At 44.8% G+C, this 70,342-nt stretch overlaps 6 protein-coding genes across 7 annotated transcripts in view; 2 read left to right on the top strand and 4 right to left on the bottom strand.

Moving 5' to 3' along the window:
* Positions 1-8,811: 8,811 nt before the first annotated feature.
* H4c16 (H4 histone 16) lies at positions 8,812-12,714 on the bottom strand. Its single transcript, XM_075982475.1, has one exon. It carries the CDS (start codon positions 12,675-12,677, stop codon positions 12,366-12,368), a length of 312 nt encoding a protein of 103 aa, XP_075838590.1. The 5' UTR covers positions 12,678-12,714; the 3' UTR covers positions 8,812-12,365.
* Positions 12,715-15,480: 2,766 nt separating this feature from the next.
* H2aj (H2A.J histone) lies at positions 15,481-16,038 on the top strand. The gene has a single exon (XM_075982474.1). It carries the CDS (start codon positions 15,588-15,590, stop codon positions 15,975-15,977), a length of 390 nt encoding a protein of 129 aa, XP_075838589.1. The 5' UTR covers positions 15,481-15,587; the 3' UTR covers positions 15,978-16,038.
* A 5,551-nt stretch (positions 16,039-21,589) lies between these two features.
* Positions 21,590-36,083, bottom strand: Wbp11 (WW domain binding protein 11). Of its 2 annotated transcripts, none has more exons than XM_075982472.1 (12): positions 35,942-36,083; positions 34,021-34,134; positions 33,432-33,463; positions 32,379-32,472; positions 31,266-31,462; positions 30,042-30,175; positions 29,635-29,834; positions 28,973-29,164; positions 26,024-26,125; positions 24,766-25,059; positions 24,064-24,246; positions 21,590-22,568 (listed from the first exon to the last, which is right to left on the bottom strand). In XM_075982472.1, exons 2-12 carry the CDS (start codon positions 34,082-34,084, stop codon positions 22,135-22,137), a joined length of 1,926 nt encoding a protein of 641 aa, XP_075838587.1. In that variant the 5' UTR covers positions 34,085-34,134; positions 35,942-36,083; the 3' UTR covers positions 21,590-22,134. The 2 variants fall into 2 exon arrangements, with proteins under 2 accessions (XP_075838587.1, XP_075838588.1); XM_075982473.1 differs by having other exon boundaries at positions 35,936-36,050.
* Positions 36,084-37,438: 1,355 nt separating this feature from the next.
* Smco3 (single-pass membrane protein with coiled-coil domains 3) lies at positions 37,439-45,093 on the bottom strand. Its single transcript, XM_075981929.1, has 2 exons — positions 45,012-45,093; positions 37,439-38,959 (listed from the first exon to the last, which is right to left on the bottom strand). Exon 2 carries the CDS (start codon positions 38,941-38,943, stop codon positions 38,266-38,268), a length of 678 nt encoding a protein of 225 aa, XP_075838044.1. The 5' UTR covers positions 38,944-38,959; positions 45,012-45,093; the 3' UTR covers positions 37,439-38,265.
* Positions 45,094-49,484: 4,391 nt separating this feature from the next.
* On the top strand, positions 49,485-50,210 carry C8H12orf60 (chromosome 8 C12orf60 homolog). The gene has a single exon (XM_075981928.1). The coding sequence runs from the start codon at positions 49,485-49,487 to the stop codon at positions 50,208-50,210; it is 726 nt and encodes a 241-aa protein (XP_075838043.1).
* A 13,651-nt stretch (positions 50,211-63,861) lies between these two features.
* Art4 (ADP-ribosyltransferase 4 (inactive) (Dombrock blood group)) overlaps positions 63,862-70,342 on the bottom strand; it is a 17,418-nt gene continuing 10,937 nt past the window's right edge. The window contains exon 3 of the mRNA XM_075982471.1: positions 63,862-65,159. Coding sequence (XP_075838586.1) covers positions 65,047-65,159 — 113 coding nt within the window. The 3' untranslated portion in view covers positions 63,862-65,046. The remainder of the gene's footprint in view (positions 65,160-70,342) is intronic.

Genomic DNA, 70,342 nt, shown 5'->3' with positions numbered 1-70,342 from the left:
TCGACAGCTGAAATACTCAGCCACAACTGGTGCTGGAGTTTGGACATGGGTAGGTGTGCTAAGTGGTTAACGGGATTCACTCAGAGAAAAGCCACTTATGTGGGGCTGAGATGTCACTTGGGAGGTGATTCATTGTTTCCCAGAAAAACAGCCAAACACTGAACTACAGCACTCAATTGCCAAATTTTTTAAATCTCTCTCTGGTCCAGCCCTGTAGAATGCCACAGTCCGGGGGAACAGAGCCTGGAATTTAAACGACAGCAACAACAATAAAAACAACCTGAAGGAATGACCTGACAGAGTGCTTGGTGGGTAATAATTAATAGCTGTCTTTGCATCTCATCCCCACCACACACACAGAAGGTGATGACCCCTGCTCCTACCCTGATTTGTCACCTTGAGGATCCACAGCATCAGGAAAAGGAAAGGCTGTGGCAGCAAGCAAGAGGGACTGCAGGACCGCACCAGTCGGCCCCTGCTGTGGCACAGGCATCCTCTGGAGATCCTCCTGCTCAGTGAGTCATACCAGAACACAGCGTAAGTAGGATTATTGGAGACGTGCCTAGGAGCTTCTAGAAATAAATACTGGAGCAGCCAGAAAAGGGCCGATCTCAGGTGGGGAAGTTTGTGTTAATTCAGTTAAAAACTTATGAAGTACTTAGCGCCCAGTAGGGGGTCCAGTGAAATCATCCCCTCCTCCTCCTCCTGGGAGACAGTCTCATGTATTTCACACCAGCCCAGGGTGATCTTGAACTTCTGTCCCTATAGCTTCCATTGCAGACAGCTGGAATTACCAGTTTTCACACCACATCTGGCTTACGTGGCGCTGGAAATAGAACTCAGGGTTTAGTGCATGGAGGGGAAGCGGCCCTACCCAGTGAACTTAGCTACCCAGTGAACTTAGCTACCCAGCTCCACTGTGGTTGGTGTTCTTCAACCCCCTTTAAACAGCAGAATTAATTTCTCCTTCCTGTGTGCGCAGTCGTTCCATCTTCTGTGATTATAATTTAGAGTGTGTTCAGCTGAACCCGATTTAACTGAGGGTGGTGAGAAAAATGCCAGCTCCAGCAGAGCAGAGCAATAGTGGGAAGAAGTTTCAGTCTTGTTCAGGAGATGATGGTGCGGGTTGGAGAGAAATGGCTCAGCAGTTAGGAACACAGACTGTTCTCGCCAACGACCTGAGTTTGAATGCCAGCGCCCATGTCAAGAGCTCACGCTCACCTAAACATCCAGCGCCAGGGGGATTTGACGTCTCTGGCCTCCACAGGCACCTGTGCACTTGGGCAGGTTACCCATATATATTTAAAAATTAAAGATATCTTAAAAAGAGGAAGAAACAAGGGTAGGGCAAGATGTGAGTCAAAAGACTATCCCAGAGTTGGCAAGACGGCTTAGTCAGAAGGCACTGAAGGCCAAGACCAGTATGGTGGAAGGAGAAAATAGACCCTTTCGGGCTGTGCTCTGATCTACACACACACACACACACACACACACACACACACACACACACACGTATACACGCTGTGCTTCTGCATATTCATGTTCTCTTTCTCTCCCTGAGGAGATAAAATGTAATTTAAAATTTCTGCTTTCGTCATCAAGAAAGCAGCAGAGATGGGTCAAGACATTGGTGTAGAAATGGTAAGGTCGATGGCCATTGTGATGATTTGATTGTTTTCCAAGTTGTTGGATTTTTATCACCATTTGTGTGTTTTATAGGAAAGAGGATGTAGGAAACAGGTCAGCGCCTCATGAGAAACAAAACCAGGTTGATTGGCATCGCTCTGTCCACACACACAGTAGCATCGGTGTCCCCAAGTCAAGAGCAGGAACTGCAGAGGCTTGAGAGCAGCTGGGGTCCATCTGGGTCTGGTGAGGCTGGGAATGCAGAGAGAGTGGCAAGGAGGTTGATGGACTATGGGATACACAGTCTGGTGTTTACTCCGAGAAAATGGAGGAACACGGGTCATAATGAGACAATTCAGCTCCCAAACTAAGGGGAACAGCAAATGATGAAAGGCAAAGAAAACATCAGTGAGGTCAAATCCAACTTCAAATACCACATGGTCAGCAAGCCTGCAGGAGATAGGAGACCCTGGGAGCGGGAGGGAAGTGAGGAAAATGAATTGTTATGTGCAATACATTTAAATAGATTTCTAAAGATATTTGATTGGCAGCTGGTTTAAGACAATAATGGAGCCCTAGAAAAATTATGTAGGCATAAGATTTATCTCATTAAAACACTAGAACTCACACCCCAAGGTGTAGACTTAAACTTCCAAGGCTATAGGACAAGCAGAAATACGGTGCGTGGGAGGGCACTGGCTGAGGGTAGGCTGGCACTCACCTGGACACCCGAAGACACCAAGAGACTGGGTGCCTGTCACCCACAGGCAGCTCACTAGGCTCCTCTTCTTGCTTCCTTGAGTACGCTTTCCCTCGCTTTGGTTCCTTGGTGCCTGTGACCCGCATCCCTGTCTTAGTCTCCCAATAGCATGAGAGGCTGCAGGGTCAGTATCCATCAAGTAAACGTTTGTTGACAGTTTTCTCTTGTGTTCCTGCTGTGCGCCTGACACTCCACAGGAAAATCGTGTTGTTTTTGTTTGTTTGTTTGTTTTTAAGGAACACTCAAAATCTCACCTTAATGAATTTTGACGTTTAAAAGGAGAAACAGGGGCAGCAAGGCAGGCTCAGGTTTGAAATACCCCTTGTCCCAGAGGCAAAGTTCCTGGGCATGACCTGTCCATATCAAGAGAAAACAAACAGACAAACAAACAAAAACAATTCCAGACAGAGCACTGGAAGAGAAGGTGGTGATCTGCTCAGCGGCCTACCTAGTGTGCCGGCCAGAGCTTTAACCCACTGTCCAGGGTGGGGAAGTGTGTGTCTGGAGGAGAAAGGGAGACCCTGCTGGAGATAACGCTGAGGGGATGGGGTGTGCGGGTGGCTATGGGGGGGGGGGGCTGATGGGGCGGGATTGGGAGGGTGGAGGTGGGGGCGGGGAACTGGGGGTTGGGAGTAGGAGGTGGAGGGGTTGGGTCTGGGAACATGTGCTCAGGAAAGTCTGACGGAGGGAAATCGTGAAACGAAGGAGGCCTGATGAGAGGACAGGGTTTGGCTTCTTGAACCTCGTCTCCTTGCCTCTATCTTTGAGGCAAACGGGGAATCTGAGTTGAAAACAGAAAGTGCTAGCTCTAAAGATAAGAGCTCAGACCTTCCAAGGGACAAAGGGCCGAGGGTCGAGGTGGAAGTGAATGCGGAAGTTCGAGAGGGCAAAAAAGGAACGTCTTTCATTCAGTGACGTCTGCGAAGAGCTCAGTAAGAGGCCGGAGATCACGCACAAACGCTCCCTGCCGTGGATGTGGGGGAAGCACGTTGCTGTGTCCTAAGGGTTTTCTCAGAATTTACTGATCACTTATGGAGAACTTACTACTCGAGTTGAGCTTCTCCTACATGGCGCTTTGTTTAATTTTCCCAGATGCATTTCAGAGGGTTTTATTAGCCTCTCTTTATTTTATAGAGGAAGGAAACTCACACAGGGGTAAGCGATTGAGCCAGTGTTTTGATTAGTTCTGGCAGGCTTCAGTTTCATTTCCTTGGATCTTTATATAGAGAGGCTCCTGAGAGCGCGGGTATGGAATTGGTTAGGAAGACATGGCATAACTCAGTTTAAATGACAAAGAATATATAGGAGGAAATAAAAAAGATAGGGAAGAAGTGAAAATCTGACACATGAACTATAAAGGATAACAAATGTAAGATGCAGAACACGGAAGTGAAAATGGTGTAAACGTGCACTAAAGATATGATCATATACTTCCTACTTTATATAGCTTTAGCTTATTCAGAAAATAACAAAGTTAGTTTTAGAAATCAAAAATAAGAGCTATAGGTTTGCACAGGTAGTTATTTCCACTTTTTGCTTGGAACATTACCTCTTTATATGTTGATCTTAAAGTTTACATCTTGAACCTCATGGTCTCTTCCTAAACTCTGTGTTTAAGTATCCAAGCCCGCATAACAGCTCACAACAGTCTATAACTCCAGCCAGTTCCAGGGGGTCAGATGCCCTCTTCTGGCCTGTATGGGTACTGCATGCGCGTGCAAGCACACACACACACACACACACACACACACACACACACACACACACACCTGTGTGCCATGTGACCATACACTCCTCTTCCGACCTCACTACCTGTTGTAGCTTAACTGTCAGGTCAACACAGCCTAGCATCTTCTCAGAGGAAGGAGGTCACCAAGGAATTGTCTAGATCAGACTGGCCCGTGTCTGTGTCTGTGTGGTGCAGAAGGGGCCAGCCACTGTGGGCAGCACCATCCCTAGGCTGGTGGTCCCGGGCTATCAGTAAGTGGCATTCCTCCGCAGTCTCTGCTTCAAGTTTCTGCTTGGAGTCCTGCCCTGACTCCTCTCAAAGATGGACTGTGACCTAGAAGTGTCCCTTCCTACCCTGAATTGCTTCTGGTCAGAGTACTTGATGGCTCTGCAGATAGAATACTTCTAAAAGGGCCTCATCTCTGTCCCTGTCCCAGTTGTTATTCCTGTCCACACCCCTCTTTCTCACCCAGGATGCTGTCGGACCCTCCTAACTGCTCTCGCTGCTTGGGCTTCTGTCTCTTATGGCTCATTTCCCACACTGTGGCCAATAGACATTTTCAACATACTGAACCAACCAGATTGCTGTTCTTCCTAAGACTCCAAGTAGCTTGTCATTTTACCAGTATGGCAATAAGAACATACAGTGTTTACCAAGGGCCCAAAATAGTCTAAGTGCTTTATAAAATTATCCAGCCATGACAAAAATTCATGATGTGAAATAAATTATTTTTCAATATTTATTTTAATTATTTTTTTAAAATTGTTTTCAAGACAGAGTTTCCCTGTAGCTTTGGAGCCTGTCCTGGAACTAGCTCTTGTAGACCAGGCTGGCCTTGAACTCACAGAGATCTGCCTGCCCCTGCCTCCTGAGTGCTGGGATTAAAGGCATGTGCCACCACCACTCGGCTATTTTCAAAAGTTTTACTATCTTATGTGTATAGGTATTTTACCTGCGTGTATGTCTATGCACCACATGTATGCCTGGTCCCTGCAGAGGCCAGAAGATTCCCAGAACTGGAGTTACAGACAGTTGTGTGCTATCATGTGTGGGCTGAGAATTGAGTCCAGGTCCTCCGGAAGAGCAGCCAGTGCTCTTAACTGCTGAGCCATCTCTCCACCCCATTCTTTATTTTTTATATCATCTTTCTGTTACTATCAAAAATCTAGATGAAAAGAATGATGTATTTGTTTTTATGGCTTTAGTTCTAGAATAACTTCTTAAATAAAAGCATTCAATAATATCAAGGAAAACATTTATTGCAGAGAAAGAAAACATACAAGCTGATTTTAAATACAGCTCAAATAAATGTCTTTCAGTATGATAAAATGCATGTTGTTTTAGTCAAGACCCATGAATGTCAGTTGTTTTCATTAAAGATTGTTTCCAAGAACAAAATCTGCCTGTCTTCGTGATTTTCCTTCCCTTTGGTACCAGGCACCCGCCAGCCAGGCTCACAGCTCTGTTCTGTCACTTCCTGGGGCAGCATGAACAGACTCATCTCAGAGAGGAAACCATGCCAGATCAAAAATGAAGTGAAAAGCCTTCGGCGAACACGCATGAGAGTTATGGAGCGTGGAAAATGAAATTACTCCAAACATTAGAAAACAAGCTATCCCGGCTCTCGGACGGTGTGGGAAAACTGAACAAAAATTTGCTGAACTTCTAGCTCCAATTTGATATTCTTTAAAAGGTGGGCTAAGGCCAGGTGGTGGTGCACATACCTTTAATCCCAATACTCTGGGAGCAGGGGAGGCGGATCTCTGAGTTATACAAAGAAACTGTGTCATGTCTTAGAAGAAAAAAAAAGAGAAAAAAGAAAGAAGGAAGGAAGGAAGAAAGAAAGAAAGAAAGAAAGAAAGAAAGAAAGAAAGAAAGAAAGAAAGTGGATGCTTGGCAAATATGCACAATTCAAAGATAAAAACTGCCATTCTGATGTACATTCCTTCCTCTCACACATTAATAGGTGAGATGAATTGGAAGTCTCCAGATAGGAAAGGGTAATTCGTCACCCAGCCACTAGCCACACAGACACGAGAACTTGTGTAGAAATTGTTTACATAATGCAATTTGTTTTCACATATTATTCAACATGAACGAATAAAAAGAATCTTTCATTGTGATTTACAACATTCAGATTGACTATGAACACTACAAGAAATATTTGAAGAGCGTTTTGTGTGTGTGTGCATGTGTCTTTGCCTGTGTAGGTGTGTGTGTCTGTGTGTGTGTGTGTGTGAGATCGTGTGTTTTGCCTGTGTAGGTGTGACTGTGTGTGTGTCTCTGCCTGTGGAGGTATGTGTGTGTGTATTTGTGTGTAGGTGCCTGAGGAGACTACAGAAGGACATTTGATCTCTAGGAACTGCAGAATGCAGCAGTGGGAAGCTGGGAAGCCAACACAGGTCCTCTACAAGAACATCAAGTGTTCTTAACTGCTGAATCATCTCTTCTGCCCTGAAACTGGTAAATTTGGAGTCAACTTTCAAGTAATGTAACACTTGTTAGACCTAAGGGGGAAAAACAATTCCACGATAGTCTGATTAAGCAAGCTCTATTTAGTCGCCTTCTTCTCCCAAAGGGGGGATTTTGGAAAGCAGCTTTTGAGGTCCCTTTTATGGGGAAGGGTCAGAGTTGGTAGAAAACAACTCTCTAGATAATCAGCTGTTAGCGCTGGGGCAGGGGAGTGGGCTCTCAGGGATCCAGGCTGCCTGTGTTGCAAGTGTGACAGAAAGTAACTGTTGGGATAAACTGGCTGTTACAAAGGAGGCAATAAAGGTAAGCACAAGAATACCTTAAGTGGAAGGGGAGACATTACAGTGTCTGGGAAGACACATTTCCATAAGGCAAAGGGCGATCAGATATCACAGGCTCAGGGATTTAGCAAGGCAGGGGGTGGGCATACACCATGGGGTCACAAGTACATTGTAGGCTTCATTAGACTCCAGAAGCAGAAAGTTGCCTTGTAGGGTGTGAAGACTTAATAACAATGTGAACAGTGTATAACAATGTGACTCCTGTTTGGGCTTTGCACACTCTCTTTAATTCAAGGTTGGTCATCCTGAATTATTTAAATTGGATGCACACAGCTTTAGTATTATGTTGATATTTCAAGCTAACTAAATTATTTTCCAAAAAGTAATGTTTTGCCAGTATATATTTTCATAGCCAAAGAAAATAATTTTTGGTCCTTTATTCATCTCCTGCAAGTTTTTACAGTATGCCTGTGGCCTACTAGACATGAAGAACTGTTTCCAGTTGTAGACTACAAACTTGATGTAGATCAAACACACTCACAAGCTATGTCCTGCTGGAGGTTGCTGTTAGCGTTGGTGAGCATAAAACACACAGCAGACTTCAAAAACCTAGTTCAAAAGATTATAGCATATTATACCTCAATAATTTTTCTATTGGTTATTCCAAAATTTTTGACAGAGTGGGACACAAAATATTTCATTAACTACACATTTATGTTTTTAAACTCTTTTTTAAAAAATCTTTTCTAACATTGTACTAAAAATTTGAAATTACATGTGTGACTTGCATCATGGTGTTTTATTTTTCTATGCAGCATTGTTCTGGGTTAATTTAGGGCTGTGGTCACACAAAATTTTATCTATTCTAAAAGATAGTTGGTTAATTTAACACAATAACCAATGACTTTGAAGACACCCTTTCTTCTGTGACAATAGGATCCAATTGAATTGGGAATTAAGACTAATCTGAGCTTAAAGAGAGGCTTTCCACTAACTTCATGTCCTGTGTTGAGTCTATTGACACCTTTAGTCTTCTGTGAAGCTGTTGTGCTGGTCAGACCAAGCAGACAATGTCTTCAGCACAATGCTGGGTACTTAATTGTCACTGAAGTGGTTGCTACAAATCGGTGGGAGGAACTGGATTAAGAAGTGGCCAAGGAGCTGGAGAGATGGCTCATTGCCTGCTCTTCCAAAGGTCCTGAGTTCAATTCCCAGCAACCACTTGGTGGTTCACAGCCATCTGTAATGAGGTCTGGTGCCCTCTTCTGGCCTGCAGACATACACACGACAGAATATTGTATACATAATAAATAAATAAATATATTTTTTAAAAAAGAAGTGGCCAAAGGAACAGAAAGGTGGCTGGATTGCTCAGAAAAGATGGGATATCAGTATTATCAACATTTAATTCAAAGGGTAGCACCTTACTTGACAGTCAGTTCAAAACTGACCACAGAGAGAAGGCTAAAGATGCAAGAACCCCCAATTCCTATTTTTCAGGGAGCAAAGAAAAAAACTAAATCGGGGGGGGGGGGAATAATGAATTCGTTTTTAAATATATGTGACATATTGTGGCTCAGTTGCTCACTGATTTCTACAAAGTAGACATTGGGGAGGGGGAGGTACAGCAGCGGCTTGCTCGTTTTCATTATGAATTCATAAAATCGAGTCTTATAAAACTGGATTTGTAAGACTAAACTTTTAGTGTTTTGCTGTACCGGGCCTCGTGCATGCGAAACAAGTGCCTTACCAAACATTTAGATCTCAGGAAGGCCACGTGTGTAGAAATGAGCTCAAGCTAGACTACAGATGGACTTACGGTCAGTAGATAAAAGCCAGCATTCCTTAGGGACGCGTGAAATGGGCCTTCCACCCCTCCCCCGGACCCCCACCTCCCACAGGAATCGTTTCCTTCGCCTCTGGAAGAAGGGGCATGTGGCTCTTTATTTGGTTACATGTCAAAGTCCACGCTGGTCTCAGTGTCCCACCCCACGCCCTCAGGCCCATAAGCGTTATCTCTTGCTATCTTCACTATTTCTCCACTCTGCTTCTTTAGCCCTGGCCTGTCCAGTCTCCCGCTTTCTCTCTCTGCTCTGGACCCAATCAGATGCCTCTGGATATTCCCTCTTCCTTTCCACAATGAAACCCTTCCACCTAATAATGGAGCGGCCATTGTGGCAGATTCTTTACTGAGCCCCCTCACATACAGGAACTACACCCCCAGCATTAAATATATGTTTTTGTAGAAATATATCTTATTTGACTTATTTATTTGGTGTCACTATGTTTAATGTGTAAAGTCAGAGGACTCTTTGCAGAGTCTGGTCTCTCCTTCCAATATATGGGTCTCTGGAAGCAAACTCAGGTTGTCAGGCTCGGCAGCAAGCGCCTTTACCTGCTAAGTCATTGTAAATGTTACAGCGTCCAGGGGAAAGGTGTCCTGGCAGTTGGGAGCTGAGGAATAAGATAAACAAATCTCACAGGAGGGATTAGGAGGGGAAATCCCAGAAGGGTGGCTGCCTCTGCCCAGGAGAGAAGCAGCAGATAGTAACACAAATAATAAAAACCCAGAGACGGAAATTGGGGTTCCAACTGGAAAGCCAGAAAAGCAAAGCAATCAAGCCAAGCCACTAGAAAAGTCCTGACTCTACCAAAGCTAAGTGACTGCAGACTAAGCCTCTCTCTCCTCCCATTTTATATTCCCTCTAGTGCTGGGATTAAAGGCGTGACTCCCTAGTGCTGGGATTAAAGTTGTGAGGCACCACCACCTGGATTTGTTTCTGTATTGATCTTGTGTGGTCCAGGGTGGCCTTGAACTCACAGAAGTCCTTCTGCCTCTGTCTCCCAAATTTTGGGATTAAAAGGTGTGTGCCACCACCGCCTGACCTCTAGTGGCTTTAGCTTTGCTTCTGGTCTTCAGGCAAGATTTATTGATCAAAATACAAATCAAATAATATACCACTACAGCAAGAGAACTAAGCAGAAGATAGGATTATGTAGCGTTTCTTGGTTTCTAGGGGGATGAGGGACGGAGGGCGTGGGGAGGGAGGTTAGTTTTTCAGGGTGATTTGGGATTGGAGGAATTATGTGGCTTGATCTTGGGGCAGGCTCGGGGATTGGTGGGAATTTTTTCGGTAGGGCGGGGCCTGGCCACTCTCCCACTTCAGAGGGCTGGGAATGGCCTTTATAGCCTTTAGGGAATGGTCATTATGACAGTCTAGGGGCAGGGCCTAGCCACTGGGGTGCCACAAAGCTGTCCCTGCCATCCAAGTCGTGTAAATAGCCGACATTCATCTCGTTGTGGAATTTTCATGCCCAATTCACTATACTTTGTTCTGTAGTAAACTGCCTTCCCTTTCTGCCTGCCGCGAGCCTGGCTCATTTCTCCTTTCCCACACGTAGGCAACTGGCTTCTGCTTTCAGAGCATGTGTTTTTCACACCCCCTTCCCCCGCATCCTCTTTCTAGTTTCATGACCTACACACACACACACACACACACACACACACACACGTCAACTCTACATGGAAGAAGTCATAGGTTTTTCTTCTCGAGTCTAACTGTGTTTAACATACTGAGTTCCTGTTCCACTTACCTTCCTGTTCACATTTATCACCAAGTAAAACCCTTCAGGTACGCATACCATACCATAATTTCTTCATCCGTTCATCTGGTGACAGACACACTGGCTGACTCCACTTCCTGGCTGTAATGAATAAAGCAGCAATAAATATGGAGGCCTGTGTATGCCAGGGATGGTGACTAGGGGTCTTTTAGGCACAAACCCAAGAGTGGGACAGGATTATATGGTAGTACAAGTTTAAGCTTTCTGAGAAATTCCCAAACTCATTTCTACAATGATTGCACCAATGCGATTCTTTTTGTTATTCGTGTAACATTAAATTCAAATTTCACTTTCCTTTGCTAGTAATATGGATATTTGATATATTTTCTCAAATTATTAAAAACACTCGTTAAAATGGGGGGGGTGATAAACATTTGTTACATTTTTTGTATTTAATATTTTGATAAAACATACAGCTTTATAAGAAAACGAAAATCACCAAACTTAACTCAGGAAAAAAAGTCCACTAGACAAAAAGTAAAAATAAAAGAATTTGAAAATATAAAACCAAATAATTGTAATTGAAAATATTTCTAAAGATAGAGAATAAGCAATTCAGTTTTTCACTTGCTTGAAGAAATGAGTTCGTTAGACTAACATGCTTCTGAAATTTACACCAGCGTTACATATGCTCGGAATGTGAAGTGAAAAGGTCAATAATGGGAAAGGGGAGCCTGACTGGCAAAAACAGGGGTACATAAGATGAAGCTGTGTAAAATCGCACAGGGCCAAGTTCAAATCCAGCTTCGAAGTTTCTATTCTTCGTCGTCCCATCCACAGCTATGAAGTGTTCATTAACAATACTTAAAAGTAAATCTGCTGCTGAAGAATGGCACCAAGTTCCTGCATGCCACATAGGAAGCATTTCACAGAACATCGTTCCTAATGAAATCCCAGGTTTCTGCTGAGGGAACCCCAGAAATGCCTCCCAACCCCTATGCCAGTGAGAAGACTAGTGAACTTCAAATGTCAAAAAACTTAGGCATTGAAAAAAATTACTGTTAAGTTTTGTGTACGGAAGAGAGTGGGAATGCAGATCTAAGCCCAGGTGCCCAAGGAAGCCAAACGCATTTTGGCGCCCTGGAGCAGGAGTTACAGGGGTCTGTGAGCTAACCCACCTGGGTGCTGAGAAACCAACAGGTCTCTAAGAGCAGCTCGGGTTCTTTAAGTCCTACCCGCTGGAGACTTGAGAAAGGAGACTTCAGTGAGACTTAAATCCCGGTTTCTGTACACGAATTCAGGGAGCTGACCAGACTGAGCTAAAGTTAGACCCCGATTTCTTTCCTGGCCCCAAAAGACACCATCTAGGGGCAGGTAAATAGTTACAGCTGAGAAAACCGAGTTTACGCTACAGGGTCACTTTATTTTGAGGGTTCCAAGCCTCCCCCCCACTCCTCAGTTTCCCGCTATCCTAAGGGACGTGAGTCTTCAATATTTTCCCTCTGGAGAGCGCACGCCACGGGTCAGCCCTTCCCAGGTCTAGAGGTCGCAAGGCGGGACAGAACCACGCATCGTCAGCTTTCGGCCTGGCACCCAGAAACAAGCAAAAAAAAAAAAAAAAAATTACTCACATAGCCTATACCTATAGGCTAACAGCACTCAGCAAGCATACCGCATCACGTTGCCCATCGGCGGGAGGAGCCAATGGCCCACTGCTCCAATGAGAACGTGCTCTCACGCGGCCTGATTTGCATGTGCTACAATCAAAGCAACTATCCTCGTCCGAAAAAACCTAGCCCGGGGTTGAGAACCCTCTTCCAGCCCCTATGCAAGTATCCCCAGCTCCTTTCTTGATGCTTTGGGGGCCCTGAAAAGGGCCTTTGGGTTAAGGTGTTGGTGCAAGAGACCGAAGGTCTGAAGCCGGTGGTAGCACTTAGCCGCCGAAACCATAAAGAGTACGGCCCTGGCGCTTGAGCGCGTAGACCACATCCATAGCCGTGACCGTCTTGCGCTTGGCGTGCTCGGTGTAGGTGACGGCGTCCCGGATCACATTCTCCAGGAACACTTTGAGGACACCGCGAGTCTCCTCGTAGATGAGCCCGGAGATGCGCTTGACGCCGCCGCGTCGAGCCAAGCGCCGGATGGCAGGCTTGGTAATGCCCTGGATGTTATCTCGCAGGACCTTGCGGTGTCGCTTGGCGCCGCCTTTCCCGAGTCCTTTGCCGCCTTTGCCACGTCCAGACATGGTAGAATACCGGAAAGAAATGAAACGAGAGAAAACTGTCCTACAGGAGACAAACAAGAGCCTTATATTGTCTTGGAGCGGACCTGTTTGAAAACAGCAAGCAATGGGCGGAGCTCTAGGCGCCGCCCCCTGACTCTTTACTCCTGACTGCTTTAACTCCAAGACTTTTTGTTCCCCTCAAATCTGAAAATCCTTAGCATATTTGAGAACTTAAAGGATATAAGTTTTTTTTTTATTTTTCCCTTCTTTAGTGCAAATAAAAAGACCGCATCATGCTTGCTATCTTCAGCACCTTCTGAGTCATTTTCTCTACAGAATGCTTATCCTTAGACTATTGCAAAGTAGTGTGGAAATGGATAGACGCTCGCACTAGAGATCTAGCTTACTAGCCCTTACGTTAAAGCAGTTTACATTTTCATGTGTGGGCCTTTGGAGTGGATGGTCGTTTTCTTTTGTGACCACGCTAATACTCCCCTCTTCACTTCCTGTTCTTATTCTATTGTTTTTCTGCAGTGTGTGGGTTTTTCTGCTTCTGCCGGACAAACACATTAGTATTTTCTTTTCAACCAGCTGTCCGTTTCGATAGTTACTTAGCTCAGCTACTGTAACGTGCCACTTCGATAAGCTTGCATCTCATAGCTTGCATTTAAAACTTAACAACTTCTCGCCAGGTGCAGTGACTCACACTTGTAATCACAGCAGTGTAGAGGGTGAGGCAGGAGGATTGCCACAAGCTGGAGGCCAACCTGAGCTGGACAGACTCAACTACATTTCACCCCTCTCTATTCAGAGGTCTTGTAAAGTTACACTTGTTAGAAACCTGACTTTGAATAGATTTTTTTTTTTATTGCAAATCCCCAAACCAGAAATGGGCTCTTTTGGTGGTGTGGGTTTTTTTTGTTTGCTTGTTTTCCCTTTCTGAAACAGGGTTTCTCTGAACAGCCCCGACAGTCCGGGAACTCACCCTGTAGACCAATGACAGTCTCTGCCTCCCGAGCGCTCGGATGGAAGGTGTGTGCCACCACCGCTCACTTGGTATTACTGTTTTTAAGACAGGACTGTCCTGAAGTTTACTGTGTTGAGAAAACAGCAGGATTTAAGGGGGGGGGGGGGTCACCACACTTTCCCAGGTGTTTAACGAGCTTGTTGAGGACTGAGCATTTTAGTAAATTGTTGCTGGTCTGCAGTCTTGAAGATCAGCTTCCCAGCAGGAAAACTGTTTCCTAAAGTTTTATACTTGTAAACGCTTTTAATCTACAGTGCTTTTCAATCTTCAGCGGTCCTTATAACTCTAACAGTATTTGTTGTTGTTCTATCTGTTAAAGATTGAGCATGCAGGGCAGTGGTGGTGCACGTCTTTAATCCCAGCACTCAGGAGGCAGAAGCAGGTGGATCTCTGTGAGCTTGAGGTCAGCCTGGTCTACAGAGCGAGTTTCAGGACAGCCATGATTTTAAATCCTTAACTCTTTAGAAAATTCTTACATAAATAAGGCAAAGCTGTATCTAGAATACATTTTCAAACGCTGCTAAACCATGTCTCCAAAAAAGAAAAAGAAAGGAAAGGACTTTTCTATGATGTAAGCACAAATTTAAGCTGGTTTACAGAAGTCATTCTAGTACTTTCTTGCCAAAACAGCACCAGAGGCTTCCATAGGCATTGACTCAGTATATACATAAATAGATATATACTGTATATTTATATATGTATATACAACAGGACGTTTGTGTGTGTGTGTGTGTGTGTGTGTATAACCTGTTACATGCTCACGGACATTAAATAGTGTATCAAAGTCAGCTGATAGGTGGTAAAGGCAGAATTCTGAGGAAGCTGTCTGGCTCCGTGATGACCGATCACATTTATGGTGGCAATACATACATTGCTCAGATTTAAATAGGTGTATTTGAGACCTCAGCTACTGTTTATTCATCAGTGTGCTAGGCCATAAAGACATACATAAATACATGTAAGCACCGCTTTTCCTCGTGTGTGTGTGTGTGTGTGTGTGTGTGTGTGTGTGTGTGTATGCTTGTGTTTTGTGTTTGGGACCGGATCCTCTGTAGCTAATGATGACATTGAACTGCTCCTCCTGTTTGTACCTCCTCAATATTAAGATCACAAGCAGCGCCCCCACTTCACTGTTAACTTTATTTCAGTGAAATCAAATCGTAATTAGAATAGGAAGAGGTTAAATTTGTGATCTTTTAGTTAAACGGCATTTTACTTAACGTTTGACATTACATCAGTTGTGTAATTTTTTAAAAATGTGGTAAATTGAACTACCTCAGTGAATCAGTGGAAGGCAATTAAATAATTATTAATTAAATAAAAAACACCTTATTTCAAATGCCACGGGCCTAGAATTTGAATATATAAGAACAAGTCAAAGCAGTCTTCCTCCAGCGCTGGATCTATTTTAGGGTATTCTACAGTCTTGGTGGAACACTGGTCGACGACCTCCATCTCCAATTTCTGGATTATAGCCGTGTACCAAATGCAAGGCTTTCCTAAATTCCTCTTTTTTCCTTCCCGCTCTCCCTCCCTTCCTATCAGGCCGATCTGGATCTCAGAATAGCTAAGGCTGACCTCAAGCTTCTGGCAATCCTCCTGCCTCAGCTACCCTAGTGCTGGGATTTCAGACAGGAATCATCCATTTTCCTCCTTTTCCTGCACTCAATTCCAAAAGAACTGGGAAAACCTGTTAACTATGTAAATTAGGACTAGGAATTTGCGCTTTTGATTGGGCCGCATCTGGGAAGGCGGGCGCTCTGCTCGGGCGAGCTGATTGGGAGCGGCCCCTGTCCGTCACAGGCGGCAGCGGCTGCAGAGTTCGGCGAGGTAGTTCCGGAGTGGCGCACGGCGTCCCGGAACTGAGCCGGCCGGTGTTTGGAGCTCGGGGCGCGGGGTCGAGCATGTCGGGGCGAGGCAAGCAGGGCGGCAAGGTGCGCGCCAAAGCCAAGTCGCGTTCGTCGCGCGCGGGCCTGCAGTTCCCCGTGGGCCGCGTTCACCGGCTGCTGCGCAAGGGCAACTACGCGGAGCGCGTGGGCGCTGGCGCGCCGGTCTACCTGGCGGCGGTGCTGGAGTACCTGACGGCCGAGATCCTGGAGCTGGCGGGCAACGCGGCGCGCGACAACAAGAAGACGCGCATCATCCCGCGCCACCTGCAGCTGGCCATCCGCAACGACGAGGAGCTCAACAAGCTGCTGGGCCGCGTGACCATCGCGCAGGGCGGCGTCCTGCCCAACATCCAGGCGGTGCTGTTGCCCAAGAAGACGGAGAGCCAGAAGGTGAAGAGCAAGTGAACCCGACGGGTGCAGAGCCCACCGCAGCCCGCAGCCAATAAAGTCGGTGAAAAGCGAGTAATCCGGAGAGCTGTGTAGTCGCGGGACCGACGGGGTGGCTGGGTGGGGACGCGTCCCGAGCTTGAGGCCATGTGGGAGCCAGAGGGGACCCAGTGGCTGGGTTGCATCACTGTGGGCAGGAGAAGCGGAGATGTGCGGGGGAGGCTACTCTGGAATTAACTTTGCCCAACCCAGGGAGGAGTGGTAGGAGAGGTGTTTCGAGCTATGCGCAAGAAGTTGCCTCGCTGGCCATATTTAGAAAGGTTGAGCTACTTGGAGAAGACGAGAACGTAGGGACCTTGACAGGTGCTAGTAATTTAAGAGCGATAGTCTTCTGAGCAAATAGATAGTACGTATTTATGATCTGAATACCAGCCGTGTTTGCGTTTCTATAAAATGAAGTAATTTGTGCAATACGGAAGTGAGTCATGAAGTTTGCTCCCTCGACGGTATTGCATAACAGCGGGGCCCTCGGTCTTTACTTAGGTTTAGCAGCCTTTAAAGTTCTCTACTCTTGCTGCTCATAGATGGCACCTGCCATCCCTGCTCTTGGGAGTAGAGCGTCGTTCGTGACTAGTGAGTTCGAGGCCATTCCTGACCCACATTACGAATATGCCCCAAAATATATACGTACATTTTCCCCTTAAGTTTTATCTTTTTATCTTCTCCAGCATTGCCCCTGGAAAGTAGCTTGCTTTTACTTAAATTAAACCCTGCTTTTAGGGATAACGTTCCTGGAGCCCCGTTTCCCCACTAGCTCTAGAGCTGTGTAATGGCCCGGTAAGGAGAGGAAGGTCACGTGAGTTAAGAAAGCAAGAGAAACCCACAGGTCTCTGGAAATGCTGTTCTTCCCGTGGCTGTTCTTCCATTCCATCCTCAGCAACTCATTCTGCCCACAGGATCCACAAAAACCACCCCAGAGTAGGTTTCATTCGGCTTCATTTTTTTCCTGGGAGTCAGAATTGAAGTCTTCGTCTTCATTTGCAGTGCCTGGCCCATTTCCCCTTGTCCTCTGTGTTGATTGGCTGTCTACAGCATCTGCTAGTATCAGGTGGGCAGAGGAGAGCGTGAGTGAGGCCAGCTAGGTTGCCACTGCCCTGAAACCCACATTTTCTCCCTTTTCATGGTTCCCGAAGACAGGAAAAAGGACAAATAAATAATACATTACAAACCAGTGTCTGAGTATTTGGTTCTCTGCTGTTTGTCAAATGGATACTCTCTTCTTCATGGTCATCCTAAAAGATTGGGTCACACACTTCTCAGAAAAGAGGTACATTGCTGCCTCTGACACCCGAGAACAGACTCCAGGGGCATCATGGGCAATGTCAGGAGGTAAGCTTTTCAAACTACCTGTGAGGAGAACTGAGATGACTTTAGTACCATATATTAGCATTAGATGCTTACATTGGGAAGTGCCATCTACAAGGACTAAGGGTTTGCCCTTGTGATTTAAATTATAGGTAAACATGAGTAAGTAAGATGTGACCCAATACCTACTCAGCTGTGGGACTCGACAGGAATAGAGGTGTGGCCACCCAGTGTAGCTTAGTAACAGGGTGTCCTTATAAAAGCATAAGGCAACACAAGGCTGTACCCCTGAAGAAAAATAGCAGTTGCTTGTAAATCCTAGGGAGAAGGGAGGATGGGACCTTGAGACCTTGCCCCCACAATCATGAACTGCATAAATCTTGGGACGAAAGGTGGGGTGTTGAGCCCAACAGTGACAAAGTTGGTGGCTCCTATATTGTGCAGGACTGCAGGTTACCACAAGTGCTCAGAGTTGACCAGGGCAGGTCCTTTGTCATTCCTCGAGGACAGCTTTTCCCAGCGGTAGGGGTTTTAAAGACTGGTAGCCAGGTGTGGTTTACAACTCTGACTCCATCACTTGGGAGACTGACGGAAGATGCTGAGTTCCGGGATAGGTAGGACTGCACAGGGAGACTCTCAAAACAGTAGAACTCACTTGTTAGAATTAGTTGTGGGTGCATGGTGGCTCACAACCATCTGTAATGAGATCTGGCGCCCTCCTCTGGTGTGCGGGTATACATAGAGGCAGAATGCTGTATATATAATAAATCTTAAAGAATTAGTGGGTGATGTCACTTAGAGCCAGTATATATATATATATATATATATGTCACCCTTCTCTGTCCATGAGTTCCACATTTACAGACTCAAACATGTAGCTTTTAAATGCTAGTTTGACATTTGAGTCTATTTACTAAAGATAGGAGGAGGTATCTGGGACTTGATTCCTGAAGAAATAAGAGCAAAGGTAATCTAACCCATTTGTCTTATGAGTCTTCCCATGAGAAACGCTACTGGGAGAGCAAGTTACAAGATGATGACTGTCCCCATTTCCACCCAACCTTTGCTACCACTGCTGCAGAGATACTCAAAATCCTTTCAAATACTTGTGTTCTTCACCATTTCTGATGAGAGTTTTAAATTGGAATGAGCTATTACCAGAAGCAACTCTGCAAAATAATAAAGCCTGTGGTCCTAGATAATGTTCCTGAAGCTAATTTAAAAGGCCAGTGTATTAGGCACGAGACTGTACAAGGGCCAGGCCATCACTTCTGGTGTGGCTGAGGGCACACTTGGGCTAGCATACGGTGTTTGGTTTTACTTGCACACTGACACTTAGGCAGAGAAGTGCCGCTCAGTGGGGCACGGTGCAGTGTGACCAAGGTTCTGTTTCCATACAGGGCCGGTTTTGATCTTTGGATCCCAGAGAACTGGTCTGTTCAGTTTTGGAGTTCTACAATGAAAAGGTTTACCCCGTGACGTAGTTGTCTAGATGTAAACGCCACATGAGTTTACCCCGTGACTGGTGTGCGAAATGTGAGCTCCACAAAGCCGGCACTGGCAAGGGCAAATGCTACGGTGATTAAGAACTTGAACTTGATAAAATGGGACTTAGGTTCTGGCATACTTACTTCTCTACCTCTGAGACACCATGACCAAGGCAACTTAAAGAAAGTATTTAATTGGGGGTTTGCTCACAGCTTCTGAGGGTGGCTCCATAACCATCATAGTAGGGAACAAGGTAGCAGGCAGGGAGGCAGGGTGCTGGCTCAGCAGCTGAGAGCTTACCTCTGATCCACCAGCAGGAGGAGGCAGAGAGAGGCTGGGCCTGGCTGGCATAGGTTTTTGAGATTTCAAATCCCAAGCGACACACCTCCAACAAGACCACACCTAATCCTTCCCAGAAACATTTCTGCCAGACACAACGCATTTAAATATCTGAGGCTGTGGGGGTCATTGCCATTTGAACCACCAATAGTCAGAATGCTCCTCAGTTGACTGGCTTGGCAACACTATTTCCAGCTCATTTAAAACTATGAAGTGGTTTCTATTTTCTGTGGATTGAAGGGAAGCAGGAAGAATTGAAGGAAGCTCAAGAGAGTGAGGTAGCTAAGGGAAGTGACAAGCTTCAGGAGTCCCTCTTCAGGGTTAAATAAGCTGCATATAATTGGGGGAGATAGGGAGGCTTGGTCACTTGGACTGGCTTGTCAACTTGACACAGCTAGTGCCATCTTAGATTGGCCTGAGTGGGGCATTTGCTTGCTTACTGGTTGGTGTGGAAGGAAGGGCCCAACCCACTGTGGGCAGTGATAACCCTTTCAGGTCCGGGGAGGAATATGAAAGATAGCTGAAAGTAAGCCATCACTCTTCCAGGGCCCCTGCCTCAGTTTCCGGCCTTGAGTTCCTGCCCCATCTTCCCTTCAAGATGGACTGTGAGCGGTTAAGACAAACCATTTCTTGCCCAGGTTGCTTTTGGCCATGGTGTTTACCATAGCAACAGAAAGCAAACAGGGAACCGGCGGTTGGTGGCACTCGGGAGGCAGAGGCAGGTGGATCTCTGTGAGTTCGAGGCCAGCCTGGTCTACAAGAGCTAGTTCCCAGACAGTCCCCAAAACTACAGAGAAACCTTGTGGGGGGCAGCAAACAGGGTCACCTCAGTAAACTCACTGGTTTTTCAACCTCAAGTGGATGGAGATGGAGTACTTTCTTTGGTCTGTCTGCTCTTTCTCTCTGGGCTGAATGGAAATTGTGTCTCCATTATTTTCTCCTGCCTATTCCTTTCTCCTTCCCACTCTCTGGTGGCTGGAGTCACCAAACAAGACCAAACAAACCTGGTCTTTTACTTTAAAAGAAAAAGACAGACAGACAGACAGACAGACAGGAAGGAAGGAGGAAGGAAGGAAGACAGACTGTGTCTCCAGGTAACGTTAATAGTTAGCTCAGTGGGTTTTGAGGAGGATCTGGTATGTGAATGAGGGCGGTTTCCAATGTGGTGGGATGAGCTTGTGATCTATCTACTCCACAGTGGTGACGTACACAGAGCAAGCTATTATGACCACAAGCAACCAGATCAGAACTGTTGGCCTTCTCTGCCTTTCTGCAGATGGAGTGGTGAGGCTTTATGACTACACTCGCAGTACAACTAGTAACACATCGGGAGATGTTTTGATAATCAAAAGCTTCCTTATATAGCCATTAACAGAAATCTCTCCCAATTAGAATATTAAAATAACCAGACTCAGACCAAATTCTGGGGTGCAAGTCTATTTATGCAGAAATGTACTTACCATGCTAACTGGATAATGTAATTGTTTCATCCCTGTATTGAAATGACCAAATTCACTGTTGGCTTTTCTTGATTACACTAAAATCCCAAACCAAACGGATTACTTAGTGTTTTGTCAGGATTTGTCTTCATTTGTCTAACAAAGCCAGACACACCAAGCCTCAGAGAACCTAAAACCCAGAGAACTCAACTCTGGGGAAGCATTAAGCCTTAGCACAGGACAGCACAGCACAAATCATCCCTTTAACGCTGTAGGATTTGCATGAGATGCAGTGGGCACAGCAGAGTGCCTAGAAACACAACGCTCATGTTTGGTGCCCATCTGTGGGAGTCACATGAGCCCTGTCTCAATGTTAGAGTCAACTGGTAGAAACCCTTGCCAGTCTTCACCAGAATGGCAACAGTTCCCAAAGTTCTCCTATCTGCTTTCTGTTGCTGTGGTAAAACACATGACCAGGGCAACTTACGATGGAGTGTATTTCGGCTTCCAGTTGCAGAGGGACAGGGACCAGCATGGCGGCAGGAGCAGCAAGCTGTGAGTTTACATCTTGAAACAAAGCACAAATAACATCTGGAAAGGGGAATCCTAGCCTGCCTCCATGACATACTTCCTCCAACAAAGCCAGACCCCCAACCTCCCCCAAACAGCACCACTAACTGGGGAAAAGTGTTCGATGTCAAGAGCCTCTGGGGCCATTCTTACTCAACCACCACAACCATAGCCCTGAGGGTCTCGAGCCGTATCTAAGCAGTCAAAGTGGAGACATTGTTCACACCTCTGAATTTCTGGGGAGCCAGTATAGTCTTGAAGGAACTCTTCCTATTTATCCCTTTCTATTTCAGTTTCTTTTTACAGTTTCTAACAAAATTCATTCTCCTTCTGCATGGGATACAGCGGTTCCTGAGAACCAATGCTGTAAATGCGTTGTTTCTGCCCACAACCCAGGAACTGTTCACATCACCATCAACACAGAATATATCTTGGTATGGAACATTTTATTTCTCCATGAAACATTCAGAGGTTAGGTCGTGGGAAATAACTTTAATCCGAGAATTGTACATTTTCTTTCCACATATTCTGCTTTGAAATAGGAAATGACATTGTAATCCATTTCACTACAAGTAAAATATTACAAAATATTTACAGAAAAATATTAAAAATAACTCAAACACAAAAGTCAAGATGAAATAAACCTTTTTCCCCCCAGAAATCTCTACTCCAGTGCCCACAGCAGAGTCAAACAAGTAACTAAGACCTCTCTGATATAATTCCAAAATGGAGAGGGGGAGAAAGGGGCTGAAATGGTGGTGTCAAAGGGAGCGGGTATCAGCAGCAGAGCTTCCGGTCCTGGTCTACATAAAGAAACGCCCTGTGCAGGGACTACAGCAAGGCAAGTGCCAGGAGGCCCCGGACTGAAGCTGGAAAACCCGACGGTGGACACTGCTCTTCACTACGTCTAACAAGAGCCCCTTGTTCCACAGACTGGTGCTCGCGGCAGCAGCCTGTCCCGGCACAAGAAGCTGTCACAGCAGCCCCTCCATCTCTTTCATAAAGGCTTCATAAACATCGTCCTTAGTTTGTACTGAGACAGGAACAGAAGGACCAGATCTTGGGGCTGCTTTGGCAACAGGCACAGCAGAGTCATCCTCTGACCTTCTTTGGGGAACAGCAGTAGCCCCCTTATTCTCCCGGCGCACTCTCAGTGCAGTGGGCACAAACCGTGTGACCTCTGCCTTGGGATTGGTGATCTGGGGCTTGGCACTGATGGTCGCTGTGGCTTTCTTCTCGATGGTGGCTGCACTTGCATCATCCGCCTTCGGTCGCTGAATGAGGCTGGGTGGGGCACTCAACACCCCTGGGTTGGGCAAGGGAGCTGGCGGGAAAAGCCCAGGGGGGGCAGGTCCGAGAGGAGGCACCAAGGGTGGGCGCATCATGCCGGGACGAGGAGGAGGGATTCCTAAATGAAGAGGCACACAGAACGAGTATAAGAACTAATGGCATTTAATTGCCATTAATGATGTCTGCACATGGGCTGATACTGTTCCTTAAGCAGGTAATTTACAGGAAATACAATAAGCTTACAGAACCTGTTATGTGAAAGGCATATTTCTGATAGGAAAGAACAGGATACTGTAAAAGAATGTTCACCTTTAGTCTGTAGCACCACGCTCACAAGCTTTTCTTCCTGCAAATACTGTCCTACTTATCAGCTGACAAACTGGTTTCAGACATGATTTCCAATCTGGCCGTCCCAGGATGCTCCTGGCTGTCTAGTGTGAGGGTATTAAGGTCAACTGGGTTGATCCTCCTGCACTAGTGACTTCTAATCAATCACAGGGTGAACAAGGAACAGTCTTAGTTCTGGCTCGTTAACTGGAAATGGAACAAGAGACTGGAACTATGATCTATCTCATTAGAGTTCACAAACTTCTGACAGTCGCGACATGTACATACCCCACATTAGATTTTGACTTTTTAAATTATTTTTATATAGCTGGGTGTTGTGACACACATCGTTTTTTTGAAAAAAAAAAAAAAGTTTATTCTTATTTAATGTGCATTGGGGTTTACCTGCATGTGTCTGTGTGAGGGTGACAGATCTGGGAGTTATAAACAGTTGTGAGCTGCCATGTGGGTGCTGGGAATTGAACCTGGGTCCTCTGGAAAAGCAGTCAGTGCTCTTAACTGCTGAGCCATCTCTCTAGCCCCCACTGATTTTTACTTACTTTTTTTAAAATTATTGAGTTTATTCAATTCATTTTTACATGTGAGTATTTAGCCTGCATATATAAGTGTGCACCACACGAATGCTTGGTGCCTGTGGAGGTCAGAAGATGGTATCAGATCCCCTAGAAGTGGAGTTGCAGACAGTTGTGAACCACCATGTGGGGACTGGGACTCAAACCTAGGACTTCTGGAAGAGCAGCCAGTGATCTTAACCACTGAACCACCTCCCCAGTCCCGGATTTTTACTTTCTTCTCAAGCTATTTAAGAGTGAATATTAAGTAGCAAACCATACCAAATCCAAACTGCTGACTACCTAAACTCAGTTACTCTACATAGCACCAAGACAAGAAATCTTCAGATTGAAGTAGAACATTCAGTGCAGTAAAGCAGAATGTGGTCATACTACAAGCCCACAATGAAATCTGTAGGTCTAAGTTGGACAATGGGTAAAGAGGAAGGAACCTCCCTTGTGATTTAAGCTTGAAGATGGTAATTTTGGAGATCCATGATGCACAACTCTAGCTGTACTCAGCAAAACTTCTCAGAGAACCTTTGCAAAGTAGACATTTGCTTGGGGAAGTCCCAAGTGACGAGTGGGAAAAAACTGTACATGCCCACTGGAGTGTGACCCACTGGAAGACGCCCTCAAAGTCCCTCAGGTGCCAGTGCACCCCTGAGCACAAAGGCCAGGGCTGGCTTCCGCTATAGAAACCGGAAACTTTACCTGGAGGTGCAGGAGGAGGTAGCCTTGGTGGGGGTCCTCGAGGAGGGGGTCCTGGGGGAAGACCTGGAGGTGGACCTGGGGGAGGGCCAGGAGGTCGACCTGGTGGTGGTCCTGGAGGTAAAAGTCGTGGTAAAGGCCCTCGGATTCCTGGCATTCCAGGTGGTCTCAGGAATGGAGGAGCCCCTGAAAGGAGAAAACAATGTCAAACAAATAATGATGGGGAATAAAAGCAATGCACATAATCATTGTATTCAGAAGTTAGATCACTTCATAAACACAAAAGAATAATTACATAAAATTCATTCAACAAGTGTTTGAGCACTAGAAAAGGGCATCACATCTGTTACAGATCTATCCACTTAGGTCACCTCTACTGCATGAGATAGCAATCACTGAGACCAATGTAGAACCGGGCTAGTCTATCACTTTAAGGGACTAAAGGAAGAACAATTATGTTCACACATTCAGCTTACATAATCAGAAACAAAAGACGCTAAAAAAAAAAGCTTTGGCCAAAGAAAGGCAACCGTCAGAACTCTAAGCTACCAGCAATGCTCACAGAACAGAACACAACACTTTTCATTCTCTCTTTGAGCGTCCTTGATGGCTTAGAGTGTAACCAGGAGCAAACAGAAGACATCAGTACTGCTGACACACGGCAGTCTGGGCGAATGATTTCATTCCCTATTGTGGGGAGCTTACCTGGAGGTGGCCCAGGAGGGAGGCCTGTTGGTGGCCCAGGAGGCCGTAAGGGTGGGGCAGGCGGTGGTCCAAGAGGCGGTGGTCCCGGCATGGGAGGTGCTTGTATCTGGGAAGGAGGGACAGACTGTGGAGGAGCCTGCTGCTGTGAAGGGGCAGCAGATGTGCCATCCGAGTGGGAGTCCTCTTTATGCTGCTTCTGTGATTGCTTCTCCGCTTCAGAATCCTCAGAGTCGTCATCATCATCATCCTCAGAAAACTCCTCCACTTCCCGTCCTTCCTCAGGGATCTCCTGACCTGAAGGAAAATTGTAAAACAGGTAAACAGAGGTGACTTGTGTTGTGGGATGATCTTTCTGTACACCATGAAGATGTGTCACTTGGATTGGTTTAATAAAAAGCTGAACAGTTAACAGCTAGGCAGAGAGGACGCCAGCCAGAGGAAGCGAGACGTGCAGGAGGAGAGCTAACAGCCAGAACCACATGGCAGGACATGGATGAGTAGAAATACATTATTTTAAGTTGTAACAGCTAGTTAGAAACAAGCCTAAGCTAACGGCTACGTTTTCATAATTAACAATATGTCTCTGTGTCATGATTTGGAAGCTGGCTGGTGGGACAGAGAAAGACTAGCTATAGACGTGTGCTTTATGGCTTGGAGATCAGCGACTAAACACACCATAGCTGGGTGTGGCGGTGCATATCCTTGATTCCAGCACTTGGGAGGCAGGGGCAGGCTGACCTCTGACTTTATGGTCAGCTTGGCATACAGAGTGAGTTCCAGGATGACCAGGGCTACATAATGGACTCTGTCTCCCCAAACCAAATGAGTAAATACATTATTTAAATACATAACAACCAAATAGTATTCTGTTCCTCTGCAACTAGTGTAGCAGCATGAGCCCAGGCTGTTAGAATGAGACAGACTTGGAATTAAATGTAATTCAGGGCTGGCAAGATGGTTTGCCACTGAACCTGACATTCAGAATTCAATCTGTGGGACTCATTGGTAGCTGCAGAGAACCAGACTCCCACAAGCTGTCCCCCAACCTCCATGTACCAGCTCGAGAACATATGTGGCACCCGGAACTAGTCGTTTCCACAGCTTACTGGCAGTGAAACTCTGGGCAGACTACCAAATGGCTGCACACCTTCAGAATACAGAGCATGACTTACTTCAGAGCTGTTGACTATACACGGAAGAATGTATGCTAAGCAAGTGGCACAGAGAACGCTAGAGAACATTTGTCCTTGCTTCTCACCTGCCATCCGAAGCATCATGGCTTGAAGAGGAGTCAGCTCCTTCATGTTCTTCTTCTTCTTCCTTGATTTTCCAGGCATGTCAGCAAATCGGACACTCAGACCTGAACAGTCAAAGAAGGAAATGAAATTAACAAGAATCATCAAAATTCAGTAAAAATGTTCACTACAATGAGGACACTACAAATAGTAAGATTGACTATAACCCATGACAGAAGAGAAATGCAGAGAGACATATTAAAGATAATCAATGCTGTGCTAATTGGTGGCATGCATACTAAGGTGATTTAAAACTTAACAGATTTTGAAATTGTCAGGACACTTAAAAATGTATTTGCATTTGTAATTTTAAGCCCCAAACGGAAACTAAAACAGTAAAGATATGTTTTAAAACAACATTTTTTTTCTTTTGGTTTTTTTGAGACAGGGTTTCTCTGTGGTTTTGGAGCCTATCCTGGAACTAGCTCTTGTAGACCAGGCTGGTCTCGAACTTACAGAGATCCTCCTGCCTCTGCCTCCCAAGTGCTGGGATTAAAGGCGTGCGCCATAAAACAACAATTTTTGCTGGGTAGTGGTGGCACACACCTTTAATACCAGCACTCAGGAGGCAGAAGCAGGTGGATCGCTGTGAGTTTTAGGCCAGCCTGCTTACAAGAGCTAGTTCCAGGACAGAGAAAGCCTGCCTTGAAAAAACAAAACAAAAACAGTTTTCTTCAGCAAGTCAGTCAAACATTAAGACACAAGAAAGAGAAAAGCTGTCCAACTCATGAAAGCACCATCCCACTAACCCAAGTCTACCTTGTTAATCAACATAGACTATAAGGTGCACCAGAAGGGCGAGGTGGTTCAGCACTAAAAAATTAGCAATGATGATGATAATAGACCACCTAAAAGGTGGGGAAAATCTTACTAATAACCTATCAAAAGCTTAAAAATTATTATTACTCCTTAACACCACCAGTCCCAACACAACGTAAATTAGAAATAGAAAGACTTCGCACCCCGACAGAGACTACTGAATGAACACTGTCAAACATTACACTTTCTACGTGAGATGAGTTTTAGTTTATCTTGCAGTTTTGCTCCCCAGAAAAAAAATGGCTTGAATATGGTAAAAGCAATAAATGTTAGACAAAAAACTAGAGAGCTGAGACAGGCATTTGAGGAACATACTAAATATTCAAGAAAAACGGGCTGGTGGCACCCGTCTTAATTGCAGTTCTCAGCAGTTCAGTGAGTCTGAGGCCAGTTTGGTCTACATAGTGAGTTCTTATGCAAGTCACCTAACAGTGAGACCCTGTTCTGACAATCCACCCCGCCCACCACCACCCCCGCCAATAAAAACCCATCAATAATAGCTGGCAGCAGCAGAAGAGACACAGCCCGCGAGGCTCTAGTGCCCCTTTCCTTTCTAAGGCCGATTTCTACTCCAGAGTCATCTATAATTTTATATATAATGTCAGGTTCATTCTATCACCATTTGTGATAGAATTTTTGATAGCAATCCTGATTAAGAAACATTAGGAAAAAAAAAATCAAAAAACACTATGGTTCAATGGTTAAGAGCACTTACGCAATACTGAGGGGCCTGGAAAATTCAGTTCTAAGATCTAATGTCATCTTCTGACCTCCAAGAGCACTTTGACAGGCTCGTCTGCACACCCATGTGCAGGTAGGTACGTGTACACAAGTTCTCTCTCTCTCTCTCTCTCTCTCTCTCTCTCTCTCTCTCTCTCTCTCTCTCTCTCTCTCTCTGTCACTCACTCTTTAAAATGAAAAAAGCTAGGATGAACATTTGTTGTATTTATAAATACAAATACAATACATGGACACTACACTGCAGATCACATCAACATTCCCCAAAGAAGCTCCCAGCTCCTGGGGTTTCACAGAGCTGGTGTGCTCTGTGAAGTGCTTGGTACCTAAAACACAATGCTTAAAATTTTGACAAAATATAACACACTGTATAAAACTGGGGACACAGGGCAACAGAATGTAATTAGCATCTACCCATCAAAGTCCTAGGTTTACTACCAAGCACCACACACACACACAAAAACCAAACCAAACCAAATCAACAAAAAACTCAAACCTTTCTGAAAGATGCTCATAGTTGATCCAGAGAATAGTTATTCTATTATACATGCAGTATTTGCTAAATTAGGTGCTTTTCTCAACGAAAACAAGACACCAAGGGTAATGAATAAACATTTTAAAAGAAAATAGGCCTGAGATGCTAAATTACAGACACACCTGAATTGCAATTATGACCCTGGTGAATAGATCACACCATTAACCATAGAAAATCTACAAAGTTTCCAGTGTAGATATTTAAATAAGCTAACTTAAAACATGGCTACTGTCCTACAGCATGTTCGCGATAGTACGTGCTAGCAACTTCATGGTGCTGAATATGTGTATTTTGTGGACTTTCTTGTATGTACCTTTCCTCTTAAACTATATGTACATTTCCTCACAAATCTCTTCAGAATAATGCATCAAAACTTTTCAAACTATCAGGACAAATGGCCAGGTATGGAGGCTTATATTTGTAATTCTAAAACATCGGAGGGTGAAGCAGGAGGATCACCATGACTTTGAGGCCAGCTTAAATAACAGTGACACTTGTTGCAAAACCAAACCAAACCAAACCAAACCAAACCAAACCAAACCAAACTGGGATTAAAAGCTGGTCCTGATTGGCTCTAGGGAGATAAAGGCACTTGTCACCAAGTCTAACTACCTGAGTTGAATTATCAGGACAGAGCGGATTGAGAGAACCAACTGTGACCTCCACATATGTGCCCTGGCATGCATGCGGACTCATGGGCACACACACAGAAATATACAAATAAATGTAAAGTAGTAATAAACCACATAGATATCACCTGAAATTAAAAAACAGTCAAGCGTGCTGTAACTTTGATTCTGCATTTGGGCTGAGCACGCACCTGACTTCTTCTCCTCAGGGTTGTCTCGCTCACTGTCATCACGGTGCCCGAACTCATCCCCCTCACTCTCGGCATCAGATCTGTCGGTGTCACTGTCGTCAGTGCTGTCATCGTGCTTATCCTGATCCATGTCCTCAGGATAGCCATCGTCTTCACTGGTGCTGGACACGTCATCGTCATGACCTCGCTGAGCTGATGACGGAAATAGAACAAGGAACAAGTTGTCTAGATGGCTTTTCCAGTACCCGGAAAGACAAAATGATGTTATTTTAACTCAATATAACATGAAATGTCAGCTACCACATACTATGATGATACTGTCATTGGGTACTTGTTTCAAATCCTTGTTTTCCTGTAAGAAGTTCAAACATGCTGCATTCTACAATTATGTGTACAGTCACATGCACAATCAGTAATTCTGGTCAGCTGACAACACAACTAGCAAGAGCTAGCTATTCAGGTCTTAAGATGTATAGTGACATCTCCGTGTAAGGAAGGTGCTCTCATCAGGCAGATCTGACGAATTATCCACGGGATACACAGCAGTAAATACATGGTATCCTTGCTTATTTCCTATGTTCTACTTGTGGCGAATATGTTAAGTATGGCCAACATGGAAACAATACTGAGGACACAAAAGTAAAAACCCCGTCCCTTCATACCAAGTTCTGGACTATACAACATGTCTTCATCTCGTCTACGTGGGGGAAGATCTAGAGCAAAACCCACTTTACGGCCATACATCTGCATAACTTGAGGAGGAGGCGGGCCAGGTGGAGGGCCCGGTGGCTTTCTGCCAGGGGGCAAACGTGGGACGCCATGTCCGAGGAGCGGAAGAATAGAAACTGCCCGAGTTGGAGGCCTGTAAAGAGAACTTGACTGTGTTATCTCCATCTACAGCGGTAGTGAGACTGGTTAATTCTTCTCAGAAGTCTAAGGCGTGTGCATGCGTGTGCTCCCCCCATCTACCAGCATCTCATACTAATTATACCCACACCGCCTTAAATGTCTCACTGAACTCGCTGTGGCACCTCACAGTCAAACACTGCAGCTGACAGGGCTTCCTTACCCATAAGCCGAGGTTTTCTTAAGGATGGAGGGTGGCTGGGCACCAGGAAGTGGGATGTCCTGGATCAAGATGTTGGACGGAGCATGCGGCATGTCTGGCAAAGGGATGCTCTCTACTTCCACATGCTGAGCATTCTGCAACACAGAAACCCAGTGGTATGGACCAAGTCAAAAGCCCCAAGAACCGCGAGTCCTCTGAATTTGTTTTCCAACTAACACAAATATCATGGAAAATAGCTGAACGCCTCAAGTCAAAACTACTGAAGGATTGAAAGACATCTTGCTGTAGAAATTCCTGCAGCCAGTAGCCTTTACGTTACCTGCCCACTTGGGCGGGCCTCATATACTATACATGCTGATGTAAGCGTGTGTGTGTCCGCTCTCTCTTTCAGCTGTGGCAGCTGGTTGCTGTTCCCTTTTCGAGCAGAGCATTGAGATCTGTGAGTCTATCCCTAAATAAATATCCCTCTATTATATTCAATTCTAAACTAGTGTGGGATTTCTTTTAAGCGTCCTTCTTCAAAATCTATCATTTCTTTTTCAAGAACCCAAATATGGCTTATTCTTTCTTTTATAATCCCTATAACCAGCTGATTCTTTTTTGGTTTTAAAGAAACCCAACCAAAGTGGCAGAGCTACTATAGTACTTTGGACAGTAACACGCATCTATTAACAGAGAGTATATATTGTCTCTAAAATCCATCTGCCTTTCTTGGGATTTTGTCCTGTGCTGTTGGAAACAAAATGCCATCTACTTTACAAAAACTATTCCATTTGGGTTTTTGATTTTCTATCCCAATAAATGGAAATTTACAATAAACTGTAAAAGCTTACACAATTGATCATATCCCACCCTTCCTCAATTAATTTCTGACACCTCATGGTCAGCCAGGGTTAATAGACCTGGTTTTGCCCACTTTGGAAGTGTATACACATGGAGCAGTAACAGAAAGAAGCAACATGACGAGGCTGGGGCCTCATCCACCTTCTTTCACAGACAGTCTAGAACCTTAGGCAAGGATTAAAGGTACGCACCACCATGTCTGACTCTCTCTGTTACTAATTTTTATCATGTGTTGTTTCTCTTTATCATCAATAGATTTACTGTTACATATAATTTATCTAAATTTGTTAGAGAACAAGGTGCACACTTAACTTTAAAAACAACTGTAAAAAGAAGAGACCGATAATGATCATCGCCCCGTTAGCTTCAAGAGCAGCTTACCTTAACAGCATCAAAATATTGGCTCAGCTGAGCCCTCTTCTGTTCATATTCTACTTCTAACTTTCTCAATTCTTTGTAAATATCTGGATTTTCTTTTTCATAAAGTCGTAGAATTCGCTCAAAGGTTTCCCGCAGCTTTTTACGCTTGTCTTTCAGTACTTTCTCATTTAACTGTGGCTGTTGCACTGGGTTAAACTCTGGGAGAAAAGTAGATTATAGAATTGAAAAATTAAAAACAAAGAGCTACTTCAATAGCAACCTTCTTATAACAAACTAGGTTCAGATACCACCATTTCATTTGGGAGTCCTCTGTGTAAGAGGGACAGACCCCCAGTCCTGCCAATCCCATCCTCCTCTGCAGATTCACAAACTAGCACGCAGTCACCCGAGCTGCATGAAAGTCCTCTCTGGAACTGGGAATGAAAGAGCGGCTTTCCCACTCTCTGCTGCGAAGCTATGCCTGTGTCGCCCAGCTACCCTCATTGAACACATCTACCCTGGGCGCTATTCACTACTGTGTGCTGGAGCAGAGCAGACACAGACAGTGCTCAGCCTCTGGGCTTCCTCCTGGAGGCAGCTTTATAGGGATATCTCAATTATGGAAGCCAATGCACACCTTTCGATTTTAATTAGTTTAGATTTTTATAAATGGAACTAGGACCCCGATGATTAGAATTTTTTTTCCTTTTTCTTGAAGTACCAGTTGAATTAAATTCTTTTCCTAAATCTTCTATAACCTGAAGATTTACTCACATCTAGAAGATATATTACTGTAACATTCCTAGTGACTAAGAATTTGTCTTTTCTTACCCTACTTACAATGGCAAAGGGAAAATATAATTAAAACTCAACAATTATAAAGTGAGTTGGCCAGACTAGGCCTTTGTTACCTAATAACAGTAATTAATTCCAACTGAATGATGGCTTCTTTCTTCAGGATATATGATCTCCAGCTAGAAATAGATCTTATCTTTTCACTTTATTTCCATAACATTAAAAAACATGATATCGGGTGCTATCGGGTTGCTGTTTCCTTAGGCCCACGCTGCTCGCTGCTGTGCACAACATACTATTACACTTGCTATGAAATCTGGCCTTTCCATACACTCTTACCCATCTCATCCAATTTCTCCATGTCCCGGATAATCTGTTTGGGATCTTTCATCTTCAGCACCGCAGCTCGGACCATCATGCGCTGTTTTTTGTTCTTAGGGAAACAAAAGAGAAAACTAGTGAGAGGCTGGATGCTCGGGACATCTTTTACTTCAATTTGCCTCACGAATCTAAGAATAATTTCACATTTCCCTTGGTTTCACGTGTTTAAACCACCAGAAACAGCTATGAGATTTCATGTTCTCAACAATGCTTTACTAGAAAGATCTGCCTTTTTAGGAAGTAATTCCATCAACCCAATTAGACAGCAACTACTAAAAGAAAACCTTATTTAAAAACAAAAAATAAGAGTTGCAATTAAATTAAAAAAATACTATGCTGGACAGGGAAGTTTTTGAAAGATTCAAGACTAAAGAATAAAACAAAGGCTTATTAGAGATTATAAAAGCCCCTCAATGCATTGAAGAGTGATACCAAATGTTTACTTCTTTAAGTAGTCTGTCAAACTCAATAGCTAACAAGATACACAAAGATTTCCAGCAACATTTTTTATTGGCATTCATTCAATAGCTTAATTTAACAAAACAGCTACATTTTGATAAGTAGCAAAAATAATTTCTTTCTGAAGACAGGGTCTGATGTAGCAGGCTGGCCTTGAACTCCTGATACTCTTGACTATGATCTCCACATTCCAAGTGCTGGGATTACAGGCACAAACTACCACACTCACTTAAGAATTATTCTCAAAAGACATTTTAAAATTTCATTTTTTATGAGTATGTGTTATGTGCATGCATGGGCATGTGTTTGTGGAGATCAGAACAGATGGCTGTGAGCCACCTAACACTGCTGCCAGGAATGGACTCAGAGCCTGGGCGAGAGCACTATGTGCTATTCAACACCAAGCCATCACCCCAGCCCCAAAGCACTGTTTTAAACAGTCAATTGTCTGTTTTTTATTAGAAGTATAAAGCATCTTTTCTGGCATATAATTTGAAATATTATTTCATTCAAAAATCTCAATTAATACACAGAGTTCATCTAAATTTGTACCTTTTTCAGTTCTCTTTTCCGGGCTTCCTTTCCTAAAGAGAAGGGAAGAGACATGTAACGCACGTCTTCAGTATCAGCATTTACTATCTATACGACAACACACGCGCGCGCGCACACACACACACACACACACACACACACACACACACACACACACACACACACTCTCTTCTCCTGAGGCTTCCCTAGGCAACGTGGGCTATGTGACAACAGCAGAGGCTCCGACCTGTCGACAGCTGTAGCACCTCAAACCCTCACACCCCCAATGCCCAAATGTGTGTTTTCACAGAGATAACCGAACCACAAGGAGAAAGAGATTCTCAAATATCAAACGATCACTTAAAAACTCATGTTTAAAACCTCCAATACAAAAGATAAGCCGATTTCATCTTGCAAATCAACCAAGTTCAACAAAGAATCATGGTTTTAACTGGCTTACATTTTCAACAATTTAGTCATGTGAATTAATTTTAATAAGAATTCAACATGACTTTACCCAACTCACTCCTACCAATGCTTAAGCCACAGTGAAATATTCTCTGCAGTTTTTAACTCTTCTACTTCGTCATTCCACACTAATGGCACTTACGAGCTTGGTCTGTGGGGTTCATAAACTTCCCACTCTTGGTGGAGGATGTTGATCTCCGTCCCATGTTGACAATTTATATGATTTACTTCTTCATTAAAAAAAAAAACAAAACACCTGCAATTAAAAAAAAAGAACAATTTCAGTTTTCCTGTATGTTTAAAATGTCTTCCTTTTTTAGAATTTTCATCAATTTCTGGAAAGAAATATCCCTTTGATTATTGATTTTGTGAGAACCTGCTCTTTAATTCTGAATGTATTATATAGCTTTACCTTTGCTGACCACAGAAAAGCTAACATCTGTATTAGTCAAGGCAATGAGATATCATTAACTATTTAACACTTTGCTATGCATTATATAGCATTGGCAGCTGAAAAGAATCAACTAGGAGTTTGCCCTTGGATGTGGACTGATCCATAAGAGACTATCTCAAAGCAAAACAAAACTAACTAGAAAATGTCCTACCAATGGATACAAACCCCGAGAATAGGAAGTCATTAGTCCTTTCATACATCCCCCTTTAAACAGAGGGCGAAATCAAACACAAGTAGGGACAATGGATCTAGGCGGCGCTTTACCTGTTTTAAGGTAACTCAAAGTGGCAGTCACAGTAGGAAAATATTTTCAGGGCTTTTATTTGTATCAGTCCTCTTTCCATTAAAAATGAATGAATGGGGGGCTGGAGAGAGGGCTCAGAGGTTAAGAGCTCTGGCTGCTCTTCCGGAGGTCCTGAGTTCAATTCCCAGCAACCACATAGTGGCTCACAACCATCTGTACTGAGATCTGGTGCCCTCTTCTGGGGTGCAGGTATGCACACAGGCAGAACACTATATACATAATAAATAAATAAATCTTTAAAAAAAAAAACATCTTCCAGAGGTCTGGGATGTAGTCCCAGCACCCACATGGTAGCCTACAACTGGCTGTAACTCCAGTTCCAGGAGATATGATGCCATCTTTAAAAAATAAATAAATAAATAAATAAATAAAAATGAATGAATGGTAACCCGTTGAAACTATGTGACATTTGGCTAGGGGTACCTTCTTGTTGCTCCCCTTTGCACACTAAACAAATCTATTTTCTTTCTTTAAGAGGCACCTTTAAAGGTAAGGAATGAGGAGATCCTAAACTGAATTTAACAGATCCACAACTGTAACTCCTCTGGCTCCTTTAAGACCTTGTAGGCTTTAGTTAATGCTTCTTTCGTGAAGTCACCAACTGCCCAGCTCCCTGCTACTTTCTAGATGGTTTAGAACCGTTCGGTGGCGATTATTTCCTCAGAAAATGTTTCGTTATCGGAAAACAGGAGGTGCAGGATGATGGGAGGAAGAAGAGAAGGGTACTGATTATAGAGAATTAGGAAAAAAAACCCACGGATACAAGCTTTGATATTTTTGATCGTCTTTAGTGTTTCCCTTTTTGAAGTAGCCTCAGGTTCACGTTCTGACCTTTTCCCCCCTCCCACAACTGAAAACACAAGAGCCACGAGTCACTCAGAATTTTTACAAGGCTATCTGCCTTCGTCTACAAAAGCGACTCTCCTAAAAGCAGAAGCATCGGGGAGAGATCGAGTCAAAAGACCCGGGGGACCCGGAGAGCACACGCGCCGCGGGACCCCTCCAGGTCCACCGCCGAGGCCTCAACCGCAACTGCCGGCACCATAGCGACGGTTGACACCGACTCGAGCGGCCGGACGTAAACCCAGGCCGCTGGCCGAGGCGCTCAGGAAGCGGACCTAATGGGCCGGGCCTGTCGGACGCCGCGCCAAGCCGGCCGGGCCCCGGAGCCCTCCAGCCCGCAGCTCCCGCGACCCCGGCCCAGTGGAGGAAGAGCGCGGCCCCCGGGCCCGGTGTTTCCGAGGCGGCCGGGCAGGCCCCGGAGAGAGTCGCGGGCGACGGAGCACTGCGACCGCGCACACTCACGCGACTGCGGGGCTCCGGAATCGGCGAGGCCGGGGAGCAGGCGGTCCCAGCCTACTTTCTGCGGTCGGGGCCTTCACCTCTGCCTCTCGGTCAACCACCCAGACCCCGCCATCTTGAAACCTCGCGCCCCTCCGCCATCCTTATGTCACTTCCTGTACCCGCGGCCGACGCTCTCACCGCGTTGCTGAGGCCCGGGACCATAGAGAGGACACTACGACGTCAGGACCAGAGTTGCTTCCGCTCCAATCCAACATCCGATTGGATAGCTGTCGGACAAGAACCCGCCTCATTCCGAAGCATTTTAGATTGACACTGATATAGTCCAATAAGAATGAAAAGAAGGAAGCTGTTATTTGATTGGTCAATTATTTTTTTCCTCTCTCGGACTTCTGACGTATTTCCGGAGGCTCCTTCTGTTGAGACGTCAGGTGCCAGTGCACCCGGCGGAGCCGTGTGTTGGTTTTGTGCCTCGTATTGGGTGTAAATGGATGAAAACTAGCTCCCGTGTAACACTGGGCACCGACTCGGCGAACATCAGCCCTTTGGTGCCTGGCGCTCCTAGAAATTCAGTAGTGGCTCATAAACACCCAGAACGCGTGGAACTGAAAAAAAAAGTCATTTCCTGGCGAGACTCACTAATAGATAAACTACACGAAAAAAAAATATTTTTAAAGAGAATCATAATACATGCTTTAGATTTTACAGAGGAGAAGTTGGTACGTAACACTCCCATCTCTTCTTGTCTTTCCATCAGCCCAAAGTCCTTTATGATGTCATACACGCTCGGAATAATTATTTCTCTCTAGTCTTCGTCCTTTCCTTCTTCATCCCCATTCCTTAGAACTCCTTTCCCCTTTCCCCTTAAAGGTAAGCATTTTAAACGAAATCTTCGTAAAGCTCTCATGCTTGGTTGTTTTTCAAGCTAATCTGAGCATCTTTTGCAGATAAAGGTTATAAGGGAATTTTCGATATCAGGTGTTTCGTAAATATTGCGAGAGATGTATATTAATGTTTATAATGTGTCAAGTGTGTCCCATAACAGCGTTACGTCAGTTCCATATTTAAGCTTTGTTGTAGTAGAAAAAAATTAAAAGTTTGAAATAGGATCCCTATGAAGCCGTGACTTGCCTATTCAATAAGTAGAACTCCACCTCCCCCTCCTACCTCATCGTCTTGACTGATGGAATTGCAGGCATGACCCGTGATGTTGGGTGTCTTAGTAAATTCTTGGTTTGATTACTCTTTGAATGTCATTCAAAACTTACAAATCGTGTAATAATAATAATAAATCTGAAGGTGACCCAAATTGTGATATGTTGAAATTAATTCATAAAAGCAGCAATAAAATAAAAAGTAATACATTTGAAAAAGTCATATGGCTAGTTAAAAATTTTCAATTTGTAAGAGATTTTTGAAATACATTCAATGTTTTATTTTAATGTATCAATGTATTTTTGTACTTAAAAACAAAACAACTATAAGAAAGACATTCTCAGCATCAACAGTATAATAATTTTTGAAGTAGACCCTAAAATTGACTCAGTGGGAATTGTCAGTTGAAGGATTTAGAAAACAAATGCTGTATCTACAGAAATTAAGTTGTATCAGTAGGCCTCCATTGCCTCTGGCTGTTTCTAAAATTCCTAAAGGGCATGGAGTCTTCTTCTTCTCCCTAATATGTTTTATGCATGGATAGCTGGGATTTATTCTTGTTTGTGTTTTAGAATGTTCCAGAGTGTTACACTGCTGAAGTGATACATGACAGTTCGTCAATATTAGTTGCATTATAGAAACAAGTTTTATTATTTTCTCTTTTTCCAAATCCACGCAGGCACATTTTGTAGTTAGTAGACATTGAGTGAGCTCCATCACCTCCTTTTGTTCTTGAAGGGAATGTGGCTGCTTTGCTGTCCTTTCCAGTTTTCAGACAATTTCATTTCATCCAGTGGGAAAAATATGGAAGCACTTCTAGTTCACCTGCAGACCCATAGGTGTGTGTCCAGCCCAATGAGGACGTCTGCATTTATGTGGGATGTTTGAGGACACTGATTGGGAACAAGGAAACAATTCTGTACCTGCTGCTTGGTGATACATTTCTACCACATGGTTCTGGCAGCAGGGGAAGAAAACGTCTGGTTAGAGACTCTCTCTTGAGGGTTTGGTACCACCGAGTTGGGCACTCACTGTTGCTCCAGAACCCAAACATTCCAAATCGTTTACTCTGTCTCTGTCCACATGAGAGGAGTATGGAAAATGAAGCTAGTTAAATAAGCATTGCAATGGAGGGGGAAGCAGAGGACTAGCCCAGTGGTAGAGACATGACTTCATCTTATCTGGCGCTTCACGGCACTGCTGACCTCAGTGATGGCGTGATGGTACCTCTCTGAGGCGGCCTTGAACTCCACCAGATGCTTCTCGTAACTTCTGATGGCTGCTTGAAGCTGTGTCTTCTCCACTGCTCCCAAGATGGCTTGGATGATCATATCTATGCCAAGACTGAGCACAGCAATTCCAATGCTACCAAGGAGAGAAGTCCCAATGTGAGCTAGCACAGTGACCAGCTTGTTAATTATGCCAGTTGTGACATTTGAGCCCACGAGTTTAACAGCCACTGCACTGGCTGCAGATGTAGCTTCTCCCAGGATGACAGAAATGACCTTTTGCACAATCGCTATCTTCTCTGTCTCCCTTTCCTTGATATCCTGAAGTTTCCTATAAAGCGTTGGCTCCAGTTTCTCTTTCAGTGCCTCATCAACCTTTTGCAGTTCCTTCTGGATTTTTGTCATGGCTTGGATAATGATGTCACAGTTTTCTTTGATGGTCCCATCTCTTTTCATTTCGATGAAGGCCAGCTTACAGCCCAAGTGGGTGTTCAGGACCCCTGCCAGCTTGTTGGTGACCTGGAAGCTGTCAGACAGGCAGTCCAGGAGCTGCTGGTGAAGACGGTTCACTTCCTGCCGCCTCCTTGGGTTTTCTGGGTAGAGGAAGTCACTCTGAGCCATATTGCAGCCACCGTCTCTGAAAAATCAAGCAGAAATTGTCATAGAGTACCTGTGTGACTCTACCCAGGGGGCCTTCAAAGTAGCCACAGCTAAAGCTTTCCCTGAGAATTTACTTAGCAGGTTTGATTTATTTGTTGGTTTGAGATGAACTAGGTGTGAATTTCTGATCCTCCAGCCTCAGCCTCCCATAGCTATGATTACAGGCCTGTGCCCCCTGCCTGCTTTATTCGATGCTGGGGATCGAATGCAGAGCTTCATGCATGCTACACAAGCATCCTGCAAAGGAGCTGAACCCTCACAGCCCTTTAGAGGTCAGCTCTCCACCTCTTCCTTATTTAGTTACTTATTTCCCCAATCCCTAGCCACCACACTATGTGTGGCTACCAGATATGTTTCTCAGGCACCTAGAGTTAAATCAATAGTATGAAGATCTCTGGGTTTACAGCAACACTGATATAAATTTAGTGGGTATGCATTTGATACTGTAAAATATTCACACCAGGACCAGCTAGGTGGCTTAGTGGGTACCAGTACTTGCTTTACAAACCTGCAAACCTGAGTTTGAACCCTGGAACCCACATGAGAGAGGAGAGAACTGACTCTTGGGAGGTGTCCTTTGAGCTCTACATACCCGCCGTGATGTTCACGCACCCACCCACAGCACCTCACCTCTTCCCAATAAATAATTTCAAAATTTAAAAAGGGAAGTAAAATGTTAGCCTATTTTATACCTCTACAGGCCAACTGTTTTTAAAACATAAGGACTATCGAAAATGATGCTCATGTAATATTAGAATCTTAAACAGTTCTTCATGAGCCAGGCATGGTGGTGTATGCCTTTGATTCTGGCACTCTGGATGCAGAGGCAGGAAGATCTCTGTGAGTTCAAGACCAGCCTGCACTGCATAGCAAGTTCCAGGTCAGCCAGAGCAGTTCAGTGAAATCCTAGCTCAAAATACAAAAATTTCTCAGAATAAGAGTATATTTTTAAGATGGTAGATTGAACTATCATTTAAGGAGGAGGGGGACACCATACAAGGACAGGACAGTTATGGTTATGTCTAGGACTCTCTTTTGTAAAGCACACACATTAAATGATTTAGTATTGTCTATATTCATGTGGCCATTTGTTTTGTATGAAAAAGGGTCTCACATGTAGGCCAGCCTCATATGAATTCAGTAGGTAGCCCAGTACAATCTCAAACTCACAGTGATCTCCTGCCTCTACCTCCTGAGTGCTGAGAGCAGCCACCACACTCTGTCCTCAGCCATTGAGACAGGCTAGAGTGAGTGTCTGAAGGAAAGGTAATCTCACAAAAGCATTATTAGCCAAAGCACACTGTAGAACAATACAGGTGACTTCTGGGGGGGGGGACTTTTTGTGCTTGTATTTGTGGCTCACAGCACCTTTTACTAGGAGAGGAAAACAATGATACTTTTTTGAGTTTATTTTACTGAAAAACTGGGCACAGAAAGAACAGCTATGCCAAATTAATGTGCATACTTCAAATAGGCTTTCTGTGTGCCTGGCACTTTGACATTCTGTTAAAGTCTACAATGGTTAGTTTTATAATTATTTTATGTGTATGAGTGTTTTGTCTGCATGTATGCATGTCTGTGCATCATGTGTGTGTCTAGTGCCCTCTAAGGCCAGAAGAAGACACCGAATTCCCTAGAACTGAAGTTACAGACGGTTGTGAACCTCCATGTGGGTGCTGGCAACTGAACTCAGGTTCTTTGGAAAGAGCATCCAGTGCTCTTAACCTCAGAGCCATCTCTCTAGCCCTGCTTTATATATAATATATATAATGTATATATATGATATATATATATATATATGGTTTACCAAACAATCATTTCTCTGTTATCTGTGTTGTAAGTCTGTCTTCCTGTTTCTGTTTTACAAGGCAGGCAACTGACTACCAACTTACATTCTGATCTTGTTTGTTCTCGCATCTGTCCTTTTGTGGTTTTTTAAAAACTTTTTTTAAAGATTTATTTATTATATATACAACATTCTGCCTCCATGTATGCGCACATGCCAGAAGAGGGCGCCAGATCTCATTACAGATGGTTGTGAGCCACCATGTGGTTGCTGGGAATTGAACTCATGACCTCTGGAAGAGCAGCCAGTGCTCTTATCCACTGAGCCATCTCTCCAGCCCTGTCCTTTTGTGTTTAAAGAACAATTATCTTGTGTTCAGTGCACCAGAGCACACTTAGAAGAATTTGATGTTGTCTACCCTAACACTGAAACTAAAGCCAGCTAGCATCTTTGAACTGCTTTTGTTGTTTGTAGTTGGTGTTCGGTACAATTTCCAGGAGTGCTTTTCTTCAACCTAGCGAAACACAAAGAAGGAACTATTGGTGATGCCCCACTTCCTTGGTTTTTCTAATCAGGCTAGGAAGTTAAGGCATTTATAACTACAGTGTCAAATTGAAAAAAAAATGGTTATACAAGATTTGTGTTTGACTTGTGTAAAGTCAATTTTCAAACAATTCCCACTTTTTATTTCTCTCTATTAGTATTGCCCCAGGCAGAGAGACACTGGGATCATTCAGGAAGGGTCACAGCTTGTGGGCTTTTGAACTGATCCCTGTAAATGTGTACATGATAGTTAAGACTCCTATTGCTGCACGGAGGACCAAGAGTGGATAACGTGTGCTGCTTCCATTCTGGCTTTCAACTGTTTGCTTCTGAGTCTCAGCCTGGTTGCTGTACTCGGTGGAACAGAAGCCCTGTAATTAGGCTTCTTAAAGCTCACTGATGCCTGCCGATGACACAAAGCTGTCCATGCCCAAGAGGCATTCTGGGCCATACACTTACTATCACTTTATTAAATTTTTGACAGTTACTTGCCTGGAGCCTGTTAAAGATCGTGGCATTACAAGGAGCCTCAGAGGTGAGTTTAACAGTTAACAGACTATGTAAGGCAGATTTGGGCTCTCATAAAATCACTCGCTGTGAGTGAGAAAGTCGTGTGTGGGGGGTTACTCTCCAGTTCTGCAGCCTGCTGTCACCTCAACTAAGCCAGTCTAGAGCCCTCCCACAGCCTGTTGGGGACTTGCTAGCCAGCAGGTGGAGCTCGTGGCTCCCGGGAGTCCCATCTCACCCATGCCTTTACTGATGCAGTTTTGCTGTGCTTGGTCTACGTCTGGGCTCTAGGGGGTTAAAATCTAGTTTGATGTGAGTGAGTGGTAGTAAAACAGGATTTTGAGCCCAAGAGTAGCTGTGCATAACTAACTCAATCACAGATTTTAAGACGTAGAGGAAGGAGGATCAGGAGTTCAAGGTTAAGGTTGACCTCTGCTACACAGTGAGTCCAAGACCAACCTGAGTTACCTGAGTCTGTCTCAAAGTGGGTGGGGTGGGGGAGAGATAAAAAAGAAAGGAATTAAGGTTAATTTCATGGTAATGTGCAGGTGGTTTAATTTTACTGGAAAAGAGCCACATTATACGAGAAAGGCTACTGCCTGTCAGAATTATTATTGTTATTTTTAAATATCTCTGGCTGGCATGGAACTTTGAATATAATCCAGGCTGACCTTAAACTCATAGAGATCTTTTTGTCTTGTCTCCCACATGCTAGGATTAAAGGCATGTGTCACCACACCTGGTTTATCATGCTTTAGAATACCTATTTAAATTAAAGTTTAAAGTTGATGTTCAAAATAATGGGCTTCATTATGGTATTTTATACAAATATCTCATTATGCTTCTCTCTTATTCACCCCCTCCTTCACTGCTCTACCGCTTCTTGCTGGTCTCGTTTTCCAACAAGACTCTTTGGGGTACTTTATGAACAACACCATTGCTTTGTCTGCCAAGAGCTACAGGAATTTAGGAGAAAAATGAAGATTGAGGGCCTGCAGGAAACTTCACAGAGGAAACTTCATGCTTCATATGATTTGAGTTCTGGTAGATGCTCAAATAATAATGTCAAAGAATTAAAAATAGTAACAGAATATTTTACATATAAAACCATTACAAAAATGTATATTTATATGGAGAAAGAGATCTGCAGTCCTACTGTCTTGGTTTGTTGTAGTTAGTCCTAAACTTTGGTTACGTGCATAAGGATCTCTACAAAATTATAGTCATGGTAAAATTGTAGTATAGTAAAATTTCTCTTATTTTAGCTCATTTACTTTCCTATGTTTCTAATTTTATAAGCACTTCATTAGTTATATAAACTATTCCAAACCTTTATCATTATTCATTAAATCTCAAATTATGTCACTGATGTAATGTTTATATGGATGACTTGGTTAGTTTATTTTTCCCCCATCATCTGTGTTATTTCCCTGGAATAAATAGGTAGAAAAACAAAATAAGCGGAATTATTTTCACGTGGAAGTAAAAGTTATTTCTCTCCTTCTACCTCGTGACTTCTGGGGATCAAACTCAGGTTGTCAGGCTTGGCAGCACACGCTTTTACTCTCTGAGCTATCTTACTGATCCTAATTTTTTATTACCTATGAAACATATTCAAATTGCATTTCAAAAGCTCTTATGCTGATAATCAAAGTAAATTCTCATGCCATGATACTGATCTCTCTCCAAAGTGGTCTTGTTGAAATAGTGTTGATTTGGAGAACATAGGATACATTTCAGAAAGAGTTTTCCTTTTAGGAATATATACTGAGGACATTTAAGATGAAATGATAAGACCCCTGGGATTTATTTCTCACTAAATTGGAAGAGATAGTATGGTGGGATTGTAGTCGGAGGCTGTTCATTTGTTCCCAGCTGCAGACCCAAGCAATCCCACAGAAACTATATTATTACAACACTGCTTGGCCTAGTAGCTCACGCTTCTCATTGGCTAGCTCTTATATCTTAAATTAACCCATTTCTATTATTCTGTATTTTACCACGAAGCTTGTGGTTTACTGGTAAGGTTCTGGGTGGCAGCTGCATCTTTCTTCTCTGGCAGCTCCTTGGCTTCTCTTTGACTCCACCTACTCTCTCCTCTATCTGCTTTGAATTCCCACCTGGCCCTATTCTGCACTACAGTAGGCCCAAAGCAGCTTCTTTGTTAACCATTGGTATTCCAAGCTTACAGAGGGGAATCCCACTGTCATAGAAAAATAAGATGGGTCTTGTTCTGTCTTTCCTAAAGCTAAGTCAAAGGATGATTAATACATAAAAGTTCACTATGTCAGTATATTCACTGCTGTATCGATCTGGACTTTGTCTATAATAATTACATATTACATTACCTGCGCATGCAGAGAGAAAGAGAGGGAGAGGAGGGAGGGCCAAAGCCCCCATGTTGTCACTGGTGTTCTCTCAGCATATGCACTGCTGTCTTGGCTCTCCACTGTCCACTTGTGAGTGGACACAGCATACAAATACGGCCAGGAGCCTTGCAGAAGGAGAGAGCAGCTGCTGTCTAGTCCTGAGCCTCACTTCAAATCAAAGCTCTGGTGTTCAAATTTTAAGTTGTGATACATTTTCTGATACAAATTCTTCTGAGAAATATTTAAAACAGAATGCACTAATGATTTTGAGCATTCTATTAGATAGTAGACTATCAAGTTTATCCATTCCCACTTATCAACGGATCCCATTAGGCACTTGAGACATTTCTGAGGAAAACAATGCTCACCCCAACAAAGGCTGTTTAAAGGCACATGGTGTGTGTGCCACACCAAGTGTGGTTGACGTCACAGAGTACAAGCAAGTTCTGTGCAGTAACTAAAGTAACAGCTCACTTTCATTCTCTCAGAACCAGCTTCTGGGTCTCTTGATGACATTTATGACATAGAAAGTACATGTTATCCACACAAGCAACACACTTTCATGCATCATGGCATCTCCAGCCTTCCTAAAACGAATGTCTTCATTGCTTTTCTCCTTCAGTGACTTAGTCTACATCTTTCAGTGAAAGTATTCCTTCCCTGGCGTCTTCAAGGAGGCAATCGCCAAAGCATGCCCTGCGATCCTCTCAAAACAAAGTTGGCATTATATGCGGCTCCTCACAACTGGCATTATTCCAGAGCCCTTATCCCTTGGCACTCAGGGTGTTAGAACACTCGCTCGCAGGACTTTCTGCATCGCTTACCTTGTTGGGCTCCCCAAGCTTCTGTCCCCTCTGATGTTTAGGAGTATTGTTGAAGGGCTTTTTCATGTGGGTTCATCTGGAAGCTTCTGGTGGAATGTGATGATCTACAGGCTTTGCTGGTCTCTGCTGGGTCCCTCTGCCTGTCGGGTTTACAGCCACCTCTTCCTGGCATAGTTCTTCTCAGAACTTCTCAGGCTTCAGTTTCCTACAATACAATCCATTGATGCCATACGCAATGTAACTTGAGGGATATTAATAAATTGGCAGAACTTGTTTCTATATTTTCTGTTTTTTAATCAGTTTTTCCTTTATTAAAAATGCTGTAAAACTGAACAAAACCAGACAGGCAGAGGGATGCCTCTTTGGTTGTAGCCCTGGGAATCCATCTTATCAACTCTTCCAGATTTATTTTCTTTGGCTTCTACTGCGTTTGGACCTTTATCTGTTGCTGGTGACTTTGTTCAGAGTCTTAGGAGATACAAAACCAGATACAGTAAAAAATGTATCCCGGAGTTTGTTTGTTTCCAGGGTAGGAGTTCTCTTCTTTTTCACTTTTTACTGTCTTTGCAGAGGGGCACTGGTCCCGGAAGACTCAGTGCCTGGGTCTCCCTTTCCTCCCTGCACTGTCTCCTCTGTGCTCCCCCTTCTCCTTCCTAAAATCATGGCTTCTGTTTCTCTAGCTGCTGTTGTTAAGTGTACACACACACACACACACACACACACACACACACACACACTAAATATATATACAATCCTTTCACTCCATTTCGCGTTACTTGTATGTATATGATTTCAGTGTTTAACATTTGGTATTGGCTGATGATGAGGCGACTTATCCCTGAGAAGACTATCTCCCCACATCAGCTCTCAGCATTCCTTTTCTATTTTATGTGTACGTGTGTGAGTAGGAGCCCGAGCGCACATGAGCACAGCTTGTGCAAGAGCCTGCAGAGGTCAGAGGAGGGCATTGGAGTTACAGGCAGCTGTGAACTGTAGGTACTTGTAACTGAACCCAGGTCCTCCAGAAGCGCACGCAATTCTGTTAACCACTGAGCCATCTCTCCAACCCAGCATGTCCATTGATGCTGTCTTTATAGGTGAAAATTGAAGGTGAGCAGTAATTCCCACACTACCTTGGACCTCTTGTCCCAGAAAAAGTCTCATTGCTCCAGGAAAAGTAGAGAACTACCTGCCTCTGGGAGGCTTTGAGAGCACTGGGGTGGGATGAAGCAGAAGGAAGTCAATGCCAAGAGAAGAAAGCACAGAACAAACTTAACCAGGAGACCCAAGAGGGAGTGACCGCACCCCCAACCATGCTGATTTTCCTTGTTGCCTAGCAAAGTCTCTGGCATTTAGACCCTGGACAGTATTCAGCTCGAACCCTGTCCCCAGGCTGCCCCCTCTGCTGCACCTCGCTTTTTGCCATCTGGGTCCCACATTTCAAAGCTCCATTCACAGAAGGGATTGGCCCTGCAGGACAGGTGAGATAAGCATTCAGGTTTGGGGACTCAGTGGGTAGCAGAGTTGACCTTTTCAATGTGTTCATCCCCACAGCCTCAGGACAGCAGTTGGTCTATGGAGAGATTACCTTAGGTGTGAGGACCCAGGCAATAGCTGCCATTGCTACTGTGCAGTCTCTTTGTCCAGGCCTGTGGTGTCTTGGTCTGCTGCTTCCATTGTCCTAGTGGGACTCCGGGGAGGTAAAAGAAGTAAGAAGGGATGAAAGAAGGAAGGAAGGAAGGAAGGAAGGAAGGAAGGAAGGAAGGAAGGAAGGAAGGAAGGGTGTAGAGATGGCTGAGCAGATGTCTGTGCAGGTAAATATGAAATATGTTGTCCCAGAGGATGGAGTGTAGGTCCAAGGCAGCCACATTATCTTATCATTATCTTTATTAGCACCCTCATGGCTATGCCCACGTGGGTACCACCATCTTGGTTACCTACATGGTTGCCCTTGGCTGATGGTGGCCAGGCGACTCCACATGTGTATGAGCCTAATTACCAATGACGCACGAGTTCCCAGCAGGACTGCAAGTTCATGCATCTCCCAGGCTCGTCATGGGGTTGGCCCAACAACTGTAGATGAGCCTAGGCCTCCTAGTTTAAACGCAGCCACCTCCTGCCTTTAGTGCAGGGCTTCTCTGGACTTGTCTGGCGCCTTCTGGTGTGTGTGCTGCTTTGTCCTTTGTCCTGGTATGGCAGGGAAGAGGATCTAGGCACACTGTCAAGCTCCAACCACCAGGCACTATAACCAGACAAAAATGAAGAGGAAAGGGGTGGGTTAGACTGATAGTCTGTGCACTGTTGAGGTTCCTGGGGGGTCTTGGGACAGCATACAGTATTTGATTATATATGTTACCAAGGAGCTTGTTGGGGCCCTTTTGTGGCTTCTTAGCCTCAGAGAAAAAATAATGTAAAAATGAACCCAGAAGAAAACTTAAGGACAATTCAACAGGAGTTCAAGGTAGAGGGGAGAGGAAGAGCAGACAAGTTGTAAATCTTGACAGCTTCTAGGAGGGATATGATGTTTAGTGTTGTCAAACGTGGCAGACTCTAGAATCACCAGTGAGATGGGCCTCTGAACATGTCTGTGCGGGATTGTCTAGACTGTATTAACTGTGGTGTGAAGACCCACCCCACTGTGAGCGGCACCATTCCCCAGATTGTGGACTGCAGGAGTAGAGAGGGTGAGCCGAGTCTAAGCCTGCACTCCTTGCTCTCTGCTTGTCTGGAGCTCCTGCATCTGTGACATCTCCACACTGATGGCCTGCCCAGTGCGCTGAGACAAGTGCTCGCTCCCCTGTCTACACATCAACAAGAAGGAGTGAAGATAAAGGGATGGGTAGGAAGAAGAGAGAGAATCCCGCTTTCGAGATAGAAATAAGTTTGTGAGCATTTGTATGGGGAAGAGGAGGGGGAGAGAGAGAGAGAGAGGGAGAGGGAGAGGGAGGGAGGGAGGGAGAGGGACGGAGGGAGGGAGAGAGAGAGAGGGAGGGAGGGACGGAGAGGGAGGGAGGGAGGGAGGGAGGGAGAGAGAGAGAGACAGAGAGAGACAGAGAGAGAGATGATCAGAGTGTCAAGGCAAGCAGGACGAGGGCTTGTGTCAATATCCAAAACGGGAGAAAGCGGGAAAGAAAAGCTCCACACTCTGAGGTAGACTCAGGATTGACAGTGAAGGTCCACGAGCCACTGCGGAGGTTTTGTCTTTGTAATAGTTTGTCTTTATATCAGTAAACACCAAACATTCCTCTCACATTCCTCTCACTTTAGAGGCCATTTTAGCCTCTCTGCTGTTACTGTTGTGGTGTGGAGGCCTGCACTAGTGACCTCAGGAGAGAGCTCACGGGAGTCCCTTCTCTCCTTCTACCCGGTTCTGGGGTCAAACTGAGGTCACCAGGCTTGTGGGTGGCCATCTCCCTAGGGCGCAGACAGTTTTGTACAGGACTTTCTGTGTATCTTACTTCTTCAGCTTACAGGTTTGAGGGGTCCCATCTAAGTGACTGGTAATGTAATCTTACTTTGTTTGTGTTTTGAGACTTTGAGACAGGGTTTCTCTGTGTAACAACCCTAGCTGTCCTGGAACCAACTCTTGTAGACCAGGCTGGCCTTGAACTCACAAAGATCTGCCTGTCTCTTTTTCCTGAGCGCTGGGATTAAAGGCGTGCGGCACCATTGTCCGCCCCCCTCCCCCGCACCACACAAGGTTATAATATTACATTCTTAGTAATGTAGTTCAGAAGGTCATGTGGCTCAGGGCCAGAGGTAGAGCTCAGATTCCATTCTTTGCCCCAAAGAATGAAAATACCACAAAAATAAATCAGAATAATTCAAGATAAGTTTAAAAAAAATCTACAAATTATGTGCCCCCCTACCCCCCACATTTCTTTTTGTGAGCATGGTCTTGGCTTGGGGTGTCCTGGAACTCACTTTGCACCGACAGTGTCCTTACACTCACAGAGCCCCACCCACCTTGGCTGGAATTAAAGGCCTGCACCACTATGCCCAGATTGAAACAGCCTCCTCTTCATAGAGACTGAGCAAGCCCTGCTGCCCCGCCCTCCCCCTCTCACGCTTCCTCCCTCTGCTATAGCATTTTCAATCTAAGGACAGATGCGTTATTTTCCCTTTTGTAAAGTTAATGTGTTACCAGGGCAACTAAAGGTGGGGTCCAAAGCTGGTTCTGAGAGGGAGGGGTCCTCTTCAGTGGCCTCCACGCCTGCGAATGCCCAGCTAGCTACCCAATGTGTAAATGGTGTAAATTCAGCAAGATGTCCTGCGCTACCCTCCCGCTCTACCTTCTGTGTCTGTTAAAGCCCAGAACCGTGTCCGCTTTGCTACTGGAGAGCTCTCCTAGCCTTGTCAGGACTTTGTGGGTTTCAGTAATCCTTTTAGTCTCTCCATGGTGGCCAGCTCCAATCTTAGTTTTCATCTGCGTTCTGCTTTGCTTAGCAGGGCTGCAAGTTCTTTGTTGGAGAAATGTCTTCAGAGTCAGATAAAGAGAGACTGAGTCAAGCTGCCAGACTATTCTTCTTCCACATTCGAGATCTGGTTTCCTTCATAAATAAGTTCGTTGAGTTGTTTAACCTCACGATGAAGACTCGGGTCCTCCCGGTGGATCTGAAGGAAGACAGTTGCATTAAAGATTTCTTTGAGCAAATGATCACCAATTTTAAAGAGATGCAACTGATGGTGAAAGCCAAGCACAAACAAGTGAAGAAGCAGCCTTTCTGTTCTACGGTGGCGAGTGCTGTGACCTCTGCAGTGGAGAAGTGTGCCAACATGGGCCCACAGCACACAGCTCGAGAAATGTTCAGAAATAACCAGGCTCCAGCCGCTGCCTCTGTGCTGAGCAGTAGTCTCATCCTTGGGAGTCTGGAATCTTCTCTCTCAAAGCTGATGCAGTTCCCCATCATGGGTCTCCGATTAAGTGACTTCTATAGAGAAGAGAACAAAGAGTCATCTGGTGCCACCACATCCGAGAAAATCACAAGTCCAGAATGTCCCCAGGCCACTCCAGAGGATGCTTTGAAGAAGCTGCAAGATGCCCTGAGAACGGAGAATGCCTGCAAGCCGGCGGAAGCAGCCGCAGATGAACTGGAACGGTTTGTCCAGACTATGGAGCTCACCCTACAGGTCCTCCAGAAAGCCATAGAAGCCATGGAAGGGGGCCTCTCCACATTTAGGGAAGTTGGGACCAAGTAGAGGCGCAATGCAAGCTGTGTTCCTTTCTGTCTGAAATCAACTGGAACTCTCATTTTTTGTGGTACTTTGTACATTCCATCAATGCTGTATGTGCGTATGTTAGCACTTAAACGCCGAGAGGCATCCCTTGATAAACTGCTCACCTGTAGTTCTGATTTGTTACGTGAAAAGGATAACCACAGTGACTAAATAGAACGTGCTGCTATAAAAATCAAGGCACTCAGTATTTCATTCAGGGATCTTCTAAATCTGTTGTTGCTTCGAAAGCATTAATTAAGCAACTAATCTCTCCTTTCCACAAGTCTGTCTGCAGTTACAACAGCGTCTAGTCCAGGCAAGTGCTGGTGTTCTCATATGGTGATCTCTCCTGTACTGTAATCCATACTGTAATCTGTTCATTCTCATAAAGGAAGGAGGGTGACTGCCCATTCCCGGGAAACACAACCCATGCTTTGTCATCATACTGATACGGGGTGACATTGGAGTCTGGTTGTCACCTTCCTGGGATTTCCAGGTTTCTGCACCCCAGAAGAAAAACTGAACAGAGAAATCTGTACTATAACAAAAACTGACAGTTCATTAAGAACCAGAGAGGAAGGGGACCAGAGCTGGAAGGATGTTAACTGCTCAACAGTTGTGCTGGGAAGCTTGTGACCCTTGACATGACAGGTGCACAGTACCAGCTTTCTCACATGGCTTTCTTTTTTATATGTGCATTCTGTTTGGCCTGCCTGTCTGTGTGAGGGAGCTGAATCCCCTGAAACCTGAGTTATAGACAGTTGTGAGCTGCCGTGTGGGTGCTGGGGGAATTGAACCTGGGTCAATGCTCTTAACCACTGAGCCGTCTCTCCAGTCCCAGTTTCTCACACATACTTGTCATGGCTTTTCTGCCCATGCTGTCCCATCTGTAGCATGCCCACCTGAGTCAAAGTCTTCCCTTGGACCAAACATTTGGTTCATGTGCTGATCTCACAGCTTTCGTGTCAGGGTTTTCTTGGCCCTCGCTCGGACCTACTCTCCTGCCTCAGTACAATTTCTACAGGGCCCAGTGTCTCGATTATCACAGCCCACTTAGGACTAATTATTAGGACTAAGTAAAACAACAAATGGCAGTAATATAATTTCCTTGCTTGCATGAAGAGGACCGGAGCACAGAGTTTGTTCTCACCGGTTTCCTCTAAGGTCTTGAGGGGATACTAGCAGCTAAAACATGAAGGTGGTTTTGTCAGGGTGGACAGAGCAGGGCGGGCACACAGCTCCATTCATCTCATGGCTCTCCAAAGAGTCTTCTGATATTTTAGAGGACATCGCTTCGGGACAAACTAGTATTCCTGACTTCACTGTAGAAAACAATTTTAGGACTAGCCAGGATCACACAGAGTTGGGACTTAATAAAAGACTGAGGGTTAAGACAGAACGGTTCCCAGAAGGGAAGTAAGACATCCCCTAGAGTATGGATGTGGGATTCTCCAAGAAGAGTTGCAGTTTATTGAAAGAGTGTGTGTGTATATATATATATTTGCCTTTTCGAGACAAGGTTTCTCTGTAGCTTTGGAGCCTGTCCTGGAACTAGCTCTTGTAGACCAGGGTGGCCTCAAACTCACAGAGATCCACCTGTCTCTGCCTCTTGAATGCTGGAATTAAAGGCGTGCGCCACCACTGCCTGGCTTAAAAAAGTATTTTTAATGCAAATTTTAAACACATGTGGGGGGACCTCCAAGTGTGGGTATGGTCTCTCCAACTGAAAGTCACACTTCAATGTGAGCTTTGAAAAGGTGAAGTGGACACAAAGTCCCAGCCCAGCCAAAAAACTCTTTGCAATTGACAGCAGGAGAGTGAAAATCAGTTTTCTCCAGTGTATCAACCACACCCCAGGACAGGCCCCAAGCCTAGGGGTAGTTGGCCAATGCAAAACAAACTCCATGTTCTTTTGTGTGCTTTTTGTGTTGTTTTATTCGTGTTTTGTTTGTTGTTTTGCTTTTCCTATTTTTGATAATTTTAGAAGAGAGAACATGAAGGTGGGTGGGTAGGATCTGGGAAGGGTTTGGGGAGTGAAAAAGCATGATCAAAATATGTGAAGTTTTTGTCATGGAATATCTTGTTTTCTCCATCTATGGTGATTGAAAGCTTTGCTGGGTATAGTAGTCTGGGCTTGCATCCGTGATCTCTTAGTGTCTGCAGCATATCTGACCAGGACCTTCTGGCTCTCAGAGTTTCTGTTGAAAAGTCAGGTGTAATTCTGATGAGTCTGTCTTTATATGTTACTTTGCCTTTTTCCTTTGCAGCTTTTAATATACTTTCTTTATTCTGTATGTTTAGTATTTTAATTATTATATGGTAAGTGGACTTTCTTTTCTGGTCCAGTTTATTTGTTGTTCTGTAAGCTTCTTGTACCTTCATAGGCATATCCTTGGTTGGGAAAGTTTCTTCTATGATTTTGTTGAATATATTTTCTGTGCCTTTGAGCTGCAGTTCTTCTCCTTCTATTATTCTTAGGTTTGGTCTTTGCATTATGTCCCAGATTTCCAGGATGTTTTGTATTAAGGATTTGTTGGATTTACTGTTTTCTTTGACTGATGAATCTTCTAATTCTTTGATTATATTTTCAACTCCTGAGATTTTTCTCTTCCATCTTTTGTAATGTGTTGGTTATGCTTGCATCTGTAGTTCCTGATTGTTTACCCAGAGTTTCCATTTCCAGAATTCCCTCAGTTTGTTTTCAGTATTGCCTTTATTTCAGCTTTCAAATCTTGAACTGTTTGAGCTGTTTTCTTCACCTGTTTGTATTTTCTTGGGGTTCTTAAAGAGATTTATTGATTTTTTTCCCCAATTTTTTGTTTGTCTTTTTCTCCATTTCATTAAGGGGATTTTTCATTTCTTATTTAAATGGTCTCTATCTGTAGTAATAAGGGCGGCGGTGGGGTTGCGTCCCCAAACACCCCAGCCGCCCGGCTCCGGCTAGCTTATGGCCCGAAATAATTAGATGGACACTGTATTCTTTTAAACACTGCTCTGGCCCATTTCTAATCATCTGTGTAGCGCCCCTAGGTGCGCTTACCGGGAAGATTCTAGCCTAAGTCCATCCTGGGTCGGAGCTGGGGCATGGTGTGCGTCTTCCCTGGAGCAGGTAGCATGGCGTCTCTCTGAAGGCGTCTGCTCCGGAGAGGAGAGCTGTGGAGTCTGACCAGGAGCCGGGAGCATGGCGGACGTCTGCTCCCGAGAGGAGAGCTGTGGAGTCTGACCTCACTTCCTCTTCCTCCCAGCCTTCCCTTCTGTTTACTCCACCCACCTAAGGGTGGGCCTATCAAATGGGCCTAGCAGTTTCTTTATTGCTTAAACAATGAAATCAACAGATTGATATATGACACTCCCACATCACTTCCCCTTTTTCTGTTTAAACAAAAAAAGGAAGGCTTTAACCTTAACATAGCAAAATTACATATAACAAAACAGTTATCAAGTAAAAGTTACATCAGAAACATTTATACATATAACAAAATTGACCTTAAATCTCTATAAATAAAGCAAAATCTATACTAATGCAAATTATTCATATCTATATCATATCCCCCTTTAAATGTAAAAGAACGTTTATAAACCATATTTGGGAACATGGGCGCAGTTTTTTCTCTCCAAACTGCTTCCTGCTGAATGGGGGCGTCGTTAATCAGATTATTTAGGGTGTAACCTGTGTGCCAGGTTTCATCTCAGTTGGCAGTTGAGCGAAGCAATTTTCTGAAGATGTTCACAGCAACCCTTCAGGAGGACGTGGTCCATCATACCAAATCGGAATAGAAGAAATCCATAGAGTCTCATCCTCTGTGAAAACAAAAGAAGACTCTCTCCAAAGCATCATATCCTTAGACCCAAATTCTGAAATCGTAATACCCTTATATCCATTCTGGTTTAGCTTGGCAGCCCATGTAATGAAATGTCTCTCTGTACTTAGCTCCTTCACAGTCAAAAATTTTAAAGAAAACACAATAATACAAAGAATCCAGACTCTCTGTGAATTTTTCATCTTTACGCGGCTTATTTTTACTCTATCACTTTACTTTATTCTGTCTCTTTAAAGACTTTACCTTTTTTTTTTTTAAACCATTAACTTTATTCTCTATATTCTTTTTCTTCTCTCTCCCAAGCCAACGTACATTCATCCAACAGTGTAACTCGTTTAGTGGTCTGAATCTGTCCTATTGTGAATCTGCAATTTTTTACTATCCAGGAGCACTTTTGATTTGCGCCTTTAAATCACTAGGCGCTTAAGAATCTAAGCTGTGACATTTCTAGGTTAACTTTTTGCTTTTTGAGCATATATCTTTGACCTGTAGACCAGGCTGTCTTTGAACTCTCAGAGATCCGCCTGTCTCTGCCTCCCAGGCATTGGGATTAAAGGTGTTTGCTACTACACCTTGAACTCACAGAGACTCTGCCTTCTAGGCACTGGGATTAAAGGCGTGTGCTGCCACACCTTGAAGTCACAGATGTTTGCTTTAAGAATTTTAACTTTTAGTCTGCATATATTTTAACACTGTAAATCATTTAAAATTTTTTTTTTGTCTTTGAATCTCTCTTTACTGTATATCTCTCTCTTTTTCTGACCACAAGAGCCTTTAAATTGCCAAGCAATATCAGTAGGACTAAAGGCGTGGCTTTGCCAGCTAGATCCAGTCCATTCCTTAGCTTTTCAGCCTCGTGGCTGAGGTACTGGCTGAGGTACTGGCTGCAAGGTCCCTGCCAGCCAGCAAGCTACGACAACATTCAAGTCCTCTCTCAGTAGCCGGCCCTCCTGCCTCAAACAGTCAGAGTTTGCCCTGGCAGGATGGCCCAGAAAGCCGGCATTTTTAAACGGCGCAGCTTTTTTCCTGCTACGGCTGAAAACCGAAAAACATGCGTTCAGCTTTTCGTCAACACTGTTTAAGTGTTTCGTGGCAGGACCTCTTAATGAACTGCAGGCTTTGCAGCTGAAGCTGAGTCAGGAAAATTTCAAAATGGAGGACGTACCATTTTGTGCTAGCTCTGGGGCCGCCAGGTAGGAGCGGCACTCAGCACTTTAATTCTGAGACTGAGCACGCAGCACAGAAATTCTTTTCATCCAAGTTACATCCAAATCTGACACGCAGAGCACTGTGCAGTCTGAAAACACGTCTCTGTATGGCGGCAGGAATCCGCCATGCTCTTCCGCCTGCCTAAGCCTGATTCTGCCTTCTTCCCAGGAGCAGGCGGGGAGCTCTGAGTGCCATCAGCACGGTCTCAGAGCACTCTCCTTCCGATCCCAAGTGGGAACACAACATAAAGCCAGAGTTTGCACTGGCAGCACAGCCCCAAGGAGCTGTGCTTTAAAATGACACAGCGTTTTTTCTGCTGCTGTTGCCGAATCAGGAAATCTCTCTACAGCACATCACCAACAAACAGCAAAAATCTGTGTTAAACTCTCTCTCCCTTATTTTTAAGCCTTCTCAGGTTTTGTAAGTGGGTTTAGTTAGCCACACGTCTGGGCGTCATTTGTAGTAATATGAGCGGCGGTGGGGTTGCGTCCCCAAACACCCCAGCCGCCCGGCTCCGGCTAGCTTATGGCCCGAAATAATTAGATGGACACTGTATTCTTTTAAACACTGCTCTGGCCCATTTCTAATCATCTGTGTAGCGCCCCTAGGTGCGCTTACCGGGAAGATTCTAGCCTAAGTCCATCCTGGGTCGGAGCTGGGGCATGGTGTGCGTCTTCCCTGGAGCAGGTAGCATGGCGTCTCTCTGAAGGCGTCTGCTCCGGAGAGGAGAGCTGTGGAGTCTGACCAGGAGCCGGGAGCATGGCGGACGTCTGCTCCCGAGAGGAGAGCTGTGGAGTCTGACCTCACTTCCTCTTCCTCCCAGCCTTCCCTTCTGTTTACTCCACCCACCTAAGGGTGGGCCTATCAAATGGGCCTAGCAGTTTCTTTATTGCTTAAACAATGAAATCAACAGATTGATATATGACACTCCCACATCACTCTATCATCTTTGTAAATTTATATTGAAGGTCGTTTTCTTACGCTTCTTCTGGGTTAGGACTTCAGGTCTTCCTGCTGTAGGACCACTTGGTTCTGATGGTGCCATACTGATCTTTTATGCTGTTGGATGTATTCTTACACTGCCTTCTGCCCATCTCTTTCTCCAGTGAGTGCAGCTGGGGCCTGTGCTTCAGGGGGTCCCTCTTCCTCCAGTCCATAAAGGTGTAGCCTGTGGCTAAAGGTGGTTGCTCTTTCCCAAGTGCAGGCAGGTTTGTGTTTCTAGTGGATGCTGATAAGCTCTGGAGCACCTCTCTGGGGGTAGTCTGGGCCAAGGCTCCCTCCAGGGGCAGTCTGGGCCAAGGCTCTCTCCAGGGGCAGCCTGGGTCAAGGCTCCGGTGGTCACAGATGTGGTGAAGGATGGTATCAAGTGTGTGGAGATTGCTCGGGGTCTGCGGGGCTCGGTGGGTGGGGCGGGGCAGCGGGATGTTCCTCCCAGGGCAAGGGTCTAGAGAGCTGAGCCCTCTCCAGGGGAAGTCTCATGAAATTTTTTAATAAAAAAAATTACAGAAAAGAGTCCTATTTCATTCTTTGCAACACTTACACGCAGGACTTTGGTGGGCATGAAGCTATTGTCTTCAAACATTTCCAAGGAAGCTAAGTGAGATGGCAGGTGGTTCCTGAGGGCATCTGACCTGCCGAGCTGTGGCTGTGGATCTCAGACGGGCAGGAGATTTGGCAACTTTATCGTAGACAAGGTTAACAGTCTCCTTTGAGATCCCAGAAAACGTTCCAGAGAGGAAAGCCCTGCCTGGCAAACTCCAATCCCTTTATTTTTCCACTTCTCAGTTGCCAATGTTTTCTATGCCCCGAGGTTCCAGGAGTTCAGCAAAATGACTGTTGAATTTGACCAGATCAAGAGTGGGGATGTCTTAGTTGAAAAACTGATTCTCTTGTATGCACCCTTGCCCTTTTTCTGTCCCCAACCCTGAGGAGCACTGGGTGTGGTGGCACACACCTGCACCCTTAGTGCTCAGCAGGCGAACACAGAAGAATCATCCTAGCCCTCGATGAACCCTTGTTTCCAAAAAACCAAAACAACAAAAAATTTAAAAAGAAAATGAATTAATTTAACAAAAGTCAACCGGAATCAGATCTGGGGACAACTAAACCCCAAATATTGATTTCCTAAGTAAATTACCCAGAAATTTTATTTTCACTGTTTAAAAAATTAGTTATTCTTGTTTATGTTATGGGTGTTTTGCCTGCATCTATGTATGTGTCCACGTGTATGCAGGATCCCTCAGACACCACAGAAGAGCACTGGAGTCCCTGGAACTGGGGTCTCAGACTGTTGTCAGTGACCATGTGGATGCTGGGTCCTATGCAAGAGCAGCCAGTGTCTTGCCCCTCTCCTGCTGTTTTATGTAAAAGAGTACACATAGAACTTCAGATGGGCACATTGATGAAAGCTCTGTGCTATGACATAGAAATAAATATGAAATGGATTCTGGATAGTTTTATACACACAACCGAAAGATGCTTCATTGTTTTAATGAAATCACTATGAGAGGTGGTCACTTCGTGCCTTGTCTAGTAGTTTCTTCTAATAGTCTATGTAAATTTTTCAGCATCAGTTTTCCCTATAGAAGATACCCCAAACTGACAGAAGAAGAAAAGAGTTATTACAGTGAAATAGTTAAACTAATCTATAGTTTCATGAGTATATGAGTGTGTGTGTCTCTGTGTGTGTGTGATTGTGTGTGTGAAGAGGCCAGAGGCTCATAACAGGCATCGTCTTCTACCGTAGTGTGTGTCTGACTGTGTGTGTGTGACCGACTGTGTGTGTGTGTGTGTGTGTGATTGTGTGTGTGTGAAGAGGCCAAAGGCTACTATCAGGCGTCTTCTCCCACGCTACTTCACAGTATTTTATTGACAGGTTCTCTTGCTGACCCTGGAGCCTGCAGAATGCCTTCAACTATCTCCCAGCACACCCTGGGCATCCTCCTTTCTCCACATCCCTGTGCTGGGATTTCAGGTATGTTACCAGGCCCAGCTTTAACTATGAAATGTTACCTTGGATTTTGATTTAATGTAAATAAACGGCCCACTTTACAGATTTCATACTTAAACACTTTGAACTTGTGGGAGAGCTCAAGGGAACAGAAGCCATGCTTTTATCCTTAACCAAACTCATAGATCTGCATGATTTCAGGAGCATGATTTCTGTCTCCAGAGCTTTGGTTTGTGAATAGCAGCAGGAGGGAGAACTTAAGTCATCTTTTCGAGAACTTACTTCCTGAACACCATGACCACATAGGTCGCAGTGTTGGGGGAGAGCGGAACTGGATGAAGGCACAGACTGCCAAGAGTCTGCTGATAGAGCAGCACCTGCTTCAGAGCCCATATTTCTACCGTGTTCTCTGCAGGCTGCTCGAGACAAAGGTGTTGCCCGTGTGGGGAGCACTCTGTAAGATTCCCCTGTTTAGAACCGCTGAACTCAGAAACCTGATCAGACACGGAGATGAAATGCTTTCGGCTGACTTTGTGGCTTTGCTATGTGGCTTTGTCAATTTTAAAATATTTGAAACAGTATTTGTGCGTGCGTGTGTGTATGTGTGTGTATGCATACACGCACATGTCGAGGTCAGAAGATAACTTTGAGGAGTCTTTTACCATGTAGATTCTGGGGGTCAAACTCAGCTCAGCAGGAAGTGCCCTTACCACAGAGTCATCTTGTCAGCCCGCATTGTGGGCTCTAGGTCTCACTTTCTGCCGCCTTACTCCTTTCTCTAGAAAGGACCTAACTATTTCTTGGCTGTATAAATTTGAGGACTACCCTGCTTTGCCTTTCTTTTCTCAGCTGTCCCACCCACATGAAGTTGCATCTAACCTACACAAATTCTCATCTCTGCTAGAAAGCTTCTGTATCCAGGGTCCAGAGGCATCTCATTTTCCTCCCCGCTTCATGTCTATGGTTTGTTTGTACTTGTTCTGGCCACAACACGCTGCCACATACAATGTCTTATTGTCCTCCTCCCCTCCTCTCACCCTTCCCTCCCACTAGACACCCTGTGACCTGGCTCAAATGCGGGCACCATCCTTCCAAAGCCTTCATCCTGGTTCTTCTTCAAGGCATCTTAAAGGCGCTTGGACTCTCATGACCCTAGGACTTGGTTTTCCTTTTTTTCCATATTCCTCTTGAGACTTGTTTTTCTTTTTAAATTTCTTCTTAGAGAATACAAATTTGTGAGAGATCTGATCAAATTATTCAACTTTTAAAAATAAGATCAAGCACATCCCCACTACTGTGCGTGTGTGAGTGTGTGGGTGTGCGCACGCCATGGCATGCATGTGAGGTCGGAACCCATGTAAAAAGCAATATATGGTCATGTGCATCTGTAATCCCGGTACTTCTACAGTGAGGTGAAAAACGGAGACAGGGGTATCACTATGAGGCTCATAAGCAACCAGCCAAACAGAAATATTAAAAAAAAAACTGCCTTAAAAACAAGATTGGTGGGGAGGAGGGGGAACCTCCTCTCGAAGGTTTCTTTCCGACCTCACATATACTTTTCTACAAAGATTTGAAATAAAAATCTCCATCTAGTCTATAAAGTAACATGCCTAAATTCCAGTTTTTAATAATGTTTTAGGAGCATGCATGTAGGAACTTGCCACAGGCATGGCTGAGATTTTACTAACTGGTAGAATGCCTTGGTCACAAATCAGGATTCCTACTAATGGTCTTGTTGGGTCAGACTCAACCGGAGAGGAAGAAAGGGAATGCGGGTCTCTTTATGCTGCCTGGGAAATCTAACACCAACACATTCCATTTCTCCACACAGGTTTCTGCAGGTCCGTGTCTCCCCGTTTGAAAGCGCATTGATTTGTTCTTGAATGCTGACAAAAGTCCCAAAGGAAAATCGTTTGTTTTCCTGCTTACTCTTCTGTGATTTGTTTACTACTTAGGATCACCAAGTTAAAAACTGTGAACGTGTGTGCTCACAGACCCGCTCCAATTGCTTGAGATAGAAAACAGAACCCAGATTATGTTAGCAAAGGCCTCATTTATTGATTTGTGTAATGAGGAAGCTTGATGTCAGCTTCAGGCACCGTTCTGCCCTAGGGCTCACCACACACTCTTGCCTGTCTCAATTCTCTCCATTTCTTAGCTTGGCCTCCACTGAATTAGCTTCTCAGGGAGGCAAATTCTTCTCTCTTTGTGGCAGGGAGGCTGGTAGGAACGCCAAGTGCACATGTACTGCTTCTGCTAATCACCCCAAAAAAGAGATTCCTGCTGTGCTCCTAAGCCGATTTTGAAAACAAACCCTGGCTGTGTCTCATAGGCTACAACTGAGTGGTCGTCTCTCACCGTGGGCCTCTGGCGAACTCATAGGCGAGTGGTGTCCTGATTGGATAAGACCGTGCCTGGCAAAGGCTACCATGCGCTTGAGTAACAATGGAATAAAGGCTTTTTCCTGGTCTGGTTAAGCAGCTGCAGCAGGAGAGTGATCCTTTGTGAGGTTCCTGCCAGGCAGAGAAAAGAAGACATCCCTGAGGAGGATGAAGCCTGCTCAGGACAGGGACGCTCTGCATGGTGTCTGTCTGCACTCCCATCTCTCTGTAAGAGCACTTTGAACATGAGACCTTGTGGTTGGAGTGTTAAAGTGTACCCTTCTGGCAGCTTTATTTTCCTGGCTGTGGAGTCTTCAGGAGGTGGAGCCTGACGGGAGGGAGTGAGTCATGGGGGTGGGGGGTCTTGAGGTTTGGTACCCTGTCCCACTTAAGCTCTGTAGTGCCCGGTGTCCTGGTGCCATGCCTCTTATTCCTAAAGATGTTTCTAAGATGTTTGTGGTGCAGCTGCTAGCCCCGAAGAGACGGTTGTCCAATCCCCGGGGCGGGCTGGTGGAGCCCGCCATGCGACAAGTGGCTACAGTTTCCCACCAGCGGGAGGGCACGCGCTGCCAGGGTGGTGGCGGCGGGTAACAGACACATAGACACAAAAATAGGCATAAAGCTAAAATATTTATTACAGGAGAGGGGGGAGGAGAGAGAGAGAGAGGAGAGAAAGAAAAGGAAAGGAGAGACAAAGCTCTGTGTATACGGGGAGAGACAGGAGAAAGAGATGGCAGCAGAGGTCAGAGGTAAAAAAGGAGTGGGTGTGGCTAGGGCAGGGACTGAAAGAATAACATTTCCACATCTTGCTTTTAATAACAAAGCAAATTAGACACCCCAGTTTGAAGGAATTGGGGCGGCGAATTCTCAAGACTGCTTCGGGCTGATTGTGGGCGTTGTCTTTTGTAGAAGGGGAACCCGACAGAAGGCTGGATGCTGGTCGCATCCTGGCATGGCTGATCTCTTTGCTTTTGACCAGTGTCTATGGCATGGGAATGTCTGGTGTCTCTAAGGTATTGGCAGAACAAACAACAAAGTTAAATTAAGGGAAAAAAATTTTTTGGACCAGGGGATTGAGGGGGTATCTGACCTGTTTAAGATGGATTTTTTAATTCAGCTCTCTGGAACTCGTAAGAACTCCTTGGGTTTGTGAAAACAGAAGTTTTAGTCACATGGAAAGTAGTATAGGAGAGAAATTTGATTTAAAATTTATTTGGTGAGGTAACCTGGCAAGCAAAACCTCGCAGCTATCAAACTGTCAGAGATCTTTGAAAAGGATAAGATTTTACTTGAATTAGTGATTAGAAAATGACAGAGAACTTACTTGGTTGGCACCCAGAGCTACTCCTTTTGGATCCTCCATTGTCGCTGAAGGTTGCACTTGACCTTTGCTGTTTAGCACAGGCTCCAGAAGACCCTGTGGGCTAAGAAATCCGTAGGAAGACAGGCCTACCTTGACCTGAGCAGCTAGGCTGTTGATTCCAGTGATTCCGTTCACGTCTGGAGGTTTGGACGAAAAACAGTTTTTCCCAATGGTCAGCACTTTGCAGTCGAAGCGAAATGCAGAAGGACATTGTTCTGTACGTGTCTGTCTTCTTTGGAGGGAGCAGAGAGCTGCTACTAGGAGCCAACCTGTCTTTTTGTTGTTGTTGTTGTTGCAAAAAGTTTTTAATAATTAAATACTTGAATATCACATTCCCCAGATCTCTGAGCAGTTTAGGGCTGGATTAAATATAGTTGTAGTATACTGGTTCTTAGCAGGTAAGATTTACACTCGTAAAAGGGCAGAAAGAAGAAACTGCTGGCAATGGAAGGTTGATGTCAGAACTGGCAATGGAAGGTTGATGTCAGAACTGACAATGGAAGGTTGATGTCAGAACTGACAGTGGAAGGTTGATGTCAGAACTGGCAATGGAAGGTTCATGTCAGAACTGACAGTGGAAGGTTGATGTCAGAACTGACAGTGGAAGGTTGATGTCAGAACTGACAATGGAAGGTTGATGTCAGAACTGACAGTGGAAGGTTGATGTCAGAACTGGCAATGGAAGGTTGATGTCAGAACTGGCAATGGAAGGTTGATGTCAGAACTGGCAATGGAAGGTTGATGTCAGAACTGACAGTGGAAGGTTGATGTCAGAACTGGCAATGGAAGGTTGATGTCAGAACTGACAGTGGAAGGTTGATGTCAGAACTGGCAATGGAAGGTTGATGTCAGAACTGGCAATGGAAGGTTGATGTCAGAACTGGCAATGGAAGGTTGATGTCAGAACTGGCAATGGAAGGTTGATGTCAGAACTGGCAATGGAAGGTTCATGTCAGAACTGGCAATGGAAGGTTCATGTCAGAACTGGCAATGGAAGGTTCATGTCAGAACTGGCAATGGAAGGTTGATGTCAGAACTGGCAATGGAAGGTTCATGTCAGAACTGGCAATGGAAGGTTCATGTCAGAACTGATAATGGTAGCGAACAAGGTACATACCAGTTTAAAATATGAGACTCATGTTTTGTAGTCTGAAATGAGATGTAATAAACAATTATACATAGAAAGAGTGAACAAGAATTGGGCAACGTGGACGCCTCTGATGGGCCCTATCAGAGGCGTGACATTGTTCAAAACATATGTAACAGAGTTAATAGGAGGAGTTCAGTGAAAACCAGGTAAAGGGGCAGGGTAAAACCGGGAGTAAAACCGGGAGAGTGTGGTCACGTGGCCTGGCTCTCAGCCAAGATGGCGAAAAGAGTCACCTGACCCACCTGGCCCTCAGCCAAGATGGCGACCACCACGTTTTGTGAAAAAAAGTTTTTGTTTTGTTGTAGAGCCGCCATGACATAACAGAAGCCGCAGCCAGGAGGGGCAAAAGGCTGGAACCGAAAAAAACGGGTCATTTACAGTTTTTCTCTAAGTTATATTGGATTGAACAGAGGCATTAAAGCATGAGGCCTGAGTGATAGGTCTGGACAGCTTGATACCCATGGCCAAAACCGCAGAAAAAACACTCACAAAAAGGCACCTGAGACAGAGAAACCGTGTCTCGAAAAAACAAAACAAAAACAAAAAAAACCAAAAAGGCATCTGAGGCCATGAAGGCAAGGAGCAGTTGGAATCGACCACCATAGGTCCTATAAGCAGGCGTCCAAGCTTACAGGGGACAGTGGTATGGCCTAATTGAATCGGCCCCTGCCTCTGACGGGAGGCAAATTCCCGGGCAGGGGGGGAAACAATTGACCTGCCCGCACCGTAGTGAGCTGTGCTCACACCGTGGTGAGGTATACCGAGAGGACAGAAAAGAACAGAAAGGAGAACTGGAAGCCCCGGGCTTCCAGGCGCGAGTGAAATGAGGGGCTAAGCCTAGCTAGCCCTTTGAGGCAGGTATAGCCACGAATGAAAAGCCAGGAGTGAATGCTAGCGAAAGGAACAACCAGGTAAGTTCCTCCCGACCCCAGACAGCACTCGAGATTTCCGGGAGCTCAACAGAAATCTCTGGACTAAAAGGGGGTGGTTAAGCTAGCCGAAGAGGATTTAAGATGATTCATAAAGCCGCGCCCAGGCAGATGCAACACGTGGGTTTTGACCGTGCCCCGGGAGGCGGAGGGCAGAGCTCCGGGTGGTGCCAGCCGAAGCTCCAGCCCCAGATGGCGATCCAGGGTGGGTGGTCTCTCAACCAAAGCAGAGCGGGGAGACACTCACCGATTAAAGCAATTAGGGAAGCTGGTGAAGTGGAAAAGAACCCGGTTCGGGAGTCATGTGGCACCAATCTTATTCTTTTCTTTTTTTTTTGATTTTCGAGACCAATCTTATTCTTAAGATGTTTCTAAGATGTTTGCGGTGCAGCTGCTAGCCCTGAAGAGACAGTTGTAAGATCCCCAGGCCGGCTGGCGGAGCCCACCATGCGACAAGCGGCTACAGTTTCCCATGAGCGGGAGGGCACCGTATGGCCAGTGGTGGTGGGTAACAGACACATAAACACAAAAATAGGCATAAAGCTAAAATATTTATTACAGGAGAGAGAGAGGGAGAGAGAGAGAGAGAGAGAGAGAGAGAGAGAGAGAGAGAGAGAGAGAGAGAGAGAGAGAGAAGGAGAGGAGAGACAAAGCCCTGTGTGTACACCGGGAGAGAACAGGAGAGAGGGATAGCAGCAGAGGTCAGAGGTAAAAAAGGAGTGGGCGTGGCTAGGGCAGGGACTGAAACCTTCTGTACGTTTATAAGTAAAACTTTCCTCTCGAACCTTGAACTTCTGCCTCTGGTTTTGGTCACAGCGACAAGGAAGTAGCCAATATAGATCCCTTTTAGTAGGGATTTGAGACAGTGTCTTCTGCCTTAATTAGGGCTGGTTTTGAATAAACTTATTTTCTTCCACCAACTTCTGTCTCCCGTGTCCTCTGTGGTGTGGTGGGAAGTGTGGATCTCAGATTCTGATAACCAAAAGATGAACAAAAAGTTTAAATAGTTCCTTTAAAAGGAAGCCGGTGGATTCCTTTGCTCTCTGTCTTTGGGAGAAATAACAACGCTGACCAAACAGAGGCAAGCAATCACCATCAGATCAGGGGTGCATCTCCTGCTGGAAGCTGGAAAAACAAAAAAAGACACAACTTAGAGATGGATTAGATGGGGGATATTTTTAAACATTTTTAAGCAAGGTGTAGTGACTTGGGTGCCAGAAGCAGGCGGTTCTCTGAGTTCAAGGCCAACTTGGTCTACAAAGGGAGTTCCAGGACAGCCAGAGCTGTGTAGTGAGGCACTGCCTCTAAATAACTCTCTCTCTCTCTCTCTCTCTCTCTCTCTCTCTCTCTCTCACACACACACACACACACACACACACACACACACTCATGTTTGAGATTGGGTCTCACTCTGTACGTAGTTCTGGCTGGTCTGGAACTTGATAAGTAGCTACCATCTCACAGAGATCCACCTGCTTCTGCCTCCTGTGCAAGGTTTGCTTTATTTTGAAACGCGTGTGTATGAACGCATGTGTGTTTGTGTGGAAGCGTGCACACTGGAATGCAGGTGCCCATACAGGTGGTTGTGAGCCACAAGCAATGTGTGCTGGGAACTGAACTGCATTCTTCTGACAGAGTGGCAGTGCTCTTTGCTGCTAAACCTTCTTCCCAGCCCCAGCCGCAGAGAATGTTCTTTGGGAACGAGCCCATTTCTTCCTTATTCATTGATGTAACACAGTGACTTCCTAATGGCAACATCTGAAGTCAGTTACTTTTAAAAACTAAACTCAAAACAACTCTCCATTATGATTTGAGCATAAATGCCTCAAGGCAATGTCTTCTTAACACTCTGCTGCTGGTGCTGATTTGGAAGGTATGCAAACCCTTAGGAAGTACAGCCTTGCTGGAGGAATTTCTCACTGGGGACTGGCCTTTGAGTTTTATAACTTGGCCCTATTTTGTCTGTTTTGCATTTCCTGTGCACTTAGTGAGAAGCTGCGGTATACTCCTGCCTTAGCGCCTTCCACAATGTGGAGGACTGAGTTTCTGTACCGGGAGTTATGGCCGTCAGACGCTTAAAAGAAACCCCACACTAGCTCAGAAATAAGAAATAGGCATTTATTAAGGGGTAAACTCACAAATCAGAACTCTCTGCTTGACTGGTTGAATCACACGACCCAAACAAAGGAGCAGCCGACTGGGCACGGAGCAAGGGGAATGAGAGAGAAGGGGTACACACACGCTTGGCTTCCCCGTAAACAGTAAGAGAGGCCATGCCCAGTATGCGGGTTAATACAAGCTGTAATACTTCCTACAGCACCTCCCCTTTTTCTTTGTCTAAGGGGAGCTCACCAGGGCCAGTTGGACTGGAACTGAACGAGCATGTGATCAAACTGGACCCTCTGAATGTGGCTGACAATGGGGGCTGATTGAGAAACCAATGATAATGGCACTGGGACTTGTTTCTACTGCATGTACTGGCTTTTTGGGATCCTAGTCTGTTTGGATGAACACCTTCCTAGGCCTGGATGGAGGGGAGAGGACCTTGGACTTCCCACAGGGCAGGGTACCCTGCCCTCTCTTAGGACTGGAGGGGGTGGGGGGAGGGTGAGTGGGGGAGTGAGAGGGAAATGGGAGGAGTTGGAAATTTTGAATGGCATTATTTATAGAACAAAAAAATTTAAAATTAAAAGAGAGTTCTAAGCCTAATACAAAATCATATACAATAAGAACAAATATCCTATTCTAACTAGCTTAAGTCTTGTATAATAAATAACTTGGCCAAGTCATGAGAGGAAAGTAACTATACTTATTTAGTTTTCAACCCCATCAAAGATCCGAGAAGGGAAACAATATTACTTGAGTAAACAGGAAGTGCAATCGAGCAACTTCCAAAATGTGCAACAAATGACAGAGACAACTAGCTACCTGGGCAATCACCCAAAGTCTCATTTGCAATGTTGAAGCAACCAACTTTGGCTAAGGCCTACGTAACTGACATACCATTTTCAAAGGCAAGAAACTTTTCAAAACTCTTATTCTGTCTTGTCAGGATTTGACAGTCCTGTTTTATCCATTTACGGATACTATATATCTTTATCAGTGGTTGAGGTATGGGCATTTCTTTGCCCAAAGGCCAGTTCTGCCAAGAAGAAAAGAATGCTCAACATTCTTCTGTCAATTATGTTTTAAATAAACGTTGATTGGTCAGTAGCTAGGCAGGAAATATAGGCAGGACAACCAGACAGGAAGTAGAGATGGGTCAATAAGAACAGGAGAATTCTGGGAAGGAGGAAGCACATTTCTCCACAGTCCCGTCCAGACACCAAAGAAGCAAGATTTGACCTGCCTCGCCGAAAAAGGTACCGAGCCATGTGGCTAACAGACAAGAATAATGGGCTAATATAAGAGTAAATAAGAAGCCTGAGCTAATGGGCCAATCAGTTTATCATTAATATAGACCTTTGTGTTATTTCTTTGGGGCTAAATGGCTGTGGGACCTGGTGGGAGGACAGAAACCAGGCAGGACAGAAAATTTATGCCTTCACGTTTCCTAAAGCTGTAAGCCCAAATAAATCCTTCTCCCTCTTAAGGCATTTTGTTATAGCATTAAGAAAAGGAATGGACACAACTGCATCCTCTTTGATTTCTGACTTGGAGAACTTAAGTTATTCTGCACAGGAGACAGAAAGAGGTCCAGAGACTTTCTCAGTCTCTAGGCCATCATCGTTATCTTCAGTATCACATCAGCTGCTGCATGACTCCTCCCCTATCATCACTGCTGTGAAAGCTAACCTTTGATTAGTCTGGGTCTGTTTTGAGCTCTCAGCATTAAGAACGTGTGTATTGATGTTTCTATGTGGATGTGTGTAAATTCTAGTGCACATTATATGTGCGCACATATGTGTGCAGCCAGAGGTGGAAGCTCAGCACCTTCCTCTGTCACTCTCCACCTTAATTTTTGAGATAGAGATTCTCACTGGCCCTGGAGTTCACTGATTGGCTAGAATGGTCGGCCATGCAGCTCTGGGATTCCACCTTCTCTACTTCCTTCCCCTCCCCCACCCCAGTACTAAATTTGCAATGTGTGCCATCACATCGGATTGTTTTTAATGTGGGTGCTGGGGATCCGAACTCAGGTCCTCATGCTCTTGTAGCAGGAGCTTTACTGACTCAGCCATCACCACCCAGCCCCCTCGACGTCTGCTAAGCTATTTAGCCCTCACAACAAACTCAGGAGGTATTTATCTTCCTTGTCTTCGTTTTGTAATTGATAACATAGTAGCAGAGGGATGTAAATGTCACATATGTAGCGAGGGCAGCAGAAGTGGCCTCGCTTAGGTTGCTTCCCCTTGGGAGGCTCTTTCCTCAGACAGGTATGAGTCTAACTCTCCCCTCCACCCCTGTGCACCCCTTTTTGCTCAGCAGCTCCTCCTCTGTGGTGCTTTCCTTAACCACCGGTTTTAATATTGCATCTCTCCCAGCATCTTCTAGGCACTGGTCCTGCTCGGTTTTGTTCCATAGTACCAACCGCCCAATATAACCTATGGTTTGTTTTGTTGTCTGCCTCTTCAAAGTGGAATGGAGAATCCCTGAGGGCAGAGGTGTTTCCCGAGCCATTCCCTTGCTAGAATAATTCCAGCACACAGGAAATGCTCAATGAATATTTACGGGATGCATGACCCCTAGCTGTTGTTTAATATGGTGATGTTACTACATCAGACACACAAGTGACATTGTCACCCTACAATCCTGTTTATCCTCGGCAGCTTCTTCATAAGAATTAGGATGATAATTTTTTATTATTTTTAACTGTGACATCTGTGTGTGGCTCCTGAGTATGTCCAGGTGAGTGCTGAGGTTTGAGGAAGCCAGAGGCATCAGAACCCCTGGAACGGGAGTTCTAGGTGGTTGTGAGTTGGCTGATGTGGATTCTGGAGACCAAACTCAGGTTCCAGAGACCAGTACATGTTCTTATCTTCTGTGGTAGTTTGAATGTAATTGGCCCCTGTGATCTCATAGGGGGTGGCACTCTTAGGATGCATGGTTTTGTTGGAGTGGGTATGGCCTTGTTGAGGAAGCGTGTCCCAGTGGGGGTGCGCTTTGAGGTTTCCTATGCTCAGTGTTGACTTCCTGTTGGCTGCAGGATATAGTTCTCTCAGCTCCTCCAGCGGCACGTTTACCCGCAGGCTGCCATGCTCCCGGCCATGATGAGGGAACCTCTACAACTGTAAGTGAGCCCCCTCAATGAAATGTGTTCCTTATAAGAGCTGCTGTGGTCATGGTGTCTCAGAACTAAGACAACTGCTGAACCATCTCTCCACTCCCTAGAAGCTGTTTTTTATGTTTTCCTCCCAGGTTGAATGAATTTTTTTCTTCCTTTCTGTTAATTTAGAATATTACTTAGCAAAAATTAGGCACTTAAAATGAGGTAGAGCTCCCCTTGCTGTGTCTGTCTCTGTCCTTACAGTTAATCTCTCTAAAGCATATATTTATACCATTAGGCTGCTATCTCTCTTCCACATGCAAAGGACTTCCCAGGTTCTTGCTTTTGCTTGAGTGGGTAAGACACCTAAGTCCTGACATGTCATTTCCACAAGCAAACACTGTTTCCATTTCATAAGCAGCGTAACCAGCCCAGGGCTCACGTGTCGTCACAAGACCTCATAGCTGCTGACATGCTCTGACTCCAGAGTCTATTTGCTTTTTAACCCTACAGGTTCTATTCAATTCTTTTAGACCTGGTCTCAGGCTAGAGCTCACTATGTAGTCCGGACTGGCTTTGAACTTGCAGCAGTCCTCCGTGGAACATTCCTTTATACTGTGTGAACATGTGCCACTGTGATTGGTTCAATAAAGAAGCTGACTGGCCAATAGCTGGGCGGGATAAGTTTCGGTGGGAGAACCAGACTAAGGACACTGGGGAGAAGAGGGGTGGAGACAGAGGAGTTGCCAGCCAGACACAGAGAGGAAATAGGAGGTGCAAGATGAAAGAGAGGTAAAGCTACATGGCAGAAAGTAGATTAATACAAATGGGTTAGTTAGAGTTGTAAGTGCTAGTCAGTAATAAGCCTGAGCTCTCGACCAACCATTCATAATTAATAATAGTCTCAGTGTAGTTATTTGGGAGCAGCTTCCAGGACACAGAGAAACTGCCTACAATCCTCCTGCCTTAGTCTCCGCTAGTGCCAAGATTACAATCATAAGACATTAAAAACAGCTCTAAATTATTTGTTCTTTTACCCATTTCCCTGAGACAGTCACTTTACATCAAGGCCAGTGAACTGAAGTCCAGAGAAAAACGAAAC

This window comes from Microtus pennsylvanicus, chromosome 8 (genome assembly GCF_037038515.1).
Source record: "Microtus pennsylvanicus isolate mMicPen1 chromosome 8, mMicPen1.hap1, whole genome shotgun sequence".
NCBI lineage: Eukaryota > Metazoa > Chordata > Mammalia > Rodentia > Cricetidae > Microtus > Microtus pennsylvanicus.
Note: the sequence above shows the minus strand (reverse complement) of the source record. Positions and strands in the feature narration are given on the sequence as shown.

What these genes read in the sequence shown, in the direction of transcription:
- H4c16 (XM_075982475.1), bottom strand. Translation starts at nt 12,677, where the DNA reads ATGTCTGGACGTGGCAAAGGCGGCAAAGGACTCGGGAAAGGCGGCGCC.
- H2aj (XM_075982474.1), top strand. Translation starts at nt 15,588, where the DNA reads ATGTCGGGGCGAGGCAAGCAGGGCGGCAAGGTGCGCGCCAAAGCCAAG.
- Wbp11 (XM_075982472.1), bottom strand. Translation starts at nt 34,084, where the DNA reads ATGGGACGGAGATCAACATCCTCCACCAAGAGTGGGAAGTTTATGAAC. An exon ending in GGAAAAGAGAACTGAAAAAG is followed by an intron (nt 32,473 to 33,431) that starts GTACAAATTTAG and finishes TGTTTCCCTAAG; the next exon opens with AACAAAAAACAGCGCATGAT. An exon ending in GTTGTATAGTCCAGAACTTG is followed by an intron (nt 29,165 to 29,634) that starts GTATGAAGGGAC and finishes TTCCGTCATCAG; the next exon opens with CTCAGCGAGGTCATGACGAT.
- Smco3 (XM_075981929.1), bottom strand. Translation starts at nt 38,943, where the DNA reads ATGGCTCAGAGTGACTTCCTCTACCCAGAAAACCCAAGGAGGCGGCAG.
- C8H12orf60 (XM_075981928.1), top strand. Translation starts at nt 49,485, where the DNA reads ATGTCTTCAGAGTCAGATAAAGAGAGACTGAGTCAAGCTGCCAGACTA.